This window comes from Eleutherodactylus coqui, chromosome 1 (genome assembly GCF_035609145.1).
Source record: "Eleutherodactylus coqui strain aEleCoq1 chromosome 1, aEleCoq1.hap1, whole genome shotgun sequence".
Classification (NCBI taxonomy): domain Eukaryota; kingdom Metazoa; phylum Chordata; class Amphibia; order Anura; family Eleutherodactylidae; genus Eleutherodactylus; species Eleutherodactylus coqui.
In genome coordinates this window covers 3,244,020-3,316,108 of record NC_089837.1, presented here as the reverse complement: position 1 = coordinate 3,316,108, position 72,089 = coordinate 3,244,020, and the positions used below count along the sequence as shown (strand labels likewise).

Below are 72,089 nucleotides of genomic sequence, written 5' to 3'. Positions count from 1 at the left end.
AGACCCGCGGTGCATCGTGGGTGAAGATCCCGGTGGCCATCTTAATAAGGTAAGGAAGAAGTCGCCGCAGCGCGGGGATTCGGGTAAGTACTAAACGTTTGTTTTTTTTAACACATGCATTGGGTTTGTCTCGCGCCGAACAGGGGGCCTATTGAAAAAAAAAAAACCCGTTTCGGCGCGGGACAACCCCATTTAACTGGGTGGGTGCAAGATTTGTCCACCTGGCTTTAGCATCAGGAGCAGACCGTTGCTGGTACCCCAGTCACCATTGCTGCAGTTCCGGACTCGGGGGTTGAACCCAGGGTTGTGTTACTTGACGTGTTTTCGGGTGACCGTAAGTCATTTTTTGTCTTCCGTGAAGCGGGCAAGTTATTTTCCAAACTACGCCCCTACTCGTCGGGTTCAGAGTACCAAAGGGTGGGCATATTAATTTCATGCTTGAGAGGTGACCCGCAACGCTGGGCATTTAGGCTGTCCTCCGACTCACCACCCCGTCAATCGGTTGTTGCCTTTTTTGTGGCCCTCGGGCAGATATATGACGAGCCGTATAGAATGGGATATGCCATGAGCAAGTTGTTAGGTCTTCGGCAGGGTAGTCATCCTGCAGAAAAGTTCTGCTCTAAGTTTCGGCAGTTTTGTGTGGAGTCTAGATGGAATGACCACGCTCTGGAAAATTTGTTTCTGACTGGGTTGTCAGAGTCAGTTCAGGAGCTGTTAATGTCGCACCCGCAACACGAGACTTTAGAACAGGATATGACGTTTGCTGTAAAGGGCGACTGTCATCTTAGGGGCCAACTCAAGATACAGACCGAACCAGCCATGACCCGAGCCCAGAATCTGCGCTTGATCTCAACTACCAACGGAGTCGAGGCAATGGAAGTGGTCTCCTTGTCCCAGGAGGAGCGCTAGGAATTTCGGTTCAGGAAGCAACTATGTCTATATTGTGGAGGTCCAGTTCATCGGGTCACCAGTTGCCCCAAAAACAGCCGTCAGAGAAACTTCCGCTGCTGGATGATGTCCGGAGGGATCGCCTAGGAGCTCAGGTACTTTCAGAATGTTCTAAATTGTTAGTGCCGTTATCTATTGCATATAACGCGCATATCCAAAAGGGTCTGGCTTTCATAGATTCAGGGGCCCCGCGAACTTTGTTAATTTTGGGTTTGTGAAGTCTATATCTGCATGCCTGTTACCAGTGAACCCTCCCATCCGGGTCTCGGGTATCGATTCCACCCCATTATCAGTGGGGTTAATCAGTAAATCAATTCCCAGTAGCAAGATCCCAAAAGGGGGCATATTTAACATAACTGTCCCTGAACGCGAGGCTATAAAGGAGTATATCACAGAGAGCCTTGCCAAGGGACATATTCGTCCGTCTGAATCGCTCACAGGGGCAGGGTTATTTTTCGTAAAAGAGAAGGATGGTGGGCTTCGGCCCTGTGTTGATCATAGAGCCTTGAACAGGATAACTATCAAAAACCAGTACTCCTTGCCATTGATCCCTGATCCCCTCAACCAGGTTATAGGGGCCTGTTGGTTCTCCGAATTAGACCTCTGGGGGGCCTATAATCTCATTCGTATCAGAAAGGGGGATGAATGGAAGATGGCATTTAATACTACGTTGTGGCATTTTGAATGTCTAGTCATGCCATTCGGGTTATGTAACATGCTAGCTATTTTTCAAGGTTTTATGAATACCATTTTTCATGATATTCTGGGCGTGTTTATGCTTGTTTATTTGGATGACATTCTGGTGTTCTCTCCTGATTGGGAGAGCCATGTCAGGCATTTAAGGACCAGCCGCAGCTGGATCATCCATTCATCATAGAAGTAGATGCCTCTGAACATGGTGGGGGAGCAGTTCTCTCGCAGGAAGCCCTCGGCCGACCTGGTCTCCAACCCTCTGCGTTCTTTTCCAGGAAGTTCAATCAGGCAGAACGCAACTATGGTATTGGCAACAAGGAATTATTGGCCCTAAAATGGGCATTTGATGAGTGGAGACATTTCTTAGAGGGCACTCGTCATACTATTACAGTCCTCACTAACCATAAAAATCTGGTTTATCTGGAGTCCGCTAAGCGCTTGAACGCACGTCAGGCCAGGTGGGCATTGTTTTATTCGCGTTTCAATTTTGTAGTCACATATGTGCCGGGGTCCAAGAATGTCATAGCTGGTGCGTTGTCACGCAGCTTCGGGGTTCCCGAGGTAGAGGAGCCTCCACCAGAGAGCATTCTAGGCCCAGGCGTGGTTATCGCCGCGCTTACGTTAGACACCGCTGCTGTACTCTAGTTGGCTGAGCAGTCGGTTCCCCAAGGCCTTCCGGAAGGGAGGCTATTTGTACCCTGTGCCTTGCGACTCCTCATACTAGAGGAAGTTCATTCGTCAGTGTTAGCTGGACATCCTGGGGTCCGAGGCACCCTGGAGCTGTGTGGCCGTCTGTATTGGTGGCCACAAATGTCTCGGGACCTCCGGGAGTTTGTCAAGTCTTGCCCAATCTGTGCTGAGGGAAGAGTGTACGGAGACGACCTGAAGGTCCGCTTTGTCCTCTTCCTGTTCCAGAGAGACAATGGACCCATCTGTCAATGGCTTTTGCCACCGACCTGCTCAAATCCCAGAGGTACGGCCCTCCAGTGGTCCATCTTGGTACTCCTGGAACTGTGCCTTCCACTTCCTGTCCTGGCAGCCATCTTAGCACTCCTAGAACTACACCTTCTCCACCCAGTTCCGGCAGCCGTCTTGGTACCCCAGTCGGAATGCACAACCAGGAAGGCCCTAAGCCCATTATGTCCCTCTATCCGGTCCTCAGGGCAGATGGCTCCTTATATGTGCTGCCTAATACTGGCCTTCCTGCACTGGGCACCCCCCTTATGACTAGTATTCAGGAGCAAGAAGACACCCATGCCATGGTCTCTCTGTGGGAAGGTGCGCAGGTCATCCCGGACACAAGCACCAGTTGGTGGCCCAACCATTCACTGACCCCAGCGGGCACACCCACAACAACTTCCAGTATCAAATCGGGATAACTCTGATGATGCCTTCAACCCCCTAATCACATGGCCCTCCCCTCGGGCCCATCGGCCACCTTTAGGTCCAGACGCGGGGGCTTCAACTGTCAATTTTGTACCCCTGCTCTCCATGTGGGGGCAGTCTAACCTACAGCCTTTCACAAACAGTGGCACACCCAGCACTGGGTCCCCACAAGATGCACCGCCCAGCTACGTGGCAATCACCCCCACCCAAGCCTCTGCTCATGTGACCAGTTTGCCAGACCCAGAGAAACAACCATTGCCTTAATACCGCCAGATAGCGCAAATTCAGAAGATGATCTCAGCCACCTGGCGGTATCTGAAGGGACTGACCGAAGTAAAGGCTGAGACACAAACTGGCCGATCATAGAAAGATGTCTTACAGAAGCCAGGCTGATGGATGACCATGCCTTTCAATCTGGCGTGAAATTCTGCGAACAATTACATACCTGCACCCAGGATCACCTGGCTGACCAAGCTACCACAATTTAAGATGTTACTCGGGACAAGGGGAAGTCCATGGAGAAGTTCCATCTCCGCTTTCCCCAGACATTCCACGACCTCGGATTCTCTACCCAAATCAAGGCACATGTACAAATGTTGTTATCGGCTTTGTTATGGGACTTCGAGAGCCCATTAAAAAGGGATTAATCAAGGCGAGGCCAGAGTACCTTTTCCTAGTAGTGAAAGGTCTGCAATCCTCAGAAGCAGACTGCACTGCTTGTGTTGACTGGGCCACTGGCTTATGGCTAGAATGTACAACCTGTTTCAACTGTGGCCAACCTGGACACTTAAAAAGGGAGTGCAGGGCCTCCAAAAGACACAGACACATGGGGGGCCAACCATGGCCCCAGAGTGGTCAACGGCAGCAAACCCGAGGCTCTTACCACTGCCCCCCTGTAGAATCATATCCACTGCTGTCACTGGCTCTCCACCCCACTTAAGAACACCTGGACCTCCTGCGCTAGGGTTTTGGCAAGGCTGTGTCGTGTTCCCCATTTATGGCTGTGTCTTTGTTGAACCCAGATGGTCCTCTAGCCAAAGTGACCCTACTCATCCAGGGATACGCTACTACATTCCTAATTGACACAGTGCAGCTAGAAGTGTGATCCGTACATCAGACCTGCCTGACCCCTCCTTCCTGTCTAACACAGACATCTCTTGCGTGGGAGTTGATGGAACCCACTTACACTCCCACTCCAAGTAGGGCCCTTCCTGGATCTCCTGGCCAGATTCGTTGTTTCCCCTATCTGTCCTCTGAACGTTCTGGGACCTGATATCCTATCCAGACTGCAAGGAACCATCACCTTCACTGAAGATGGGAAGATCACGGTTTCCACCCCACTGTCCTCTGAAGACCGCATGGTGCTGTGCTCTCTGCCTATCCTCATGTCCTTACAGACGCCTCCCATGTCAAGCATCCCTCCGGAAGTATTGAAAAGAATACATGAACAGTTGTGGTTAACCGGCCACCTCAAGGTACCACCTGTAATGGTTAACCTGAAACCAGGAGCACCACTTCCCCACGGAAACCCAGGTATCCTCCTAAGATAGCAGTGGAGGAAGCAATTGCAGGACAAGTCAAGGCCTTACTCCAGAATGGGGCTCCCATTCCCTGCGAGTCACCCTGCAACACACCACTCTTTCCTTTGAAGAAGACGACCTAGAAAGGGCAACCAGACAAGTACAGTACGGTCCAGGATCTCAGAGCCATCGAGGGCATCGTCTTGGACACGCCTATGGTGCCAAACCCCCACACCTGGCTGTCTGGAATCCCACCCTCAGCTATGTACTTTACAGTGGTGGACCTTGTGAATGCCTTCTTTAGTGTCCCACTCTATCCGTCCTGCCGATACCTCTTTGCCTTCACACATGACGGCCAACAGTACACTTGGACAGTAATGCCACAGGGAGAACTCTCCAAGTCAATTTGCCAAAGCCATGGCCCTCATCCTGAATACTTGGCAGCTGTAGAACCCAAATGTTGTCCTCATTCGATATGTGGATGACCTGCTACTGTGTGCTGACGACCTCCCCACGGCAGAAACAACATCTGAGAGCCTCCTCTGTTTCCTAGTCAGGCAGGGATGCAAAGCCTCAAAACCCAAGCTCCTGTGGTGCACAATGTCAGGGTACAAGACACCTCACCCAAGACCGAGTTACTGCCATACAGCATATTCCATTACCTCAAAAACCAAAGGCACTACATGCCTTTAATGGACTCATCTCCTACTGCAGTGCATGGATCCCAAAAGCCTCTCTACTGAGCAACCTCTGTACAATGCTTTACAGACAGATCCTTTCAGTCTCTCACCGGAAGTGCAATACAACTTTACCCTGCTCAAGCAGGCAATTTGCTCTGCCCCAGTGCTGGGCTTACCGGACTACGACAAGACCTTCATGCTCTTCGTGTCAGAAGGACAAGGACACACCACTAGGGTCCTTACCTAGTCTCACAGCAACAGACTCAGGCCCATTGGATACTGCTCTTCTCGCCTGGACCCAGTCGCTAGAGGTGGCCCTTCCTGTCTGCGGGCAGTCTTTGCAACCCAAGCCCTCCTGGACAAAACTTCGGACTTGATCATTGGGCACTTACTGGTGCTTCTGGCCCCTCATGACATTGTTGCTATCCTGAACCAAACCCAACCCAAGCACCTTTCAGCGGCCAGACACCTCCAACTTTAGTGCTCTCTCCTAATCCCGGACAACATAACCCTGCAGAGATGCACCATCCTGAACCCCTCAACCCTCCTCCCTTTTCCCGAGGGAGGAAAAATCCCCTAAATCCTGATCAACATGACTGTTTTGAAGTGATAAAATAAGAAACTTCACATTTCCCCACTGTGTTTGACACACCACTGGAGAACCCAAACCTCACAATTTTTGTTGATGGCTCTATATATGCTGACAAACAAGGCAGGTTCCACATAGGTTATACGTTTACCACTGAAGAAACCATCCTCCAAGCTCAAGCGCTGCCCCCCCCCCCCGCTAAGTTCACCTAAGAGGTCGAACTCCAAGCACTGACCTCAGCCTGCAAGCTCCCCGAGGGAAAGAGAGCGAATGTCTATACCGACTCCTGGTGCGCCTTTGGAGTGGCCCATGACTTTGGAGTAATCTGGAAGACACGCGGATTCTTGACTGCAGGGGGCACCCCTGTGAAACATCATGAGGCCATCAGGGACCTGATGGATGCACTCCTCTTGCCCACTCAAGTGGTTATACTCAAAGTGAAAGCCCACGGAAGGCTCAACTCTGCAGAAGCAGGAGAACACAACTTGGCAGACACGGCAGCTAAGGAAGCAGCTGCAGGACCACAGAGAATTGAGAGTCAGGTGGAGGCAGAACCAGTGATGATGGTGCAAGTGATGATTTGTCCAACCCTATGGACAAAAGAATTACAGGAGAAATCCATCAAAGAAGAAAAGGACCTCTGGGTGAAGAAAAGGGCCACAATCAACAGACATAGCCTCTATGAAGTCAACAGGAAACCGTGCCTACCCGGATGCCTATACCCAGCCTTAGTACAATGGACACATGGCCCTTCACACCTGTCTAAGATACTGATGAATGCCTTTATCCAGAAGTACTATGTGGCCCCAGGCATCTCCTGCCTCAATGACAGATTCTGCAAATCGTGTGCCATCTGTGCAGAATGCAATCCTGGATGCACAGAAAAAGTCCCCCGGGAACACCTGGCCAAGCTCCTGTACCCCTTTCAGAGGATTCAAATTGACCATATCCAGATGCCAAAAAGTGGCACATTTGAGTACACACTGGTGATAGTGGATATGTTCTCGGGCTAGCCAAAAGCCTACCCAGTGGCCAATATAACTGCCAAAACTACAGCAAAAAAACTACTCAGTGAAGTGGTGCGTAGATTCAGAGTCCCAGAAGTGATTGACAGTGACCAGAGACCACCCTTCAATGTACACGTGACCAAAGAAGTTTGGGAGGCCCTGTGTGTAAACCTGGCCTTGAACGCCCCCTACAACCCCAGAGCAGTGGGAAAGTGGAAAGACTGAATGGCATCCTGAAGAACAGAATGTTCAAAATGTACCGAGAGACTGGCATGCCTTGGCCTGAGAGCCTGTCCATTGCCCTGTTTACCGTTCAGTCATTCCCAGAGGAGAATACTCCCTGTCTCCCTATGAGATCTTGTTCGGGTCAGCCCCCAGACTAGGTTGCTATTTCCCCCAACACCTCCAGCTCTAGTCTGATGTACTGACTAAATATGTGATTCATGCCTCCCATTCCAAGAAGGCTCTGACCTCCTGAGGAGCAGACATAATTATGCTATATATCCTTCTACAACTGGGGCTGTTAGGGGAGGGGGCGGATCTCAGGTAGCCATTACAAGAGAAAAGAATGGGAACTGGAACCCCTGGTTGATGGCATATGAGGGTACAGTTATGTTCTGCTACAATTCATCCAACGCTCATGTAGCCATATTCTCCTTTGATTATTGTGACCTAGCCCCTGCCCTCATGCTTTGTGGCAGTGTAATGGATATGTGGGCATAATATGCATATGCATCACGGATTCTTACTGGGGACAGGACTGTAGTTATTGGAGATCTGTAGGATGGAACACAGGGACAGACTGGGGCTACAAACCACAGAGTGCCTTAGACAAGAACGACAGAAATGGGAAATCCTTAATTAGTCACAAAACCCTACTCAAGACTGGCAGATGCTTCCACATCGGAAGATCTGGCTTCAGCATGCCCCTCACTCTAACTATAGAAAACCCGAGCCCTGGGGATACCGAAATATATTTGTTGGGGACCAATATAGGGGTGGGCTCAGACTATCCCCTTGGGAAATTCAGTCTAGGGGACATGAAGGATGCTCCTGAGTGGAAACCTTCTCCCAGTCCTGCACATGTAGCCGACCCCCTACGCCCAAAGATACAGACTTTGAAGTTTAATGCCGTAAAACACAACAAGTCTGACTGCTACATATGTGGGAGTGCTAGACCACACTTAGGTATCGTCCCTCTGAAGATCCCTGAAGAGAGCGAGGAGTGCTTCCTCAAACTCTTCACCAACACCTCAACCGACCACACTGCCTGTGGAAAAAGAGTACCTCATAATCACCAAAACTCCGCGCCCAGGAGAAGGGATCACCATCTACCCTGGAAACTACACCTGCACTAAAAGTAGACGGGGTTCAGGGAGATTCCTAGGGAATTTCACTGATGGGTATTGCTCTACATATAGTGACAAGAGCGGGGAGGCTGTACAGAATCAGGTCCAATCATTTGGGGACATTTATTGGCTTATGGGGATATGAAATTGTGAACCAGATTGGAGGGGAGTTGGACAGGGGAGTGTGCCTTGGCTAAAATTCTTATGCCTTCGCATATCCTCGCCAATGACCTCCAAGATAAGCCGGTAAGCAACTCCCATAGAAGAAAACGAAGTGCGCCCATGGGAAGCTTTCACCCTCATGTCTACATAGATACCATCTGTGTTCCAAGGGGGGTACCCGATGAATTCAAAGCCAGGGACAAAAAAAAAAGCGGGGTGTGAGTCACTAATACCCAATTGTCAATGTTAATAAAAACATAGATTGGATAAACTATATATATTACAATCAGCAGAGGTTTGTCAATTATACCAAAGTTGCCTTACAGGGACTAGCGGACCAGCTAGGACCGACCTCCTCCATGACTCTCCAGAATAGAATGGCCTTAGATATCATCTTGGCAGAGAAAGGAGGGGTATGTAAAATGATAGGGGAGACCTGCTGCACCTACATCCCTGACAACACAGGACCAAACCGTAAAGTGACCTTAGATATCAGAAAGCTAGAGGACCTATCAGTAGAGCTAAAGGAAAACTCAGGTATAAATGCCCCATGGCACCAATACTTTAGTTGGATGAGTGGGTGGCAGAGAATGCTAGCCCAGATAGGGATAATCATACATGCAGCAGCTGACTGGCATTGGTTGCTCCAGTTTAGTCTACAGACCACTAGTACCTCCGGGTCTTTCCCCTAGCAGTTGCCCATTTAGTGTATATTGGTGACATCCGTTTCTCCTGCCCGTGTGCAGAACCTTACATTTATCTATATTGACCTTCATTTGCCATTCCCCCCCCCCCCCCCCAAGCCCCCGGCTTATCTCCGTCCGTTTGTAGCCGCACATTGTCCTCCGTTGCATTAATTATATTGTATAATTTTCTATCATCTACAAATATTGATATTTTGCTGTGCAGCCCCTCTATCAGGTCGTTGGTAAATATATTGAACAGGATGGGGCCCAATACTGAACCCTGTGGCCCCGCTAGTGACGGGGGCCCAGTCAGAGTATGAACCATTTATTACCACCCTCTGCTTTCTATGGCTGCATTCCCACGAACGTATAACGGCTCGGTTTTTACGCCGTGCCGATATACGTTGTCCTCCTGTGCAGGGAGGGGGGGGGGGGGAGGATGGAAGAGCCAGGACCAGGAACTGAGTTCCCGCCCCCCTCTCTGCCCCTCTGCACTATTTGCAATGGGAAGAGGCGGGGCGGGAGCTCAGTTCCTGGTCCTGGCTCTTCCATCCTCCCCCCCCCCCTGCACACGAGGACAACGTATATCGGCTCGGCGTGAAAACCGAGCCGATATACGTTCGTGTGACTTCACCCTATCTCTGAGCCAGTTCTTTACCCACTTACACGCGTTTTCACCCAATCCGAGCTTCTCATTTTGTATATTAGCCTATTATGTGGCACGGTGTCAAATGCTTTAGAGAAGTCCAGATATACAAGATCAATAGACTCTCCCAGGTCCAGCCTAGAGCTTACTTCATCGTAGAAACTGATCAGATTGGTCTGACATGAGCGACCCTTCATGAATCCATGCTGGTGAGGAGTTATTGCCTCGTTCTCCTTGAGGTGCTCATCGATGGCGTCTCTCAGAAACCCCTTGAATATTTTTCCCGTTACTGAAGTGAGACTTACCGGCCTGTAGTTACCAGGCTCACTTTTGGACCCCTTTTTTGTAAATTGGAACCACGTTGGCAATGCGCCTATCCAATGGTACAACCCCAGTCCTGATAGTATCCACAAACATTAGATATAGCGGCCTTGCTATCACATCACTTACTTTCTTTAGTACCCTTGGGTGTATTCCATCTGGGCCCGGCCCTTTACTGATTTTGATCCTCTGTAAGCGGTCCCGCACCTCCTCCTGTGTTAAGTATGCTATATGTAGCGGGGGACCATTTTATTCCCCTGCATCTTGTGTGTCATTTCTTTTTCATTCAAGAATACCCTTGAAAACAACAACTATTTAATAGGTTTGCCCCCCCCCCCCCCCCCCATCGTCTTCTCCTGCCTTGTGTGTATCCTACCCTCCACCCGCACATCTCCCCCAGCGAGCGCTCAGTGGGCAGCACACTGCTTTCAATGATGCCAATGGATCTCAGTGCTGCCAGTCCCTCACATCCTGTAGCACTGCTGTACGGGCGCACCGCTCCGCCTGCCACCGACCGCTCCGCCTCGGCCTGCCACCGACCGCTCCGCCTCGGCCTGCCACCGACCGCTCCGCCTCGGCCTGCCACCGACCGCTCCGCCTCGGCCTGCCACCGACCGCTCCGCCTCGGCCTGCCACCGACCGCTCCGCCTCGGCCTGCCACCGACCGCTCCGCCTCGGCCTGCCACCGACCGCTCCGCCTCGGCCTGCCACCGACCGCTCCGCTTCGGCCTGCCACCGACCGCTCCGCCTGCCACCCACCGCTCCGCCTCGGCCTGCCACCGACCGCTCGGCCTGCCACCGACCGCTCCGCCTCGGCCTGCCACCGACCGCTCCGCCTCGGCCTGCCACCGACCGCTCCGCCTCGGCCTGCCACCGACCGCTCCGCCTCGGCCTGCCACCGACCGCTCCGCCTGCCACCGACCGCTCCGCCTCGGCCTGCCACTGACTGCAGCAGCTCTTGGACTTCATGTCCCCCACAGTGATGGACATTCCAGCAGGATAACGCGGCGGCCCAAGCTGTCCACCATAGGTTGGATGAGTGTTATGAAGCGTTCCTATGACAGTCATGGGCGGCATGTACCCCGGCACGAGCCCCACCCACATTTACGAGACATTGTGGAGAGCTACACTCAGCCTGTTATGATATCAGGGAACTACAACTCCCAGCATCTCTCTGACATGCAGCTCTCTCAGTAAATCCGTGTGAGCTCCCCTTATAAAGTGAGAGCTCCGCCCCCCTCACATCACATGATCAACACAGGACCTTGCTAACCACTTCCCATCCTCACTGCTGACCTCTGACCTTGATCACATGATAATGACATCATCACAGGTCCTTGTACAACCGCCATCTGCACTGCTGAACCCCGCCTACAAACACGGGGGGTGACGTCATCACAGGTCCTTCAGCTACTGCAGTGTATACAGAGCAAGACCTGGTGTGCTGTTCTCTCTGTTATCAGCCAGTATCAGAGGATATATATACAGCAGTACGGTAAGCTGACATCGGGGTGGTTCTCTGTTATCAGCCAGTATCAGATGATATATATATATATATACACACAGCAGTACAGTAAGCTGACATCAGGGGTTGTTCTCTGGTATCAGAGGATATATATACAGCAGTGTAGTAAGCTGACATCTGGATTGTTCTCTCTGTTATCAGCCAGTATCAGAGGATATATATATAGCAGTACAGTAAGCTGACATGGGGGTTGCTCTCTGTTATCAGCCAGTATCAGAGGATATATATATATACAGCAGTACAGTAAGCTGACATCTGGGTTGCGCTCTCTGTTATCAGCCGGTATCAGAGGATATATATATATATATATATATATATATATATACATATACAGCAGTACAGTAAGCTGACATGGGGGTTGCTCTCTGTTATCAGCTGGTATTAGAGGATATATATATATACAGCAGTACGGTAAGCTGACATCTGGATTGTTCTCTTTTATCAGCCGGTATCAGAGGATATATATATATACAGCAGTACAGTAAGCTGACATGGGGGTTGCGCTCTCTGTTATCAGCCGGTATCAGAGGATATATATATACAGCAGTATGGTAAGCTGACATGGGGGTTGCTCTCTGTTATCAGCCGGTATCAGAGGATATATATATATATACAGCAGTACAGGGGTTGCGCTCTCTGTTATCAGCTGGTATTAGAGGATATATATATACAGCAGTATGGTAAGCTGACATGGGGGTTGCTCTCTGTTATCAGCCGGTATCAGAGGATATATATATACACAGCGGGTAAAATAGTACTTAGTCCGATCCCAATGGTACAAGTCCTCCTGTGACATCATCGGTGACCTCAACTATGGAGACAACATGAGGAAACATCCAGAACATCACAGTCTGATGGGTAACGGATTTATGTGCCAATTAGGGGGGAAATCAGTATTTGGCCAATAACAGCCGTTCATCTCAATACCTTGTTGTATATCCTTTATTGGCACTGACCGAGGTCAGACGGTTTCTGTAAGTCCTCACAAGGTTGGCACACACTGCTGCTGGTATGTTGGCCCATTCCTCCATGCAGATCTCCTCTAGGGCAGTGATGTTTTGGGCTGTCGCTGGGCAACACGGACTTTAACTCCCTCCAAAGGTTTTCTATAGGGTTGAGATCTGGAGACTGGCTCAGCCACTCCAGGACCTTGAAATGCTTCTTACGAAGCCACTCCTTCGCTGCCCTGGTGGTGTGCTTGGGATCATTGTCATGCTGAAAGACCCAGCCATGTTATATCTTCAGTGCCCTTGCTGATGGAAGGAGGTTTGCACTCAAAATCTCACGATACATGGCCCTATTCATTCTTTCATGTATACGGGCCAGTCGTCCTGGTAACAGCCCCAGGGCCAGTCGTCCTGGTAACAGCCCCAGGGCCAGTCGTCCTGGTAACAGCCCCAGGGCCAGTCGTCCTGGTAACAGCCCCAGGGCCAGTCGTCCTGGTAACAGCCCCAGGGCCAGTCGTCCTGGTAACAGCCCCGGGGCCAGTCGTCCTGGTAACAGCCCCGGGGCCAGTCGTCCTGGTAACAGCCCCAGGGTCAGTCGTCCTGGTAACAGCCCCAGGGTCAGTCGACCTGGTAACAGCCCCAGGGTCAGTCGACCTGGTAACAGCCCCAGGGTCAGTCGACCTGGTAACAGCCCCAGGGTCAGTCGACCTGGTAACAGCCCCAGGGTCAGTCGACCTGGTAACTGCCCCGGGGTCAGTCGTCCTGGTAACAGCCCCAGGGTCAGTCGACCTGGTAACAGCCCCAGGGTCAGTCGACCTGGTAACAGCCCCACGGCCAGTCGACCTGGTAACAGCCCCACGGCCAGTCGTCCTGGTAGCAGCCCTACGGCCAGTCGTCCTGGTAACAGCCCCGGGGTCAGTCGTCCTGGTAACAGCCCCGGGGTCAGTCGTCCTGGTAACAGCCCCAAAGCATGATGTTGCCCCCCCATGCTTCACAGTAGGTACGGTGCTCTTCGGATGCCACTCAGCATTCTTTCTCCTCCAAACACGACGAGTTATGTTTCTGCCAAACAGTTCTACTTTGGTTTCATCTGACCATATGACATTCTCCCAATACTCTTCTGGATCATCCAAACTTCAGTCGGCCCCGGACATGTACTGGCTTCAGCAGGGGGCCACGTCTGGCACTGCAGGCTCTGAGTCCATGGCGGTGTAGTGCGTTACTGATGGTGGCCTTTGTTGTGTTGGTCCCGCTCTCTGCAGGATCTGAGTCCCTGGTGGCGTAGTGCGTTACTGATGGTAGCCTTTGTTATGTTGGTCCCAGCTCTCTGCAGGATCTGAGTCCCTGGCGGTGTAGTGTGTTACTGATGGTAGCCTTTGTTATGTTGGTCCCGCTCTCTGCAGGATCTGAGTCCCTGGTGGTGTAGTGTGTTACTGATGGTAGCCTTTGTTAGTTGGTCCCGCTCTCTGCAGGATCTGAGTCCCTGGTGGTGTAGTGTGTTACTGATGGTAGCCTTTGTTACGTTGGTCCCGCTCTCTGCAGGATCTGAGTCCCTGGCGGCGTAGTGTGTTACTGATGGTAGCCTTTGTTATGTTTGTCCCAGCTCTCTGCAGGATCTGAGTCCCTGGCGGTGTAGTGTGTTACTGATGGTAGCCTTTGTTATGTTGGTCCCAGCTCTCTGCAGGATCTGAGTCCCTGGTGGCGTAGTGTGTTACTGATGGTGGCCTTTGTTACGTTGGTCCCAGCTCTCTGCAGGATCTGAGTCCCTGGCGGTGTAGTGTGTTACTGATGGTAGCCTTTGTTATGTTGGTCCCGCTCTCTGCAGGATCTGAGTCCCTGGTGGTGTAGTGTGTTACTGATGGTAGCCTTTGTTAGTTGGTCCTGCTCTCTGCAGGATCTGAGTCCCTGGCGGTGTAGTGTGTTACTGATGGTAGCCTTTGTTATGTTGGTCCCAGCTCTCTGCAGGATCTGAGTCCCTGGCGGTGTAGTGTGTTACTGATGGTAGCCTTTGTTACGTTGGTCCCAGCTCTCTGCAGGATCTGAGTCCCTGGTGGTGTAGTGTGTTACTGATGGTGGCCTTTGTTACGTTGGTCCCGCTCTCTGCAGGATCTGAGTCCCTGGTGGTGTAGTGTGTTACTGATGGTAGCCTTTGTTAGTTGGTCCCGCTCTCTGCAGGATCTGAGTCCCTGGCGGTGTAGTGTGTTACTGATGGTGGCCTTTGTTATGTTGGTCCCGCTCTCTGCAGGATCTGAGTCCCTGGCGGTGTAGTGTGTTACTGATGGTAGCCTTTGTTACGTTGGTCCCAGCTCTCTGCAGGATCTGAGTCCCTGGCGGTGTAGTGTATTACTGATGGTGGCCTTTGTTACGTTGGTCCCGCTCTCTGCAGGATCTGAGTCCTCGGCGGTGTAGTGCGTTACTGATGGTAGCCTTTGTTATGTTGGTCCCAGCTCTCTGCAGGATCTGAGTCCCTGGTGGCGTAGTGTGTTACTGATGGTAGCCTTTGTTACGTTGGTCCCGCTCTCTGCAGGATCTGAGTCCCTGGCGGTGTAGTGTGTTACTGATGGTAGCCTTTGTTATGTTGGTCCCAGCTCTCTGCAGGATCTGAGTCCCTGGTGGTGTAGTGTGTTACTGATGGTAGCCTTTGTTATGTTGGTCCCAGCTCTCTGCAGGATCTGAGTCCCTGGTGGCGTAGTGTGTTACTGATGGTAGTGTGGGGGGTCAGGAACGCAGACCGAAATGCGAATGATGCCTGTGTCCAAATTAAAAGGAAATATTATATAGAGTAGTCATAGTTGAGAACCATAATAAGCCACTACACAGACCGTCTAGTGATATCAGTATGAGTTCTGTTTATTGTTGTACATTGCTAGTTTATATGCAAGTTGGAAAGAAGGCGTTTCCAAATGTTACCTGATGCCTAGTTACAAAGTACTTTTGGTGACCAGACCCTCATTCCAACAGGTTACAACATGACTGTAAATCAAAAAAAGCTTTCTAAACAAAAGGTATCAACAAAACTGTTTGAAGTAGACATAAAACAGTTACAATGTGATAATAAAGGTTGACTACTGGCTGAGTACTTTTGTTAATTACATTTCTTGTTTGACTAGAAATGTAATCTTCAAAGTCCATCAACAATTTGCACATCAAAAGAGGGGACATTGTTTCTAGTTTACACATAGAACTGGTTCAGCCACCTACTCGGGAGTCAGGACAAAGTTGGTAAGTTGGTATTCAGTAAGATAGCTGAATAAAATCTAATTAATCATACATTTAGTATTCTAAAATCAATATTCAAATAAACGCTAGAATATACCTTTTTACATATGATTCTATATCCAAATTCTACTAGCAACTTCCGGAATGTTTTACATATAATACATAACATTATATAACCAAATAACTAATGTCACATTTATTACACTGTTTCCTTATCTTTCTTATGTTAGGTTATTGATTAATATTGATTGACCCCTATCATTCCCCCATTTGGACATCAGAGCCACCATTATCTCCTGGTTCTGTCACCCATAGGTGCTGGGTTCCCAGGTAGGAATGGTGCACTCTATGTCCATCTAGGATATGAAGACATAATATCAAATATTGCAAGTCAATCAAGTTTACAATACAGTAATCTTAGATCTATCAACATCAATATTATCATAGTCATATTAGACACTGAAATGGGTGTAGAAAATCGGCATTCATTACATTTAGCTATGCATGGAATTATTACCTTAATTGCAATATATATATATATATATATATATATATATATATATATATATATATATATATATACACATAAGATTATACTAGTCGTACGATTGCAGAGTATTTGAGAATCTTTAGTAGCTGTTACTTCTGCTGCCTTAATTTGTTGACATTTCCCGATTTCATTAGGGTCACAAGTAAAATGACAACACACTTCAGCCAATGCAACATTTCTCACCTAAAACCGAGTCATATTCGTCCAATGTATATATTCAATGGCATCGCAATGGGGACAATATTCATATATATTAAGGAAGGTGTTTTCCTGAACAACATTGTCAGCTACTACCTCACTATCATGGTGTACTATTGAGCATATGTCTCGAAGAGTCTCTACAGGAGTGGGGACGGATAATAGGCAAGTCCGCAGAATGTCCTCTCCACTCCTGAGGTTGGGCATACATGTGTGGGAAATATTTGCCCATCCAGTCCATCGCTTCTCCATGTGGATCGTTCGTAGTGGTGTTTCCCAATAAGAGGACAGTCCAATAAGACAAATGCAAAAGTCAAAATCAAAATGTCCATTACCTCCCCCACCCAAACAACGCCGGGATCCCACCCATCACTTTTCCTCTGGCTCGGGAACTTTCTTGCAGTGGGAAGCATGTATCCACTTTTACAGAAGTAGGCGTTGACAACAGAACTTGGTATGGTCCGTCAAACCTTGGGTCCAAGGCCTTTCTTACGTGTCTTTTTACGACCACCCAGTCTCCAGGCTGCAAGAAATGAGTCCCCTCTAGGTTGTCAGGGTCAGGAATTGGAGAAAACACTAGATCGGGTGTTATTTTCAGTTTACGACATAATTCTTGTACATATTCAATAACCTTATCACACCCCTGCTGTAGGGCCTGTGGATGGTACAGGCCTAATCTTGGCATAGAGCCAAACAACACTTCTTTTAACTTAAGCATATCATTTTAGTTCTTTCAACTCTGTTAAACTCTGCGGGTGGTATGGAGTGTGAAACGCTTGTTCCACTCCCAGGCTGACATCACCTCTCGCATCACTTCACCTGTAAAATGTGTACCTCTGTCACTCTCTATTGTCTCTGGTACCCCAAATCTACATACAAGTTCTGACACACGTTTAGTCGCTGTGCATTGTGCGGTGGCTTTGGACAGGTCCACGCACACAAGGACGTACTCATACCTGCCTGATTTGGGAAGCTGGATGTAATCGATTTGTAATCTCTGAATAGGATACAGTGGTCTGGGTGTGCACTTCCGGGGGGCTCCTTACCACTTGACCTGGATTGTGCAGGGTGCACACTTCACATGCCTTCACATATGCCTTCGCCAACCTGTCGAACCCTGCATCATACCATACCTTGTCCACAACAGAAACCATGGTATTCCGAGAGGCATGCACTTTCCCGTGAGCTAGGATGGCGAGGTGGGGGTAGGCAGCCGCTGGTACATCATCTACGTCCCGTAGGACGCCAAATCCCAAATCAACAAGAGTGGTGGGACCAAGATCCAACTTACAGCACAAGGGGTCTTGCGTCCTGTCCAGGAGAGCTGCAGCCTTGGCTGCCCTATCCCTTGCTCTATGGTGACTGCCCCTGCGTGTGTGCTTTAACCTTTATTATGGCCACCTGTTCTGCCTTGTGCCTTGAGAAAGCTCCTGGACCGCCAGATGGGTCCATAATCGTGTGCAGTACCAAAGGCATACCTGGAATCAGTGTAGATGTTAGCAGTGGTACCTGCTGCAATCGTACAGGCCTCAGTTCCTGCGCTGACATGTATGGCGGCAGTGGTTTTTGTACAAGCATCTCATTCAGTGTGACTACTTCAAAACCTGTTACAAACCTTCCTTCGTCATTCAGGTATCTGGATCCATCCACAAACATTTCAAGGTTGGGGTTTAGGAGGGGTTTGTCAGTGACATGTGCGAACCCAGCTGTCTCCTGCTCCATGAGCGCTGCACAATCATGCTGGTGTTCTGCGTCAAAGGCCTCCTCATCATCAGTCAGAGAATTTGCAAAAAGCTGGTCCTCTGTACTTACTCCCCCATTTGAATCAGTGTCACCTAATGGTAATAAGGTGGCCGGATTCAAAGTGGTGCAACGTTGAAATGAGACATTGGATGAAGAGTGTAATGCAAGTTCCATTTTGATCTGTCTAGCATGGGACAGATGTCTACGGCTTACCTGTGTCAGGATACCATGTATGTCATGTGGGGTGTAGATCACCATGGTGTGATCTAGGACAACGTCAGAACTTTTGTCCATTAGTGCCTGAACTGCTAGAACCGCTCGGACGCAGGATGGAGACCCTCTAGCCACCGCGTCAAGATGGGCACTGTAGTATGCTACAGGTCGCTTTTTGTCACCATGCATTTGTGTCAGTACAGCGGTGGCGTGTCCCTCCATCTCAGTGACGTACATTTGGAAAGGGTTGTCATAGTCTGGCAGCCCCAGTGCACCCGGTTACCTGTACTTTCAGCTGATAGAAGGCTGACTCGGCCTGCGGGGTCAGGGCAAATGGCCGTGAACCCAAACAGTCATACAGAGGCTGCATGGTCATGGAGGCAGAGCGTCCATTGCCAATAGTATGAAACCAGTCCCAAGAAGGTACGCAACTGAGCATGGGAGGTGGGAAGTTGCATGTCACTTACCACCTTCGTGCGCTCCGGCGTCAGGTGTTTAGTACCTGGACCTAGGCAGTGGCCCAGGAACACTACGTGAGACTTGCAGAACTGAAGTTTCTCTTTGCTGGCTTTGCAGCCATTCTACTCTGATGGAGGAAACACAAAAGGCTTAGTGATGCATTGAGGCAACTATTTGTGTCAGCAGTACATAAAAGAAAATAAAAATTAATCATCAACATATTACAAGAGGGTGGTGCCCTCGGGAATTGGCCAGGCATCTAATACCAGCTTCATGCATCTGGTGAACTGGTATTGGGCTATTCTGTGCCCCTTGTGGCAGCACTGTCCAACAGTACTGCTTTCCTCTGAAAGTAAATACAAACAAATACTGACAGTCTGCCGAGGTCCGTCTGTCTGGTAGCCCAAAGGCTCGAAGGAACGACACTAAGAACTTGTTCTTCTGCGTGCGTAAGAGTGAGGACAGGGAGAGGTGTCGCTAGGTCTGCTGCCATCCGACCGAAGGTCGGGTGACTTTCAGACCTGGGGTGTATACGAGCCTCACCGGACGGGTGAAATTCGATACAAGATCCCAAGGATCCCATCATTTCGGTTCCCAATATGCTTTCAGGACTTTCCAGCACAAGGAAGCGCATGAGGCATCGTGACCCTTTAAACATTACCTCTAGTGGTTCAGTTTCTGCCAGCTGAATCGGCACTCCTGAAACCCCTTGCACCAATTACTGCTAGACAATCAGGCTGGTATTCTATTTAAAATAGATCAGAACCTTGTTGCAAAAAAAAAATTAAAAATTAAAAATTTAGAAATTGCTGACCTGCAATACCTAGATCACCTATGTCAGATGTCCAGTTCCTTGGGCTAAGCAATGACTCAGGAATTGGAGTTTGTCTTGGAGGTGACTTACTATTTGTCAGGACCTGCGGAAAGCTGAGTTTCTGCAGTAGCTATCAAGACAAATACATGAGCCGGATCTACCAAGAGAGCAGTTAGTTTACAAACCTCCTCTGAACTGTCACTTGAGGTCTCAACCCGTACCGATCCATCCGGTGAAAATTTGATGGATGCAGATAAGGCTTGTAAGATATTAGTACAAATAACAGAGACATGAATTACAACAAGGCAGAATAATCCACAAACCTCTATCAACATTGAAATATAATATTCCTTAAGCAAATTCATTATTAATCTGATCCTGCCTGCAATGTCTCATCAAATTTGAGAAGAGAAAAAAAAAACTTTTCCTAACTGCCCAAGCTCCTCACCCCCTCCCTTTGTAGACAAAAGAAGGATGAAATATTACGTACTTTTACATTATCTAGCTCCACTCCTTCGATGCTGGTCGTTTGCATGTCTCTCCTACAGAACATTCTCTCAGAGACAGTGCAGTACTAACAGCATTTAGCAGTGATATAGACGTCCAACCAATTACAGAACTGACATTTACCCAAAAAGCAAAAAAAATATATATATATATCTTAAAATCCCTATATTCTCTATTTTTAAGACCGTATAATTCACATAATTCATTACAAGTTTCTTATTTCATTAACGCTTGTCTTCCTTTCTATGACACTGAATTTTATCTCTATGAAACAGAACAATAGCTAAGATATTAATAAGCAATTAGAACATTCAGACTTTAAACAGCATTAATTATTAGTAATTACAAGACGTATACTTCTCACCTAGGCTGGTCTGTGTGGAGGGTGGAGCAAGACCTCTTCCTATTGTTCTTACTTCCCATCTCCTTACATCACCTAGCTCCACCCCCTGTGGTCTGGCTCAGCGTTTGGTCTTTCTTGCCTCATTTAGTTTCTAGCCACCGGACAGTATACACCATATAACACAATCTAACTCTCATACGGGCCCTTCATTAATACACAAATTCACACTCACTGGGGTTTTCATTCCCTCATACACAGACTGATAAGTATCTCATGTGAAGTAGAAACTGGGATTGTATTTACTGTTCATAGAACTTCCCATATTGAACAAAGTATATATATATATAAGAAAAACTCTTATGTACCGCGGTTTTTACATATTTTGTTCAGAATAGGCTATCCAATGACAAACATAATACAACTTATGCCCATTTCCATCCACATACTTATATTCACCACTCCAGATAGCAACCATTATCACCGTTCATTGTTAAACCTTCTACCTTTCCTTAACTCATTGACTTGCTTTTTTTCTTTCTTTTAACAAGTTCTCCTACACTTTCTTTGTTCCCTATTAACCTGCACAGTCTGTTCACACCATTCACTACTACAGAGACAATACAAAACCCCCCCATAGCTCACACCTTCTTTATACTCAGGACATTACTTCATAGACAACATAAAAACCACACAGTATATATACTTCATTGTTCTTTTGAACCCCCACAGATGTGAGTGGGGGTATAACTTTCTTACACTTGTATGAAGAAGACTAAGACGTACAACAAAGATTAGTTTACATAACATCAAGACTTACAAGACAAACAATAGTGGTTTTCATTGGGACAGATTCGGGCGATGCGGTGCGTTGTCGCCGCTGGGAATGGTGCCCTGATCTGTCTCCTGATCACGAGGTTTCTTGGGACAAGGGCAATTCTTGGCCAGGTGGCCTTTCTTGTGGCAATTATAACACTTACGTATTCCTCTGTTGGGTCTGTCCTGGAACTGCACCTTCCCCCCTTGGTTGCTATAGTATTTAACCGCCGCTACAGGGCGCTTCTCATCCATAGCAAACCCTACTGCCTTTTTATACAAGTCCATGGGCTTGGCTTGTCGCCAGCCGGGGGTACATGCCTTTACTTTATCTGCCAATGATGGGTCGATGCCTTGCATGAACACCTCACACATCATTGGGTAGTACACTTCATCTGCACAGAGGGTGAAACCAATGTCCCTAGCCTTCGTTCCCAGCCTACCAAAATAACATTCAATAGTTTCATTCTTTTCCCGTCTACACATAGTTAAAGCCATTTGTCTTCGTAAAGTGTTTTGTTGTCCGCACCTGGGACAATCCCGACAGTCAAGAAGAATGTCGGAGCTGTCCGCGGTTGGTAGGACCGGGTACATCCTAGCCGGGTTTGGCATCGGGGGTGAGTACACAAGTATGCCGTCATCCCTCGGTGCACAATCCCATTGTTCTACATTTACCTTTTTGCTATATCTTATTATGGCCTCTACTCCTTTTTCTAGACCGGCGTTTCTGATATCTTTCATGCTTTTTCCCGTACTATTGCCAGAACCCATAGTTAAAGGTTCCCACTTTTCTAAGTCCTATCTTTCTATATTTTATACACTTGTCTGCAATCGTCTCCCCCTTCCCTTTCTCACACAGCTTATGGCACACAGACCCTTATTTGTCACACAGGCTTCTATTTGTCACACAGGCTTCTATTTGTCACACAGGCTTCTATTTGTCACACAGGCTTCTATTTGTCACACAGGCTTCTATTTGTCACACAGGCTTCTATTTGTCACTCAGACCCCTATTTCACACAGTACACTAAGGACCCCTGGTCCCTGGTCCTGGAATAGTTTTACGGACTCCTTAAGGGGGGGGGGGGGGTAGGGGAGACCAGACCTCTCTTCTAAGGGAACTTCTGGTGATATTATAACAGACTCAGTAAAAGCAAATTATGGCTAACATGACACAGACTATCAACGTACAGATTTCAACAATTACTACAGGCAACATGGCAATATACACACAAGGGTTCTTCCGTCTAGCACGGTTACTAAGAACACCGTAAATAACAAGCAGAAGCGTCCTATATAACATGCAGCAACTCACCCCCTGTCGACACGAGACTTGAAGTCAGGAGAGCCCAGAGCTTGAGTGGCAAGTCAAGAGCTTACCGTATACCGGTGTTTTGTAGATCTGGGGTCCCGTGGCCTCTGGTCCAGCTGGTCGGCAGGTAGTGTAGTCAGGTATCGGCTGCAGGTAAGGAGTTAGCTTCTGCCCCACGTTGGGCGCCAAATAAACGGAGGGGGTCTGGAACGCAGACCGAAATGCGAATGATGCCTGTGTCCAAATTAAAAGGAAATATTATATAGAGTAGTCATAGTTGAGAACCATAATAAGCCACTACACAGACCGTCTAGTGATATCAGTATGAGTTCTGTTTATTGTTGTACATTGCTAGTTTATATGCAAGTTGGAAAGAAGGCGTTTCCAAATGTTACCTGATGCCTAGTTACAAAGTACTTTTGGTGACCAGACCCTCATTCCAACAGGTTACAACATGACTGTAAATCAAAAAAAGCTTTCTAAACAAAAGGTATCAACAAAACTGTTTGAAGTAGACATAAAACAGTTACAATGTGATAATAAAGGTTGACTACTGGCTGAGTACTTTTGTTAATTACATTTCTTGTTTGACTAGAAATGTAATCTTCAAAGTCCATCAACAATTTGCACATCAAAAGAGGGGACATTGTTTCTAGTTTACACATAGAACTGGTTCAGCCACCTACTCGGGAGTCAGGACAAAGTTGGTAAGTTGGTATTCAGTAAGATAGCTGAATAAAATCTAATTAATCATACATTTAGTATTCTAAAATCAATATTCAAATAAACGCTAGAATATACCTTTTTACATATGATTCTATATCCAAATTCTACTAGCAACTTCCGGAATGTTTTACATATAATACATAACATTATATAACCAAATAACTAATGTCACATTTATTACACTGTTTCCTTATCTTTCTTATGTTGGGTTATTAAAAATATTGATTGACCCCTATCAGTAGCCTTTCTTACGTTGGTCCCGCTCTCTGCAGGATCGGAGTCCCTGGTGGTGTAGTGTGTTACTGATGGTAGCCTTTGTTACGTTGGTCCCGCTCTCTGCAGGATCGGAGTCCCTGGTGGTGTAGTGTGTTACTGATGGTAGCCTTTGTTACGTTGGTCCCGCTCTCTGCAGGATCGGAGTCCCTGGTGTCGTAGTGCGTTACTGATGGTAGCCTTTGTTACGTTGGTCCCACTCTCTGCAGGATCTGAGTCCCTGGTGGTGTAGTGTGTTACTGATGGTAGCCTTTGTTATGTTGGTCCCGCTGTCTGCAGGATCTGAGTCCCTGGTGGCGTAGTGTGTTACTGATGGTAGCCTTTGTTACGTTGGTCCCAGCTCTCTGCAGGATCTGAGTCCCTGGTGGCGTAGTGTGGTACTGATGGTAGCCTTTGTTACGTTGGTCCCAGCTCTCTGCATGATCTGAGTCCCTGGCGGTGTAGTGTGTTACTGATGGTAGCCTTTGTTACGTTGGTCCCGCTCTCTGCAGGATCTGAGTCCCTGGTGGCGTAGTGTGTTACTGATGGTAGCCTTTGTTACTTTGGACCCGCTCTCTGCAGGATCTGAGTCCCTGGCGGTGTAGTGCGTTACTGATGGTAGCCTTTGTTATGTTGGTCCCGCTCTCTGCAGGATCTGAGTCCCTGGTGGCGTAGTGTGTTACTGATGGTAGCCTTTGTTACGTTGGTCCCAGCTCTCTGCAGGATCTGAGTCCCTGGCGGTGTAGTGTGTTACTGATGGTAGCCTTTGTTACGTTGGTCCTGCTCTCTGCAGGATCTGAGTCCCTGGTGGTGTAGTGTGTTACTGATGGTAGCCTTTGTTACGTTGGTCCTGCTCTCTGCAGGATCTGAGTCCCTGGTGGCGTAGTGTGTTACTGATGGTAGCCTTTGTTACGTTGGTCCCGCTCTCTGCAGGATCTGAGTCCCTGGTGGCGTAGTGTGTTACTGATGGTAGCCTTTGTTACGTTGGTCCCAGCTCTCTGCAGGATCTGAGTCCCTGGCGGTGTAGTGTGTTACTGATGGTAGCCTTTGTTACGTTGGTCCTGCTCTCTGCAGGATCTGAGTCCCTGGTGGTGTAGTGTGTTACTGATGGTAGCCTTTGTTACGTTGGTCCCGCTCTCTGCAGGATCTGAGTCCCTGGTGGTGTAGTGTGTTACTGATGGTAGCCTTTGTTACGTTGGTCCCAGCTCTCTGCAGGATCTGAGTCCCTGGCGGCGTAGTGTGTTACTGATGGTAGCCTTTGTTACATTGGTCCCGCTCTCTGCAGGATCTGAGTCCCTGGTGGTGTAGTGTGTTACTGATGGTGGCCTTTGTTAGGTTGGTCCCGCTCTCTGCAGGATCTGAGTCCCTGGCGGCGTAGTGTCTTACTGATGGTAGCCTTTGTTATGTTGGTCCCGCTCTCTGCAGGATCTGAGTCCCTGATGGCGTAGTGTGTTACTGATGGTGGCCTTTGTTATGTTGGTCCCAGCTCTCTGCAGGTCATTCACTAGGTTCCCCCGTGTGGTTCTGGGATTTTTGCTCACCGTTCTTGTGATCATTTTGACCCCACGGGGTGAGATCTTGCGTGGAGTCCCAGATCGAGGAGATCATCAGTGGTCTTGTATCTCTTCCATCTCTAATTATTGCTCCCACAGTTGATTTCTTCACACCAAGCGGCTTGCCTATTGCAGATCCAGTCTTCCCAGTCTGCTGCAGGATACAATTGTGTTTCTGGTGTCCTTCGACAGCTGTTTGGTCTTCACCATAGTGGAGTTTGGAGTGTGACTGCTGGAGGTTGTGGACAGGTGTCGTTCAACAGGTGCCATTACTACAGGTAATGAGTGGAGGACAGAGGAGCCTCTTAAAGAAGAAGTTACCGGTCTGTGAGACCCCAAATCCTGCCTGTTTGTAGGCGACCAAATACTTATTTCCCCAGTCGTCTCCACGACAGCACCAATTGAGATTGCCTCCTCCTGATAGGACAGGAGCACACTGAGAGGTTAAAAGCTCCCCCCCCCCCCTTCCCCACTTTCCTCAGTGTCTTCCTGTCCTGCCAGGAGGCAGGATCTCTGAGAGGAGCTGGTGGAGAAGCCAGCCAGAAGCTACTCACAGGCGGATCGGAGGGCAGTGAGTCAGCCTGTCCTCCCTTCCAAGCCAGACGACTCCCGGGACCCCACATGGGGTGGTAACCCCCGGGCCAGGTTCCTCCCGCGGCGGCCCATGGGGGGTACAAAGCGGGAGTCTCAGTCCCCTTCCTCCTCCCTGGGGAAGCGGCGCTCCAGGAAGCCCTTTGACGGCGGGGGGCGGGGCGTCACGTGTCCAGCGCGATGACGTCATCACACCCGCATCCGGAGGCGCACGGAGGGGGCGTGGCTTAGCGCCGGAGCACGAAAATTCAAAATGAGGGACCTGAGGGAAGCCAGAAGGTGGACCAGCACTACAGGTCGCAGGGTGTCTGCAGCACCGGTATAGTAATGAGTGCTCCAGCCCCAGAGACAGCTGACACCTCAGCCTCAGCGGCCGTAAGTAGCCAGTGTGGCAAAAACACAAATGCAAAATCCAGTGTATTGTATATGGAAAAATTGCATATTTACCCGCAAAAAATACTTTCCCTTTTTTTGTCAGGGGGATAAAAAAGATATCCCCCCCCCCAGAACAAAACCCAAAAAATGCGTGGAGTGCGGGACGAGACTGCCAGCTACGTATCAGAGGCCTCTATGCAAGGCATGCGTAGCTAGGCTAGTCAGAGAGGAATCGGGATTCATGGAGGACGTTAGGAAGCTGGTGAAGGAGGAGGTTCGATCAGCCCTAACATCACAGCTGGCGCCGCCAGAGAAACGCCAGAAAAAGGCGTATGTTCCCGATGAGCCTTCCGACTCCGAGAGTTCTATCGGATCGGAGCAAGAGGAACAGACGGGCCGAGGAGTCCTCAGACGATGAGGACTACAAAAGATACTTATTCCATCAAGACGACTTAACGGAATTGATTAAGTCAGTCAGGGCTACATTAAACATGGAAGAGCCCAGAGAACCACGCACCCTGCAGGATGAGATATTCGGGGGACTAGGGGAGAGCCGTAAACATACCTTCCCTGTCCACAAAAACATCATTAAAATTATCCAAAAGGAGTGGAAGAAACCAGACGCAGGCTCCTTCTCCGCTAGAGGGGTAAAAAGAAGGTACCCATTCAAGGAGGAAGTTTGCGCAAGCTGGGAGGAGGTACCTAAGGTAGACGTCCCAGTGGCCAAAGTAGCTAGGAGGACGAGCCTGCCCTTCGAGGACGCCGCACAGTTAAAAGATCCCATGGATCGCAAAGCCGAAGGCCTTCTAAAAAAAAAGCGGCAAACATACTTAGGCCAGGGATCGCAGCCACTTGCGTGGCGCACCCTGGGGGTATGGCTAGAACAGCTGGAGCTGCACTTGACCAATAAGACGCCAAGGGAACAGATCCTAAATTCTCTTCCTATCCTGCTTATGGCAACAAATTTCCTAGCGGATGTCGCGGCCAAAACAGTCAAACTCTCGGCGAAAGCTACAGCCAGATCTAACAGCCAGAAGAGTACTATGGCTGAAATCATGGTCAGGCGACCTAGCCTCTAAAAATAAGCTATGTGCCCTCCCGTTCTACGGTCAGCTTTTGTTCGGTCCACACCTAGACAAGATCCTGGAGAAGGCGGCCGACAAAAAGGGGATTCCCGGAAGAAAAGCCGCAGAGAGGGAAGACCTTCTTCCGAACCCCAGTGCAACAGCCCGAGGCCTACCAAGGCAAGGGCAAGACAGGCCGCTAGAGTTGCCCCAAGGGGGGCAGAGGAAGGAATATCCTCTTTAACCCCCACCAGGGGGAGCCAAAGCAGAGACCCTGACGCCAGCCCCGTAGGGGCAAGGCTGGGGAGCTTTGTGGATCAATGGGCCGCGATTTGCGAAGGCCCATGGATCCCAAAGATCTTACAGCAGGGATACCGGATAGAACTGGTGTCCCTCCCCAGAAGGAAATTCATTATCACAGGAGGCTCAGGGCAACAGTTACACCTACTAAGGCAGAGCGTTCGGGACCTGCAACATCTAAACGCAATATCCCCCGTACCACGAAACGAGGAAACTCAGGGCCATTATTCCAGGCTCTTCCTAGTAAGAAAACTCTGCGGGAAACAGCGGATGATAGTGAATCTGAAACCTCTGAACACCTGTGTCAGGTACAGAAAATTCAAAATGGAGTCCATCTCCTCAACGATAAAGTTGATTCCCAAAGGGGCCTACAGGGCATCCATCGATCTGAAGCACGCTTATTTCCACGTGCCAATCCACTAGGGGTCCCAGAAATACCTAAGGTTCGCAGTGGATATGGGCAAAGGAATAGAGCACCATCAATTCAGATGCCTGCCTTTCGGGATCTCCTCAGCACCCAGAATCTTCACCAAAATTATGGCAGAGGTAGCCGCCTACCTGAGGAAAAAGTCGGTCCTAATAGTACCCTACCTGGACGATATTTTGATAATAGCAGAGTTCAGGGAACTTCTAACGAAACACCTAGAGATAGTGCTAGAACTCCTCCAGTCTCTAGGATGGATCATAAACTGGGAAAAATCCAGCCTATATCCCGACAAGCAGAAAACGTTTCTGGGTATAACGCTCGACTCAGAATCGCAATGCTCCTGCCTACCCGAGGAGAAAATACAAAACATCCGACGGCTAGTCAAAACCTTTCTACGGAGACGATTATGCACAATTCGGGAAGCCATGTCTCTCCTGGGAAGCCTGACGTCATGCATTCCCGGAGTAGCATGGGCCCAGGCTCACACCAGAGCTCTGCAGGCTTCAGTCCTATCCACCTGGGACAAAAAGCAGTCCTCTCTAGGGACAAGAATGTACATCCCAAGCGCGGTGAAAACATCCCTGCGTTGGTGGACATCCCCAGAGAACCTGCAGGAAGGGGTTCATTGGCTACAAAACCCAGCCACCCACATCACAACGGACGCAAGCGCCTGGGGATGGGGAGCGCATGTGGGGAACCAGTTCTTTCAGGGCCCATGGCCGCAAAGGATAAAAGAACAATCCTCCAACTACAGAGAGCTACAGGCCGTATGGCGGGTCCTACAGCAGTTAGGAAACTCGCTACGGAACCAGCATATAAAGATACTGTCGGACAATACCACCGGGGGGGCACAAGGTCTCCTGCCCTGCAAAACATTTCGCAGAAAATCTTCCACTGGGCAGAGGGCCAGATCCTTTCGATCACGGCAACACACTTAAAGGGGACGCTAAACCAAAAAGCGGACTTTCTCAGCAGGAGGCAAATAGAACCAAGAGAATGGTCTCTCTCCCAGGAAGCATTCAGAATCCTGACCAACCGGTGGGGGACCCCACAATTGAACCTATTTGCAACCAGGGAGAACGCCAAAGTAGGCAAATTCTTCTCCCTCCGGCCCGGAGATCGTCCTACAGCAATAGACGCCCTAGGTCAGGACTGGGGAGAGGGGCTGGCGTACGCCTTTCCTCCGATACCGCTGATCCCCAGAGTCTTACAACATTTCAGAACCCAGGTATGCACACTAATCCTGGTGACCCCCTTCTGGCCTAAGAGAAGTTGGTTCGGTCTCCTGACAACGTTGAGCGTCCAGGACCCAGTCACCTTTCCTACCTGGACAGATCTGCTATCACAGGGGCCACTGAACCACCCGGGCATAGACAGGCTCCGCTTAACAGCATGGCTCTTGAGGAATCCTCACTAGGAGGGAAGGGGTTCTCAGAGAGAGTGGTCAAAACGCTAATGTCCAGCAGGAAAAAGGCGACCCACCTTATTTACCAGAAGGTTTGGAGAAGGTTTTCCTCATGGAGACAGGGAAGGGATCACGGGGATTCTATCCCGGACATCCCTTTAATCTTAGAGTTCTTGCAGGAGGGCCTAGAAATGGGCCTCTCTCCAAGCACCCTGAAGGTCCAGGTTGCAGCCCTTAGCGCCATATGCGACACAAAGTTCGCAGACAACAGCTGGGTCAGCAGGTTCCTGACAGCAGCAGCTAGATTACGACCTAGGCCCATAAATCTTTTTCCAGACTGGAACCTTAATTGGGCCCTAAAAGCCATGACAGCGGAACCATCCGAGCCGATCGAAGCACTACCAATAAAAATGCTTACAATCAAGACCGTTTTTCTAGTAGCCATCAGCTCTGCAAGACGGGTTAGCGAGCTTCAGGCTTTGTCCATTCGCCACCCGTTCCTGAAAATCTCGGACACCAAATTTAGTATTTAATACAGACCCTGCCTTCATGCCAAAGGTGGTATCACATTTTCATAGGTCCCAGGACGTAATAATTCCCTCATTCTTTAGTAAACATAAAAACGAGAGAGAAAAAACCCTAAGCTGCCTGGACGTTAGGAGAGCAGTCCTAGGCTACATAGAGGCGACAAGCCACTGGAGGCGGGACGACAACCTGTTAATCCAGTTCAGTGGCCCAAATAAAGGGAACAAAGCGGCAAAAAGCTCCATAGCCAGGTGGATCCGCCTGGCCATCATAGAGTCCTATAAGGCCCTCGGGAAGGAAATCCCCTTAGCTCTTAAAGCCCATTCTACAAGGGCAGTAGCATCCTCATGGGCCGAACATAGCTCAGCCTCGGTCGAGCAGATATGCAAAGTCGCAGTCTGGAAGAAACCCCACACGTTCATTAAACACTATAGGGTAAAAGTGCAGCAGGACGAGGACATGGCCTTCGGCCGCAAAGTCCTCTCGGCAGCAATCCCACCCTAATAAACTTTAGTTAGTACGTCTCAGGTGGTGCTGTCGTGGAGACGACTGGGGAAAAAAAGGATTATACCTACCTGATAATCAGGTGTCCAGGAGTCTCCATGACAGCACCCGGACCTCCTCCCCCCCTAAGAAAGTAGTAAAGAAATTGTAAAATAAAAAAATAATAATAAAACCCAGTTAGGGAAGAAATTTAAGTTGAGCTCCTACCCCGGCAATTCGTTAGAATCCACTGAGGAAAGTGGGGAAGGGGGGGAGCTTTTAACCTCTGTGTGTTCCTGTCCTACCAGGAGGAGGCAATCTCAATTGGTGCTGTCGTGGAGACTCCTGGAAACCCGATTATCGGGTAGGTATAATCTATTTTTTTTTCCCCCTAATTTGCACATAAATCCGTTACCCATCAGACTGTGATGTTCTGGATGTTTCCTCATATTGTCTCCATAGTTGGGGTCACCGATGATGTCACAGGAGAACTTGTACCATTGGGATCGGACTAAATACTTGTTTTTCCCCACTGTATACACAGCGATACAGTAAGCTGAAATCAGGGGTTGTTCTCTCTGTTATCATACAGTGTCAGAGGATATATGTATACACATCAGTACGGTAAGCTGACATGGGTTGTTCTCTCTGTTATCAGCCGGTATCAGAGGATATACAGCAGGGTGCTGCAGACATGTGACCTCTCTGTCTTCAGGTCCGGTTATTCCCTTTCCCCCTTCCAAGGATGGACGGGATGGAGATGAGCAGAAGGATATTAGCCGTCACCTGGGAGATCATCTACCTGCTGACCGGAGAGGTGAACTTCCCTCCATTCCTCCCATCTGTCTTGTATTTGTGCCATCCCTGAGCGTCTCCCTCCATCCACAGGAGTACACAGCAGTGAAGAAGACAGCGACTCCCATCATCCATCCTCACTCCCTGATCCAGAAGCTTCTAGAACTCACCAACAAGATGACGGAGCTGCTGACAGGAGAGGTGACTGCGGGGAATGTGGGGGGACATTCTAGCGGGGGGCTCTGGCTGATGACTGGATATTGTGTTGTCAGGTTCCTATAAGGTGTCAGGATGTGGCCGTCTATTTCACCATGGAGGAGTGGGAGTATGTAGAGGGCCGGCGGGATGTGTACGCGGCCGCCATGCTGGAGAGGCTTTTGCCCGCGGGGTCACCAGGTAAGGGGAGACATTGTTGGGATACATATGTCTCCCTTGTATGTAATCTGTATGATGTGATATAATGCAGGTCTGTAGTATATATGCATACGTGTGAATGAACTCTTAAAGAAGTAAGGGAGTTACCTCAGAGGGGTCAAGAGGAGGAGGGAGTTACCTCGGAGGGGTCAAGAGGAGGAGGGAGTTACCTCGGAGGGGACGGGAGGAGGAGGGAGTTACCTCGGAGGGGACGGGAGGAGGAGGGAGTTACCTCGGAGGGGACGGGAGGAGGAGGGAGGTACCTCGGAGGGGACGGGAGGAGGAGGGAGGTACCTCGGAGGGGACGGGAGGAGGAGGGAGTTACCTCGGAGGGGACGGGAGGAGGAGGGAGTTACCTCGGAGGGGACGGGAGGAGGAGGGAGGTACCTCGGAGGGGACGGGAGGAGGAGGGAGGTACCTCGGAGGGGACGGGAGGAGGAGGGAGGTACCTCGGAGGGGACGGGAGGAGGAGGGAGTTACCTCGGAGGGGACGGGAGGAGGAGGGAGGTACCTCGGAGGGGACGGGAGGAGGAGGGAGGTACCTCGGAGGGGACGGGAGGAGGAGGGAGGTACCTCGGAGGGGACGGGAGGAGGAGGGAGGTACCTCGGAGGGGACGGGAGGAGGAGGGAGGTACCTCAGAGGGGACGGGAGGAGGAGGGAGTTACCTCGGAGGGGACGGGAGGAGGAGAGAGTTACCTCGGAGGGGACGGGAGGAGGAGGGAGGTGCCTCGGAGGGGACGGGAGGAGGAGGGAGGTGCCTCGGAGGGGACGGGAGGAGGAGGGAGGTGCCTCGGAGGGGACGGGAGGAGGAGGGAGGTGCCTCGGAGGGGACGGGAGGAGGAGGGAGGTGCCTCGGAGGGGACGGGAGGAGGAGGGAGGTGCCTCGGAGGGGACGGGAGGAGGAGGGAGGTGCCTCGGAGGGGACGGGAGGAGGAGGGAGGTGCCTCGGAGGGGACGGGAGGAGGAGGGAGGTGCCTCGGAGGGGACGGGAGGAGGAGGGAGGTGCCTCGGAGGGGACGGGAGGAGGAGGGAGGTGCCTCGGAGGGGACGGGAGGAGGAGGGAGGTGCCTCGGAGGGGACGGGAGGAGGAGGGAGGTGCCTCGGAGGGGACGGGAGGAGGAGGGAGGTGCCTCGGAGGGGACGGGAGGAGGAGGGAGGTGCCTCGGAGGGGACGGGAGGAGGAGGGAGGTGCCTCGGAGGGGACGGGAGGGGGACGGAGGTGCCTCGGAGGGGACGGGAGGGGGAGGGAGCTGCCTCGGAGGGGACGGGAGGGGGAGGGAGCTGCCTCGGAGGGGACGGGAGGGGGAGGGAGCTGCCTCGGAGGGGACGGGAGGGGGAGGGAGCTGCCTCGGAGTGGACGGGAGGGGGAGGGAGCTGCCTCGGTGGGGACCGGAGGGGGAGGGAGCTGCCTCGGTGGGGACGGGAGGGGGTGGGAGCTGCCTCGGAGGGGACGGGAGGGGGAGGGAGCTGCCTCGGAGGGGACGGGAGGGGGAGGGAGCTGCCTCGGAGGGGACGGGAGGGGGAGGGAGCTGCCTCGGTGGGGACGGGAGGGGGAGGGAGCTGCCTCGGTGGGGACGGGAGGGGGAGGGAGCTGCCTCGGTGGGGACGGGAGGGGGAGGGAGCTGCCTCGGTGGAGACGGGAGGGGGAGCTGCCTCGGAGGGGAGGGGGAGGGGGGAGTTGCCTTGGAGGGGACCAGGGAGGGGGGAGTTGCCTCGGAGGGGACCAGGGAGGGGGATGTGGGAGTTGCCTCGGAGGGGACCAGGGAGGGGGAGGGGGGAGTTGCCTCCGGAGGGGACCAGGGAGGGGGAGGGGGGAGTTGCCTCCGGAGGGGACCAGGGAGGGGGAGGGGGGAGTTGCCTCAGGAGGGGACCAGGGAGGGGGAGGGGGAGTTGCCTCCGGGAAATGGAGGAGAATCTGGATTTGATAACAAAGGCCACTTATGATAACACAATGATGGCCAACCAGCTGCTGTCTGATAAACCTTTTCTTCCAGGTGTCATTACTCGTGTCTCTTCAACAACTTTGGTTGGAATGCTCTATAGTCCTGGATGTCCAGATAAGCCCTCCCCCGAAAATAATCACTAGTGGCAGAAAAAAATGCATCCCCTTAGAAGCGCTGTCATCTTCGGCCCGTCTTCTTTCAGGTCTCTGGCACTCTTCTTCAGCATCTCTTCTGGCCGGCGATTGAAAAATCCTCGCCTCCTGAAGGCGCTGCCTTTGATTGGCTGAGTGCTGTGACCAATCAGTGTCAGCGCTCAGCCATTCATCCGCAGTGATGAAGGAATCCCCTGTTGCAGCTGTCACAGCAGTGGCAGAGGATTGCGATCTTCTCCCATTGCTTTCAATGGGGCCGGTGCTGCTGCTGCCGGCCCCATTGGACACAATGGGCGAGATTACAAATAGATAGGACATGCTGCATCACAAGCATTAAAATATTGCATAACTGAAGGCACCCTTACTGTAGATTGTTTCACAATTTTTGGGATTTATCTTACTCTCTCAAAGACCTTACACACATTACGTACACACTCAGCTCTGCTGCATGCACACATTACGTACACACTCAGCTCTGCTGCATGCACACATTACGTACACACTCAGCTCTGCTGCATGCACACTTTACGTACACACTCAGCTCTGCTGCATGCACACTTTACGTACACACTCAGCTCTGCTGCATGCACACTTTACGTACACACTCAGCTCTGCTGCATGCACACTTTACGTACACACTCAGCTCTGCTGCATGCACACTTTACGTACACACTCAGCTCTGCTGCATGCACACTTTACGTACACACTCAGCTCTGCTGCATGCACACTTTACGTACACACTCAGCTCTGCTGCATGCACACTTTACGTACACACTCAGCTCTGCTGCATGCACACTTTACGTACACACTCAGCTCTGCTGCATGCACACTTTACGTACACACTCAGCTCTGCTGCATGCACACTTTACGTACACACTCAGCTCTGCTTCATGCACACATTCTGCTCTGCTGCAGATATCCTTATCCTAGTAGTAACTACAAATACTTGTGCACAAACCTTTTACTGCTCCTCCAAATTACATCCCCCTACCCCACGGTGTACTGAGGTCAGAGGAGCTGCTCGGAGAGTCACTGTGTTTTTTCTGCAGGTCCTTCTGAAAGTTTTTTCCCCAGTGCTAATTGACAGCTACAAGGTCCTCACAGTGATCTAGTGGAGAAGCAGTCAGGGGGGTCTGTTATGGATCACAGCTACAAGGTCCTCACAGTGATCTAGTGGAGAAGCAGTCAGGGGGGTCTGTTATGGATCACAGCTACAAGGTCCTCACAGTGATCTAGTGGAAAAGCAGTCAGGGGGGTCTGTTATGGATCACAGCTACAAGGTCCTCACAGTGATCTAGTGGAGAAGCAGTCAGGGGGTCTGTTATGGATCATAGCTACAAGGTCCTCACAGTGATCTAGTGGAGAAGCAGTCAGGGGGGTCTGTTATGGATCACAGCTACAAGGTCCTCACAGTGATCTAGTGGAGAAGCAGTCAGGGGGTCTGTTCTGGATCACAGCTACAAGGTCCTGACAGTGATCTAGTGGAGAAGCAGTCAAGGGGGTCTGTTATAGATCCAGCAGGTGGAACCCACATCGATCTCCTGAGAATGGAGTGCCCCTTTAACACTGACCAGGCGGAGACTCATTTACGCAGCACATCTCCCCCAGGAGCTGGCCATCGTATGGCCTGTACCTTGGGCGGCCCTGTAGATGGGTGCTGGGTCTTGTTTCTAGTGGGACATCCCTTGCTTTCTAATGGGACCATTTTGAAGTACATCTGACCTTTTGTTTGGATTCTTGTAAATGTGGTGACCAAAAGCATTTCCGGTTCTTCTTTTTAAATAATGCCTAATTTTAGTGTCTTGAACCTTCATAATGCAGTGATCGAAATAAGTTTCTTGTCAGGAATATTGCGGATACAGGATGCAGTGGGTAGTAGCTGCCACCAGGAGGCGACATAAAGCTTGAACAAGCGTCGACTCCTCCCGTCAGCTCTACCCCTTCCTGCCTGCTGGGGAAGCTCAGTTTTAGCTTTATGTCCAAGGAGCTCAGACATCGCATGTCTGCGAGAAGAGGATTTGTGGGTTTAGGTCTTCCTCCCCACAGGGAAGCGGGAAACGAGCGGCCTCGTCGCTCACTTGTTCTTCCCCACTCCTGAAGGTGACTGCAGCGCTGCCGTCCAGGCGTGCTGCCCCCTGGCTACCATAAGGGCTGCTCCGCACCCTGTTTCACAGAAGATGTGCAGCCCGGTCCCTGCGTACAATGGGACCTACACAGAGAAGTCCCAGGCTCCATTCACCCGCGCAGAGTGGAAGCTGCGGGAGCCCATCAGGATATGGAGGCCACCGGGGCTCACAGCCGGGTCAGCCCCCAGGTTAGTACAGGGGTGCAGGCTCCCCTTCTCCGTGTGTCACACTGCTGGCTGCTATTGCATCAGCTCAACCATATCTCAGGACCCCCATCCACCCTCTTCTGTGGCATGACCTACCTGGGGGCTGCTTGCTGCTCACCTCCTGGTGCTGCTAGACTGCCGGGCTCATTCTCAGGCGGCTCCAGCTGCTGGTCTACAAGAGATAAGGCTGCCATTAGGCAGCACAAGTTAACCCCTTATTGTTCTCAGCCAGTGGTAGTTCTAGACTTCCTACAACCATCGTGTCACTGAGGTCTGAGGGAGCCGATGCCTGGTCTTCCCACTTATTATGTGTGCGAACGCTGTCAGAAGCAGTTTTCCCGTGGCCATGTAACCCCGCTCTGCAAAGCCTGCATCCCTCACTCAAAATCAGATTCTGCAGCTGCGGCTTCCCAGACACTACCCACCGCCGAACTGGAATGGCTAAGACCCCAAACATAGGCAGTTTGTTCCATGGTGGATAGGTTTGACTGTTGCATGCCCTCTCACAGTAGACTACACAAGCGCTCCAGGTGTTCACGGTCTAGCCGCTGCAGCGTCTCTCCTGAGTCAATTTTTCCCGTCCTCCGCCCCTCTGATTCCATCGCAGGCGGGCCGCGCCCCTCCAGGCACCCTTAGGCGGGCCGCGCCCCTCCAGGCACCCTCAGGCGGGCCGCGCCCCTCCAGGCACCCCCGTCTCCTAAGCTTTTTTTCTAGGCACAAGGAGTGTGAGGAAGTGCCTTACCTGTAATGGAGAAAGCTTCACAGACGTCCTGCTAAGTTGAAAGGTTTTGATGTTGTATACCCTTTTCCACAGGTTTTAATCCAGAAGTGATCTGTTCCCCCTATGGTGGACCCGCCGATTGTCTGCCTATCCAAGCATATCACCATTCCGGTGGAGGCTGGCATGTCATTTGCTGACCTGCAGGATAGGAATATGGAATCCCACTACAAGGCAATTTTTGAATCCGTGGGTTCTGCTCTGCGACCGGTATTCGCAGCAACATGGGTATGTCACAATATTGTCGCATGGGCCAAACAAGTTCGAGACACAAGAAGAAACGCTTCTCACACAACTAGAGGTAGGTGGCGGTTTCACCTGTGACGCCTCCTTAGATGCCGCAAGACTATTAGCACGTGCCTCGGCATCATCGGTGATGGGTCGTTGCAGCCTCTGGCTGAAGGCATGGGATGCAGACACTACTTCTAAGGGGCTCCTGCTTTTTGGGGGACAAGCTGGATGAGATCATTGCAGAGGTTACAGGGGGCAGAAGCACTTGGTTACCTCAAAACAAGCCAAACATAAGAGGCCTGCCCCAAAAGGCAACACGTCCTTTTGTCACTGTAGTCTGCAATCGGTGGGCAGTGCTATGGGTGCGCAGGAGTAAGGGAAGCGTCCCTCCTACAAACCGCGCCCTGCGTGGCAACAGTGTCCTTGCCCCACAAAGTCCTCTTCCTCTAAGTCCTCCAGAAGGTCGTCCACCGCTAATTCTCACGGTAGAAGGGCGGTTGGCAAGGTTCCAATCCACATGGCCCCAGTTTGTGCCAGATGCCTGGGTTGGGAGATCCGTCACATCTGGTTATACCATCGAGTTCATCAGCACTCTCTTAGATTGGTTTTTCACATCTCCTGTTCTCAGATGCCCCACCAGGGCCAGAAAGCTTCTGAAGGCCATCGACCATCTATTGGCACAGCAGGTCATAGTGCCACTCCCGCCATGCCACGACTTTACAGGGTTCTACTCGAACCTGGTCATCGTGCTAAAGAAGGATGGCTCAGTTCATACAGTACTGGAACTCAGGTGACTGAACTGATGCGTGCAGGTGCAGCATTTTCACATGGAGTCTATCCACTCGGTCATAGCGTCCCTGGAACACCACGAATTCCTGTCGTCCATTGACATCCAGGATGCATATCTACACATTCCAATTCGGCAAACGCATCAATGGTTCCTGCGGTTTGCAATTCAAGGCAGATATTAGCTATTCCGGACCTTCCCTTTCGTGTTGGCAACGGCTCCCAGGGTCTTAACCAACATTCGGGCAGCCATAATGGAACTCCTTCACTCCAGAGGAATCATTCCCTATCTGGACGATATCAAGGGTCCATCGCAGATGGCCAGCCTGGAGAGTCCTTGGAACAAGGACCCAATTACCCTGGACCAGTGGAGCAGTCTTCCGGATTCGCTCCGCCGCTCCCTGGAGTGGTGGGTATTGTCTCCTCTCGTACTCCATGGTCAGTCGTTCCTCTTCCTCCACTGGAGGGAAACGTTCCCTCCTCATATGACCCAGGGCATGTGGTCCACTGCAGAAGCGCGTCTCCAGATAAATGTCCTAGAACTTAGGGCAATTTATCTGCCAATTCTCAACTTTGCAACTCAATTACAAGACCGCCCACTCTGGGTCCAGACGGACAACGCAACAGCCATCGCATATATAAACCGACAAAGCGGAACCTGCAGCACTCCGGCGATGACACAGGCGGCCCGCATCCTATCCTGGGCTGAGGTCAATGTGCCGGCGATATTGGCGGTATACATACCCTGAGTGGACAATTGGTTTGCCGACTACCAGAGCAGAACAATGGTAGATCCATGTGAGTGGGTAATTCATCCAGACATTTTTCAGCAACTTTGTCATCGTTGGGGACAGCCAGACATGGACCTCATGGCCTCCAGACTAAAATTGAAAGATCTCAAGGTTTGTATTGAGGTCCCAGGACCCTCTGTTACACAGGGTTGTCAACTAGATCAAGAGGGAACGCATTCCGCTGCTGCTAAATGCTCTGAATTGGCTGCGTCAGACATGGTACACTGAATTTATGGATTTGCTCATCAAAGTGCCATGGCGTCTCCCGCTCAACAAGGATCTCCTCTTGCAAGGGCCCATCTCCCACAGTGTTGAGAGCCTGAGGATTCACCGATCCGGTTATCCGCACTATGTTTAGGGCACGGAAACTGTTTTCTTCGAAGATCTACTATCGTGTCTGGAGGCGCTTCTTCGCCTAGTGTGAAGGTCAGTCCAGGCATCCCATGCAGTCCTCCCCCTTTTCACGATCATCGCCTTCTTGCAGGCCAGGTTAGAGTTGGGACTCAGTCTCTGCTTTCTTAAAGGGCAATTGTCAGCACTTACCATCTTGTTCCAGAGACCGCTGGCTACTCTTCCAGCTGTTCGTACCTTCATATGGCTCTGCCGTACCATTCACCTTTCCAGAGTGGAATCTCAATTTGGTACTGGATGCTCTACAGCGACATCCCTTTGAACCCCTTGCGGAAATGTTGCCTTGCATGATGAGAGTCAAGGTGGCATTCCTGGTGGCCATCACCTCCATTCGGAGGGTGTAGGAATTGGCGGAACTATCAGCTGTACCACCATTTGTGGTGTTTCATCAGGACAAAGTGGTCCTGCGTCTCAATCTTTTTCCTTTTTGAAAGGGGGTTTCGGACTTCCACCTCAATGAGGACATTGTATTGCTTCCCTATTGTCTGCATCTGGTGCATCGCACGCAGAGGGCCCTTCACAAGCTCAATCTCGTTCAAGCTTTGAGAATTCACTTGGCGCAGACAGCCTCGTATCGGCGTTCAGACGGCCTGTTTGTGCTTCCCAAGGGAGCGCGTTGTGGTCAAGCCACCTCCATGGTTACGATTTTGTGCTGGATTCGTTCAGCGGTGTCTGAGGCCTATCGAGCCGAGGGCCAGAATTCCCCTCTTACTGCTCACTCGACCAGGGCTGTGAGAGCATCATGGGCATCTGCCACACAGGTGTGTAAAGTGGCTACATGGTCTTCTATGCAAACCTTCACCAAATTTTACAGGGTGCATGTGGCAGCATTGGCTGATGCCGCCCTCGGTTGCAAGGTTCTACAATTAGCTGAGGTCTGATAGCAGCCACACCTTATAATGCCCACCCAGGGGGGGGGGGGGGGCTCGTGTACGGCCCACTGTATCCTGTATCCCCCATATTCCTGACTAGAAAATGGGATTTTTTTACTTACCATAAAATCCTTTTCTTGACCAGGATATGGGGGATACAGCACCCTCCCTTTTATTGTGTTACCAGGTTGTGTGGGTCCCTGTTGGAGCCCTCGGATCTCAGATTTCACATGATGTTACTAGAATCTTGCTGTTCTTTACCGTGTCCTTTTGTTTCACGTTTATATGTTTCACGGCTTTTGGTTGTGCTCCTCTGCTAGGACTCCTACCACTGCTTGCTTACAAACTGACCTTCCCCAGCAGGAAGAAGGGGTGTAGCTGACAGGAGGAGTCAACCTTTGTTCAAGCTTTGTCGCCTCCTAGTGGCAGCTACTACCCACTGCATCCTGTATACCCAATATCCTGGTCAAGAAAAGGATTTTACGGTAAGTAACAAATCCCATTTTTAGTTTGTATATAGTTTTAATTACATATTTTTAGAATAATAAAAATTCACAGATTTTTTACTTTATTATTTTTTTTTAGTCTTCCTAGTAGAGTTGAACTTGTGATTGTTTAAGGGTAAGCTGGTTGTACATTTGACGTGTTACATTTAAGTGAACCTTCTGGGTGACGACCCCATAAGTTACAGAGACCTTCTATGATGAAACACATAATACCTGCCCTTTATGGGCGTATAGCACATTACATCAGTAACATATATAGGTTTTCATTCGTTAAGCCATATAGAATCCCCCGCCCCCTCCCCACACCCCTCTCAAGTCCAGTGTATGAGCCAGTCTTTGTCTCCTCAACAAGCGGTCAGGCAAAGTAGCTTCTTTGTCTCAGAAGTTGAGGGTGGGGGAGGGCTGGGAAAACGCACAACGTGGATACAGTTCTTCAGTATTGCAGTATAAAAATGTGACTTTAACCCTTTAAGAAACTGCAGAGGAGCTTTACATTAGGCTAACGTTATAGAACACATCGTTCACCATGCCATTGTCCAGCAATTACCATAATGAGATTATGCAGCCATTAGCCTCTACAGAGGTAAATCACTACAGCTGAGTAATACATCTAGTTTATACAAATCAATAGACATTTTACGCTAATTAATCATCATGTCTACTACAACAGTCCTGGATATAATAGATGATAGTAGAGATCTCTGTACTGACCTCTGATATATCTATACATAGTTATTATAGCGCCTCCCCCTTGTTACAGTCCTGGGTACAATAGATGACGGGAGAGATCTCTGCACTGACCCCTGATATATCTATACTTAATTATTAGAGCGCCCCCTTGTTACAGTCCTGGATATAATAAATGATGGGAGAGATCTCTGTACTGACCCCTGATATATCTATACATGGTTATTAGAGCGTCCCCCACCCCCCCTTGTTACTGTCCTGGGTAAGAATTGGATGGTGGATTCGGAGGAAGAGCAGCTGGACGATGAGGTGACTGACCCCACCTGGTTTACTAAGCCCACTGAGGACAGGGCTTCAGAAGGGGAGGCAAGTGCAGCAGCTGGACAGGTTGGAAGAGGCAGTGGAGTGGCCAGGGGTAGAGGCAGGGCCAGAGTGAAGAATCCCCCAACTGTTTCCCAAAGCACCCCCTCGCGGCAAGCCTCCGTGCAGAGGGCTAGGTGTTCAAAGGTGTGGATGTTTTTTAGTGAGAGCGCGGACGACCGGCGAACAGTGGTGTGCAACCTGTGTCACACCAAGATCAGCCGGGTAGCCACCACTACCAGCCTCACCACCATGTGCAGGCATATGATGGCCAAGTACCCCACAAGGTGGGACGAAGGACATTCACTGCCTCCAGGTCACACCACTGCCTCTTCCCCTGTGCCCCAGCCTGCCACACAGATCCAATCCCCCTCCCAGGACACAGGCACGAGCGCCTCCCTGCCTGCACCCACACTCTCACCTCCACCGTCCTCCACTCCATCCAGCAATGTCTCTCAGTGCAGCGTTCAACTGTCGCTAACAGAAGCGTTGGAGCAAAAGCGCAAATATGCCACCACGCACCCGCACGCACAAGATTTAAATGTGCACATTGCCAAATTAATTAGCCTGGAGATGCTGCCGTACAGGCTTGTGGAAACAGGGGCTTTCAAAAACATGATGGTGGCGGCGGTCCCGCGCTACTCAGCCCCCAGCCACTATTTTTCCCGGTGTGCCGGCCCAGCCCTACAACAGCACATCTCCCGCAACATAAATTGTGCCCTCACCAACGCGGTTACTGGGAAGGTCCACTTAACCATGGACACGAGGACAAGTACTGACGGGCAGGGCCACTATATCTCCCTGACGGCAGATTGGGTGAATTTGGTGGAGACTGGGACCGAGTCAGAGCCTGGGACCGCTCACGTCCTACCCACCCCCAGAATAGCAAGTCCTACCTTGGTGCTGGTATCTGTGGTGTTTTATGGCACCTCCTCCAAACCCTCCCCCTCCTCCTCCTCCGCCACATCTACCTCTCAATTAAGAAGTGTGAGCACGTCGCCAGCAGTCGGTAGCGCGCGTCGCAGCAGCACAGCGGTGGGCAAGTGTCAGCAAGCCGTGCTGAAACTAATCAGCTTAGGTGACAAGAGGCACACGACCCCCAAGCTGTTGCAGGGTCTGACAGAGCAGACCAACCTCTGGCTTTCGCCCCTGAGCCTCCAACTGGGCATGGTCGTGTGTGACAACGGCCGTAACCTGGTGGCGGCTCTGCAGCTCAGCAGCCTCAAGTGCCATGCCTGGCCCACGTCTTCAATCTGGTGGTTCAGCGGTTTCTGAAAAACTACCCTCACTTGTCTGACCTGCTCAGCAAGGTGCGCCGCATCTGCACACATTTCCACAAGTCCACCACAGACGCTGCCACCCTAAGGACGCTGCAACGTTTGTTTCAGCTGCCAGAGCACTGACTGCTGTGCGACGTTCCCACAAGCTGGAATTCTAGGCTGCACATGTTGGCCTGGCTGTATGAGCAGTGTAGAGCAATAGTGGGATACCAGCTGCGACATGGGCGGTGGAGTGGTAGTCAGCCTCCGCAATTCTTTACTGAGGAGTGGGCATGGATGGCAGATATCTGCCAGGTCCTCTGAAACTTTGAGGAGTCTACCCAGGTGGTGAGCAGCGATGCAATCATTAGCGTTACCATCCCGCTGCTTTGCCTGCTGAGAAGTTCGCTGCAAAGCATAAAGGCTGATGCTTTGCGGTTGGAACAGGAGATGGGGGATGACAGTATGTCGCTTGATAGCCAGACCACCCTCATGTCTATATCCCAGCGCGTTTTCGAGGAGGAGGGGAAAGAGACAGCTGGGCCCACTGCAGAGGGTACCCATGCTGCTTGCCTCTCATCTGCTCAGCGTGCATGGGCTGTAGAGGAGGAGGAGGAGGAGGAGGAGAGGATCCTGAAAGTCATCTTCCTAGTGAGGACAGCGATGTGTTGTGTACTGGGACCCTGTACATGGCTGACTTCATGTTAGGCTGCCTTTCCCATGACCCTCGCGTTAGACGCATTCTGGCCAACACGGATTACTGAATGTACACCCTTCTTGACCCATGGTATAAGGAGAACCTTTCCACACTCATTCCGGAAGAGGAAAGGGGTGCGAGAGTGATGCAATACCACAGGGCCCTGGTGGAAAAAGTGATGCTTAACTTCCCATCTGACAGCGCTAGTGGCAGAAGACGCAGTTCAGAGGGCCAAGTAGCAGGGGAGAAGCGGGGATCAGGCAGCATGTCCAGCGCAGGCAGGGGAACACTCTCCAAGGCCTTTGCCAGCTTTATGACTTCCCAGCAAGACTGTGTCACCACTCCCCAGTCAAGGCTGAGTCGGAGGGAGCACTGTAAAAAGATGGTGAGGGAGTACGTAGCTGATCGTACCCCCATCCTCTGTGATGCCTCTGCTCCATACAACTATTGGGTGTCAAAGCTGGACACGTGGCACGAACTTGCGCTGTACACCCTGGAGGTGCTGGCCTGCCCTACCGCTAGCATCTTTTCAGATAGGGTTTTAGTGCAGCTGGGGAAATCATCACGGATAAACGTACCCGCCTGTCAACTGCCAGTGCTGACATGCTTACACTCATAAAGATGAACATAGGCTGGATTTCCCCAGACTTCTCTTCTCCACCGGCGGAAAGTAGCGGAATCTAATGATTCTTTTAGCTGCAGCAGGAGAAAAATGCATCCTCTATCACCACAAAAAAAGAGGGAATTAGCTTTGTCAATCACTCTCGGATAGTATTACTCCTCCTCCTTCTCCTAAAACAGCATGTCATCATGCTGAACTGCCAATTTTTCTGCGTCCCAAAAGGCTCTGTTTAAAAGTTTTTTTTACAATTTTTCAAAGTTTCAAAAGTATTGATACTTTAACAGAAACCAATTTTTCGGAGGGCTGCCTCCAGGCTCTGTTACAAATTAAGCAACAGCGAGCTGTATCTTTAAAAAATGTTTATGGGTTTTACCTGCCCTCGCGGTTGAGCAATTTTTCAGGGGTGCACTGGTACTCTTGGTACACCAATGTTTCAGGGGTTTGCCTACATTCTTGCTACAGAAATGTTACTGGGGTCTGCCTATACCTTTTCTACTGAATGGTTTCAGGGGTTCGCCTATACTCTTGCTACAGAAATGTTACTAGGGTTCACGTATACTCTTAGTACACCAATGTTTCAGGGGTCTGCCTATACTTCTGCTACAAGAATGTTACTGGGGTCTCCCTATACTTTTGCTACAGAAATGTTACTAGGGTCCGCCTATGAAGTTTCTACTGAATGGTTTCAGGGGTTCGCCTATACTCTTGCTACAGAAATGTTACTAGGGTTCACGTATACTCTTAGTACACCAATGTTTCAGGGGTCTGCCTATACTTCTGCTACAAGAATGTTACTGGGGTCTCCCTATACTTTTGCTACAGAAATGTTACTAGGGTCCGCCTATACTCATGGTACACCAATGTTTCAGGGGTTCGCCTATACTCTTGCTACAGAAATGTTACTAGGGTCCGCCTATACTCATGGTACACCAATGTTTCAGGGGTCTGCCTATACTCTTGCTACAGAAATGTTACTGGGGTCCGCCTATACTTTTGCTGCAGAAATGTTACTGCGGTCCGCCTATACTCTTGGTACATCAATGTTTCAGGGGTTTGCCTATACTCTTGCTACAGAAATGTTACTGGGGTCTGCCTATACTTCTGCTACAGGAATGTTACTGGGGTCCGCCTATACTCTTGGTACATCAATGTTTCAGGGGTTTGCCTATACTCTTGCTACAGAAATGTTACAGGGGTCTGCCTATACTTCTGCTACAGGAATGTTACAGGGGTCTGCCTATACGCTTGCTACAGAAATGTTACTGGGGTCTGCCTATACTTCTGCTACAGAAATGTTACTGGGGTCCTCCTATACTTTTACTGCACAAATGTTACAGGGGTTTGCCTATACTGTGGGTGCACAAAGACTTCCCATCGCGGTGTTTTACCTATTTGGCACAAATACACTGACTGACTACGGCGGAAATGTGGGCCGACGCCGAGGTTCTTGGCGGGGTGAAACTCTGCCATGTTTGGGCACTCTGATTTCTTCCTGTGTAATACCATCTTTGTGCACCGCCAGCATAGGTGAGCCCAAGGAACTCCAAGACTTCGCCTTGCAGTGTTGAGCCGTCTGACACCTACACAGAATGAATAGTGTGGGGACGCATGGATTTCCCATTGCTATGTAACTCACGGCACCCTGGGTCACACAAGGTGGAGGCTGGGACCGAGCCTGACCCTGGGGTTTGTCTATACTCTTGCTACAGAAATGTTACAGGGGTCTGCCTATACTCTTGCTACAGAAATGTTACTGGGGTAGTCCCTTAACCTTTGTTTGTGTGATGAGCTGTAGTTTTTAATGTTTACATTTTTGGGTACAAAAATATATTTTTTAGCAATTTCATTGTGTTTTTTAGGGGGGGGGGGGGGGCAAAATAAATAAAATATAATAATTTCTTAATACAGTTTTTGCCTTGCAGGATAAATAGTGTGATCGATTTGTTGTGCAGGCCGTTACAGATACGATGATACCCAATATGTGGAATTTATTTTATACATATAAGGAAAAAGTGCACAAAAATGTGTTTTTTTTTTCTAAACCCTTTTTATTTTATATCCCTGTAGGGGACTTGAACGATAACCGCTCTGATCGCTATAATGCACTGCAGAACTTCTGAGATTGAATGCCTTATACTTACAATAGTGATCAGAGGCAATAGCAAGCCATTCCGTTGCTATGTCAACCCATTGGCCCTCCACAATTACATCAATGATGTCACATAGGGGGCGTGCTCCCATTGCGGCATGTAGGGGGTTAAGAGTGGGGATCATTGTTCTTCTGTATCCCCACTATTGCAGCTGGAAGACTGCTATCAGTAACTGCTGCAGGATGGTGTGGGCTGTCTTGTGGTGTTAAGGGGTTGAACATTTCCCATTTATTGTTCGCACTCCTATTTTTGAGGACATTATCCCAGTCAATAAGGTTAAGGACTTCTCTGAGCGAATGGGACTTGGCCTTCCCAACGTTTTTAGTAGTTTCATAGCTCCCCTATAAAACTCTCTCTTGAAGGAGAAATGGAAATGTATTATATTCTGGTCACTATCTCCTAGGTGCCCCCCGCCTGCACCCGTATTATTCGGTCAGGTCTGTTGTTTAGAATAAAGTCCACAATGGTTGCCACTCTAGTCGGGTCCTGTATAAGTTGGCGAAGGTAATTTAGTGACTGACAGGAACTTGTTGTGTTCTTCTGCAATGAGGTGTTAGTATGCCATACATAGGCTGACTCTTAGCTTCTTTTTGGAATACATATTAGCAAAAAATGTGGAGTCCGACTGGTGAGAACCTTCTATACATACAGTGACCTAAGCATGGCCGCTTCCCTTCTGTGATAACCGGACATATTATGGTGGATCTGCAGTAACTACAGGATGTCTACCTCGCCACGGTCATCCTCCACAGGTCCATGCCTATTATAATATTATACACTATGCTTCATCTGACTGACATAAGAGAATGGCATTTTTTTCCCCCATGCCTTACTGGTTTCCATTCCTGGTGGAGAGAATGCTGGGAGTAGTAGTACTCCCCCTGACTGATATAAGATGGGGGTCACTGGGTTACTCTTCTGATGTATAGATTTCCCTAACCAGTATCTAAATATCAGTTTTCTACCCCAGACCATCCATCTAAATACAAAAATGCATGGGTCTCCTCTTCGTGAGGAAGGAGTGACAGCTGAGTGAATAGAGGGGCAGCTCGGAGTCGCAGATGTCAGTGTGGTGTTATCAGAAGATTATTCACCCTGGTAGTCTGAGAAATGTCTAATTATACAGATATACAGGAGCTCATGTATCCATCACTGTGTGTCTCCACAGATGGAGCCGGGAGGAGAAACCCCCCAGAGAGATGTCCCCGTCCTCCGTATTCCCCGGACCATACAGAGGAAGATGTCCCGGAGAACCAGCAGGTAGATGGCACTGAGCCCTGTAGTACATCTATATAGGGGGCGAAGCTCTACGTGCTTTATATATGGGGGTGGAGCTCTGTGCTTTATATATGGGGGTGGAGCTCTATGACAGTTCTATATGGGGGTGGAGCTCTGTGACAGTTCTATATGGGGGTGGTGCTCTCTGGCATATAGGGGTGAAGCTGTTTGCTACTGCTTTCATGTACAGTAGGTCCAGAAAGTCTTCAGACCCTTTTCACATTTTTCTATTATTACATTTTGCTGTATTGTGGCCCTGTGCAAATTAAAAAAAAAGTATTTTCCCATAATTCTGCACTCAATACCCCATAACGATAAAAAGTATAAACTGAATGTTAGAAACCTTCGTACATTGAAAAAAATGAAAACCCACCATTTTACATTGACACTTTTTGGTGTGACATTTAGCTCTGCGGCCCATTTCTCTTGATCATCTCTGAGATGTTTCTACATATTGATGTAGAGTCAACTGTGGTAAATTCAGTTGATCGGACATAAAAGCCCCCTCCGCCCCTTCCTTGTCTATATAAGGTCTGGCCTCTCACAATTCATATCAGAGCCAAAACCAAAACCATGAGGAGGACTGATCTGCCTGTAGAGCTCAAAAACAGGATTGTGTGGAGGCTCAGATCTGGAGAAGCTACAAAAATATATCTGCTGCTGCTGAAAGTTCCCAAGAGCCCAGTGCCCCCATAATACTTACATGGAAGAAGAACAAGGACTCTTCCTAGAGCCGCTGCCCCCCCCCCCCCCGCCTTAAACAAAAGGGGAGAAGGGCATCGGTGAGACAGGTGACCAAGCTTTCTGTCTGCAAGGAAACAGGGTGCTGCTCATCACCTGCCCAATACCATCCTTACAGTGAAGCCTGGTGGTGGAGCAGCATGCTGGGGGAGGGGAGACCAGTAAGGGTGGATAAAAAGCTCAATGGAGCAAAGTAGAGCGATAATGGCAACCTGCTCCAGAGCCCAAGGGACCTCAGACTGGGTAGAAGGGTCATCTTCCTACAAGACAATGACCCTAAGACCCCAGCCAAGACCACCCAGGAGTGGGGACAACTCTGTGAATGTCCTTGAGGGGCCAGCCAGAGCCCTGAACCCAATGAAACATCTCTGGAGAGACCTGACAATGGCTGCCCACGGCCAGCCCCCATTTAACTGGATAGAGGGCAGAAAACCCACAAATTCAGGGGTGCAAACCTTGTGGCATCATCCCCAAGGGGACTGTAGGCTGGAATCCCTACCAAAGGTGTTTCAACTAAGTGCCGAGTACAGGGGTATAACTACTTAGGTCACCGCAAAATGGGTAGTTTTTCCTAGAAAAAACCCCCCAAAGATATCTAACATTCAGTTTTCACTTGTCATAATGGGGTACCGAGTGCAGAATGATGGGGGGAGCAACTAGAATATTTTTAATTTGCACAAAACCCCAACATGTAAAAAGTAATGGTGAAGAAAAAAAAATAATTCTGCACTCAGGATAACCTCAGGAAAAAACACCTAGGCACGAGACCATAGAGAAGATGTAATGAAGTTCAGTATCTCGCCCAGTGGGCACACAGGAGCAGCGTCCGTCGAGCTGCTTTGTACTTGAGAAAGGAGCCACGAGAGCTTCCTGGTTTAATAAAACATTACTTTTCACGTCACCTTTATTTTCTTTGTTCTGGGGGCCATCGGACCTCCCAGCTCTCACTCCATACATGCTTTCATTTGAGACTCCATACAGGGTCTCCTATTTACACCACCCTTCATATTCTCACTATCCTGTACTTCAAGGGGGTGGAGCTCTTTGCTCCTGCTCCATATAGGGGGTGGAGCTCTTTGCTCCTGCTCCATATAGGGGGTGGAGCTCTTTGCTCCTGCTCCATATAGGGGGTGGAGCTCTTTGCTCTTGTCCTATATAGGGGTGGAGTCTTCTGGTCCTGCAGTCATAGATTTTGGTGGTTGGTTAAATTTCCCGCCTCTCCGCCATATTGTACAGAATTTTTCAATGTGACACATTAGGATGAAGATCTGACTATTATTAAAGTGGAGATAGAAGAAGAGAGGATGAGGGGTGATCACCCGTGGAAGAGTGATTTGGAGAAGGACATTCCTACAGGTAGGTAATATAACAGATACCCGATGAAGACCTCTGTGTGGGTTGAAATGTGGTGTTCTAATTTCTTCTCTGGGGTAACGTCGGTGCCATCAGGATTCTCTGGCAGATTGTCCATTTAGCAGTAAGTGATGTTTTTTCAGCTATTGTTTTGCACAATCTAGTAGGCTCCTGCACATTACCTCCCCACTTCCATCACGGCCGGTACCTGCAGACCTTGGAAGCCATTGCCCTCATGGTGGGATTAAGTGCTTGGAGATGTGCCCAGTGCAGCACAACTACATCATGTGAGCGGCTATGGCCATTATCTAGCCTTTATTTGATCTCGTACTACACCCAGATCTGAGCCCTTTTTTCTTTCTCTCAGTTTTCGGGTCCTGGATCTTTATTTTTCTTCAGTTATTCAATTTTAAAGCGTACCTGAGTTTTCCAAACATTTTCGGCAACAGCCTAGGACTTCATTGCTGCTACTTCTCTGCTGTTTGCAGGGGGGGGGGGGGGGGGGTGCTAAGCCGCCACTCTGCAGTGCTGTACTGTATGTGGCTCAATATAGCTAGACGTAAAAAAAATATGTTAAAAAGCAAATAAAAGCAGCAAAGTGGAAACTGAGACTTATTGCTACAGACAGAATCTAATAAGCTCTTCAACTGTATAAGTAGTAAAAAGATTAAAATGGAAAGTGTTTGCACTCTAATTAGGGAAGAATAGTTGAGGGTGAGGAGAAGAAACCAAATCTACTAAATAGGATTTTTTGCGAGTGTATTCAAATGTAGGAAATGCAGGTGAAATGCAGAGTGATAAAGCAAACTCCCTATTAAATGGCACCAGTCTTGGCCAGCAAGAAGTGCAGAGCCGGCTTAACAAGGTTAAAATAGACAAATCACCGGGTCCCAAGGTCATACACCCCCAGGTTCTAAGGACGTTGAGTAATGCGATAGGTTAAAATGCTAACAGATGTTGCAGATGTCATGGACCCTCAGATACTGAGGGAAATAAGTCACGTGCTAGATAATTATTTCTTAGATTTAAGGACTTCAATGTTACAGGGTCTGTTCAACTGGATTGGCGCTTAGCAAATATGTTGCTAATATTTAAAAAGGGGTCAAAAAGTGACCCTGGAAACTACAGGCCAGTGAGTCCTCTCGGTAATATGTTTGAAGGGTTCCTAAAAGTTGCTATCCTGGAGGACCTCAAGGAATATAACTGTGTAACTCTGTATTACCATGGGTTTATGAGAGTTCGCTCCTGTCACACCAATCTGATCAGCTCCTATGAGGAGGTAAGTTCTAGAATAGACTGTAGAGAGTGAAGAGCTGAATTTTTGGGGTAATCCAATCTTCCGATCCATGATTATTAGAAGCCCCTCTGTCACATTTATTACTGTACGTACAGAGGTGTCTTAGTCTCGATTACCTTCACTAAAAGGACACCTTCTTAGCTCCACATTCTTAGTACTTGGCAGGATCCTCCTTCCCCTTAGTGGATCCAACAAGGTTCGGGAACCCTTTATTCCAGATTCTGATTGATAACCTCACTCTGTCTATTCCACTACATCCTAGAGATGCTCTAGAAGAACGTGATCTGCTGACAGCAGCCATTAGGCTTTACAGACCTTGTCCTGCCCATGCAGCCTGGATGTGCGATTTGTTGGAGGTCAATGTTGGCCAGGATTAGATTGTCAATCACAGTATTGACTTATATTAAGGGATGTCCACATAGTATTGAAAGATCATAAGTGCTGGTAAAGAATGGGGCGGATCAGCCGACAAGGTTGTGCTGCTCAGGTCTATGTCATAAAGGTGGTCTCTGAGTGCAAAGCACAATCCTGGACTTGTTCACTGAGACGTCGTCAAGTGTCATACAAAGCTATGTAAGGCTACAATCACAGGGGTAGTTTTTGTGGCACCAGGAGTCAGTTATAGGGAATCTTTCAGGTCCTACGAAGCCCATAAGTTATAGTTACGGGTTAATAGGAGCTGAAGCGTTGGCACTCATACTTACAATCCTCGCCATTCCCCCACTGTCAGCTCCTAAAGCTGCTGCATGCTGCTGAGCACATAGATATATGCATGAAATGACAGCACTACACCTGTGCAGTACTACACCTCTCATTTCAAGAATGAGGCTGTGTAGTCAGCAGGATCCATGCAGCAGCGGCGGCGGCGGCATTGAGAAAGGACAGCGGTGGAATGACGAAGATCGTAGGTATGAGTGTCACATCTCTGAAGTCAGCGCTTCAGCTCCTATGAACCCATAACTAGAGTTTATGGGGTTCATAGGAGCTGACTGATTAACTTTTCAACAAATGTTATACTGTGCATTTGTGATTTGGGTAAAAAAAAGGCTAAATCCATTTTTAATCCTTACAGAAAATCCTACTAAGAATTCAGAGGGAAACTTCATGTTATCAGGAAATGATGATGTAGAAGATGAAGCTATCGTGCAGCGTTCCACAGGAGAAAACCTCATCACCCTTAATGTACCTCCAGGACTTCACAGTACAGATCCGTCATATAATCCCTCTAATCATGAGGAACCTTCTACTGACCAATCACAGATTGTTACGACAATTGTGGGTCAGAACGGGGGAAAAAGGTATCAATGTGATGAATGTGGAAAACAGTTCACAAGCAGCTCAAATCTTTATACACACAGAAGAATTCACACAGGAGAGAAGCCTTACTGCTGTTCTCAGTGTGGGAAATGTTTTACAAATAAGTCGAATTTTACTACGCATGAGAGAATTCACACAGGAGAAAAGCCGTATTCATGTTCAGAGTGTGGGAAAAGTTTTATAAATAAAGCGCATCTTGTTAAACATGATAGAATCCACACAGGAGAGAAGCCGTATTCATGTGCAGAATGTGGGAAATGCTTTGGAAATAAATCACATCTCGTTACACATAAGAGAAGTCACACAGGAGAGAAGCCGTATTCATGTTCAGAATGCGGTAAATGTTTTACAGATAAATCCAGTCTTGTTATACACAAGAGAAGTCACACAGGAGAGAGACCATTTTCATGTTCAGAATGTGGGAAATGTTTTATTACTAAAGCCAAACTTAGAAAACATCATAGAATTCACACAGGAGAAAAACCATTTACATGTCCAGAATGTGGGAAATGTTTTACAGATAAATCACAACTTGTTACTCATGAAAGAATTCATACAGGAGAGAAGCGATTTTCATGTTTAGAATGTGGGAAATGTTTTACAAGTAAAGCAAGTTGTGTAAAACATGAAAGAATTCACACCGGAGACAAGCCGCTTTGATGTTCTATACATGGAAAATATTTTACACGAAGTGAAATTTCAGTCTAGAGGTGAAGATGGTCTAAGGGAGCAATGAAGGTCCTGATTTACTTCCCAAGCAGCGACGATGTAATGTCCCCATTACAAATCCACTCCCACTACAGGAGAATCTAGAGCAATATCGTGAGGAGTGGGCACAACTAACTGAACCCCTATTTCTTAACATGTGGACGTAACAATACTCTGCATTCAGTCACACAGGATTTACAGATCTGGGTGGTGGAACGAGCCAAAAACAACGAATTAACTGGGAATCATTTTGTAAATAAAAACCATCACAAGTCTGTCCTTTCCTTCCGTGTCTTGCATATCTGGTGCTGCCCCTTTGGCGAAAACCTCCTCCAGCAGACATTTATGCTACTCAGTCACTCTTGTGTATTTGGGTTGGTATTTATTTTTAAATCTGATCATTTTTTTGAAATTATATTTTTGAATGCAATTACCCCTTAACCTCTGCACATTCCTACATGCATGATATACATAGTATATAGTATGACATAATAGAAGATAACACCCACCAAACAATACAATCAATCATAACTATACTCAAATTGTCTTCACCATCCTCAACAAAAAAGACAGGAAAATAAATATTTAGACGCATACAAAAAGGGAGAAGACTATCCTCTGATGCTCCAATATAACCAGCGCTCCTTATGAACTATCCATTATTAGATAATCTCAAACCATCCTTCCCAATTTCCTCAAACTCAGTCAAGCAGACTCTTTTTTGATAAATCCACTTAGAGGCTCATGGGCCCGGGTGCAAAAGTGTCTCTTAGGCGCCCCCCCCCCCCCCCCCAACTTCTCTTAACCCCTTAATGCAGAGGCATAACATGAAGCTCCTGGGCCCAAATGCAAAACCTGTAATGGGATCCCCAACTATAATGCTTTATTTATAGCACTAGGCTCCCTATATTGAGAAGAGAGGCCTTATGGGCTCTTTAAGGCTCCTGGGCTCAGGTGCAACCGCATCTCCTATAGTTATGCCAATGGATCCACCTTTCCAAGTATATAACCTCTCTGATCTTGGCAACAAAATCCCCACTGTGTGTGTGTGTGTGGGGGGGGGGGGGGGGGCACAGGCTGCATCAAATGGGCAGTAATCTTCTTTCGCGCCTGATACAATGCTCTGAACTCCCAGAAGAGTGTGGCCATCGAGCCCCTTAACAATACAGAATATACAAGTTCTAGGACCAAGACCATTATCAACAAGGTAATTAAAAAAAAATCTATCTATCTCTCGTAATTTTAAAATTCACGTAATTATACCCAATGCCGGACCACACACATCAGATCTGCACATCCATGCAACATATCAGACAGTCTGAGTAATACAATTCCCATGTTACACAACTCTTGAGTCCCATAAACTCTATGCACTAAATACAGTTGTGAAACTCATTGACTTTCAGATGGAGAGGTCATTGGAATCACAGACAACACTGCGGCCCTTTTATCTTCACTAATGTGCTGAAATCTCCTTAGTCCTCTCTTACCTTTATTGGGAATTTCTGTAAAGAGTAAGAAATCATCTGTCTATATAAACGTTACCCCCCCCCCCCCCTCCTTCGTAGCACCAGGGCACCGAAGAGAAATCCCCAAAGGGTGTTGGACCATAAGCATAGATACTGACTGGCCTGAGCAGCAGACGCATGTCATAACTAAAGGAACTGGAAGAAGTTACTATGGGGAACATCGTAAAGCTTTTAAATGGTTCAAAACTGGAAAAAAAGTCCCCAGAGTAAACCTGTTCCAAAAAGTCCCCCCCCCCCCCCCTCTTCTGCCACAGTGAAAATCCCTCCAACCTAAAAAAAAAACCCCACTCCAGCAGTTTAGGGTTCCTCCAGAGAATTGCAATTGATACGCCAAAAAATATATCCAAACATTTAGAATTGCCGACCCTCCCGACCGTTGGTCCCCTTGAAGGTCTCCAATTTAATTATCAGATTTTTTATTTCATAATAAACTCCTAAATATCCATATGGAGTCTAAAAAAATATTGTGATGGAACCCAAACCAGAGAGCCCTGAAGTATATAAAGGGGTTGTGGCATCAAAACCATTTTAATAAGATTTCTCCAGCCAGTTATGAATAATGGGAGATGATTCCAGAACTTGACCTTATGCTCAGACTTTTGCACCAATGGAGGCAGATTGGCAGAAATCTAGTCTTGAGGCTTAGAGGTTAACCCAACTCCCAAATATCTGATTTCCTTCACTATTTGTAATTGTGTATATTCCGATGAATAGTCCACCAGCAAGGGATGTAAAGGAAGAATCCCAATAGTAAGCCCTAACATCTTACCAAATCTATAAATCGTGGACATAATAGGACTCCATCTACTCACATCCCTCGTATACAACAGATCATCTGCATAGAGTTAGATATGTTCCTCAATATCTCCATACTGCTATCCAACTATATTGGACGATCGCCTTATCAAACCAGCCAAGGGCTCGATTGCCAAGGCAAAGAGAAAAGGGGACAGTGGATAACCCCTGCTGTGGTACCTCCTCTAACACCATTCATCCCAAAATATGACCATTTACCCTCACTCTGGCTCCTGGCATTGAACAGAGCAGTTTAACCCATGCCAAAAACTTCTCACCAAAACCCATGATATGGTCAGGAATGGAGGCTCTAGTACCCTGCTTGGCCACCTCTAGCTTGGATACAAGTTGTGATACTGGTGGGCATGGAGGCTCTAGAACCCTGTTGGGCCACCTCTACCTTGGATACAAGATGTGATGCGGGCAGGCATGGAGGCTCTAGTACCCTGTTGGGCCACCTCTACCTTGGATACAAGATGTGATACAGGTGGACAGAGATGCTAGTAAGGTGCTGGGCTGCCTCTAGTTTGGTTAAAAGATGTGAAATTGGCAGCATGGAGGGTCTAGTATCTTGCTTGGCCACCTCTAGCTTTGATACAAGATGTGATACGAGTGAACATGGAGGCTTTAGTACCAAGTTGGGCTGCCTCCATTTTAGATACAGGATGTGATACGGGCAGGAATAGAGGTTCTAGTACCCTGCTGAGCCACCTCAAGCCTGGATACAAGATGTGATATGGGTGGGCATGGAGGCTTTAGTACCCTGCTGGCTCACCTCTAGCTTGGATACAATATGGAATACAGGTAGGCATGGAGGCTCTAGTACTCTATTGAGCCATCTCTAGTTAGAATGCAAGATGAGATACGAGCAGACATGGAGTCTCTAATACCTTGTTGGGCTGTCTATAGCTTGAATGCAAGATGTCATATGAGCAGACATAGTATGTTAGGCCAAAAGAAGATGATCTCCATCTAGTTCAACCGGTTTCCACTCCCCTTGTTGATTCAGAGGAAGGCAAAAAAAAAAAAAACTATGAAGAAGAAGCCAATTTAGCTCATTTTGGGGGAAAAACAATAATAATCATCTTTACTTATAGAGTGCCAAACATATTCCACAGCGCTTACATAGACAGGGGGATACAGAAAGACAAAAGTACAAAAATACAAAAACCGCGGTTACATAGTAATCGGTTGATGGAAACAATAGGGGTGCGGGGCTCCAACCAGCTTACATACTACAAGTAATGGGGTGATACAGAAGGTAAAGGGGCTGGAGATGTGCCCGGTGTGGGGAGGTGGAGAGTGAGAAATGCTATACATATAAGCAGTGGTCAGACATTACGCCGTGTGGTAGCTGAATCGGTGTGACTGCAGGGGGCAGTTGATGGTGGCTAGCAGGGGTTGCGGTCACTAGGACAGGGAGCACATTATTAGGCGGAGTACAGAGGGGTTTGGTTTAGGGGAAAAAAAAAATTCACGACTCCATAATGGCAATCAGAATAATCCCTGGATCAATGTTTGAAAGTTGCTACCTGGTTTCAAGCCCTGGATCAACAACCCCGCTGGTCATCTAATGTCTATATCCTGTGATATCCTTCCCCTCTAAAAAGACATCTAGTCCCTCTTAAACTCCTCTATGGATCACTGCTCTTACAGTAAAGAACCCCCTCCTGTGTTGGTGATGAAACCTGCTTTCTTCTAGACGTAGCGGATGTCCTCTTGTTACAGTCGCAGTCCTGGGTATAAACAGATCCTGGCAGAGATCCTTGTATCGTCCCCTCATGTATTTATACATAGTTATTTGGTCGCCCCTTAGCCGTCTGTTTTCCGGGGTGAATAATCCCAGTTTTGGTGCCTCTCTGGGTATTCCAGTCCCTTCATTCCATGTATTAGTTTAGTTGCCCTTCTTTGTACCCCCTCCAGCACTGTAACATCTTTCCTGAGCACCGGTGACCAGAACTGTGCGCAGTATTCCATGTGGGGCCTGACAACTGCCTTATATAGTGGGGGGATAATGTTCTCGGCCCTCACCTCTATACCTTTTTTTTTTTTAATGCACCCCAAGAATTTGTTTTGCTTGTGCAGCAGCTGACTGGCGTTGGTTGCTCTAGTTAAGTCTACGGTCAACTACTACCCCCAGGTCTTTTTCCATATCACTTTTCGCTACCAGTACCCCATTTCCATTGCCCCATTCAATCTGAATTGACTCCTCTCTGGTGGACTGCTGTGACATGTTCATTTAAAGTTTATTTTCTGTGTGGGTGAATGGTATGTTCCTTTGCACCATTCAGTCTAAATTGACTCCATTTGTTACCACATGCATTTGTCGCTCTCACCTCCCCCAACAGCATTTCCCCCACCTTTGTCTCATGTTGACCTCTCCACCCCCCCCCCCCAACCCCACCCCATCCTATCTACTAGCCCTGGAAGGATGGGTCCAGCTGGTTAACTAATGTAATCCAACAAGCCACTCCCAGCTGTAGTCTTGTAGTTTGATCTATAAATCTAGTGGTAGCCTCATTGCTGCACATTTGTGGCTGGCACGCATGGGTGTCCAGCATTAAGTGTCCAGGAACAATTGTCTTATGCAGTCGAATGATGCAGTTTAACAGCGCAGAAGACAGAGCAGAAGACAGGTAAATCCCACATTTACTCACAGCCTGGACAAAAATACCCTCCTCCTTGCACTAACCTCCACTGCTATTCTTCTTTCAAGCCTTAACATTTTCTTCTTATGCCCAGCCTCATCACACACCATCCATATCAGCTCCTCCCCCCTTTGCTCACCCATGCACAGCTCCCATGCACTTTTCACCTCCCTCAGATGCCTCCATCCCCCCACCTTACCACCAAGAAGCACCTTAGCCACCCTCACAAATCCCCCAACTACCTGCTCACCCTCGCCACTCTGCTACTTCTAGCTGTGGGGAACATATCCCCCAACCCTGGCTCCCCTCATACTGCTCTCTACCAAAATTCCCCCCCCCCAATCATATAAAACTAGCCCAATGCGCCCCTCCTGCCCCATTCAAATGTGCCCTATGGAACTCCCACTTCCACGTGCAGCAAACTCCCAACAATCCATGACCTCTTCACCAAACACTTCAACCTGCTCGCCCTCACCGAAATCTGGATACAGAAGTCTGATTCTACCTCTACTGCAGCATTGTCCTATCATGGTCTAGAGCGTCCTCTAGCCAAACTTTACCTTCCAGGTCATTCCTTTGCTCACCTTCCAGTCATTCGAAGTCCACACCTTATGACTCTGCTGCACACTGTCCCTGCTGCATGTCACAGTTATCTACTGGCCCCCATGTCCCACCCACCTGTTCCTAGACCACTTTGCCACCTGGCTTCCCCACTTCCTATCCTGTGAAATCCCAACCCTCATTCTTGGCAATTTCAATATCCCTACTAATGACTCTAGCTCCTCATCTGCTTCCCGGCTTTTAACACTCACCTCCTCCCATCCGATCACAACTCTCAGACTCCCCTACTCACAGAGACGGCAACACTCTCTATTTAATCTTCCTCCACCTCTGCTCTGCCTCCTACGTTACTAACTTCCCCCTTCCACTCTCGGATCACAACCTCCTCTTTCTCCATCAGGCACCCTAGCATCTCCCCTGACCCTCCTATCTATCGCACCTCTAGGAACTTCCAGACTGTCCACATCCATCGTTTCACCAAGACCATCCAGTCCTTCCTGTCCCCATTTATCTCCTCTACTGCCGAAAACTACCACACCACCCTCAGCTGTGCCCTGGATGAAGCGGCACCACCTGTGATCCGAGCCATCAATCACAGACCACGGCAACCTTGGCTCACGTCCCAAACACACTTCATCTGGTGGTGCTCTAGGTGCGCCGAGCAGCTGCGCCGCCCGCAGACTTCCTTTACTTCAAATTAATGCTTAAAACATATAACCTAGCACTTCACCATGCCAAACAAGTCTACTTCACCTCCCTCATTCCTTCACTATCCCACAATGACTCAGCCCCGATCTCTGTGCTGGAGAACTAGCCGCCTATTTAAAATAGAAAATAAAAGAAAAATTGACATCTGAAAAGAAATCTCCGCAAACTGGGTGGCTAGCCCAGATCTAGTCTCCTCAGCACTGCATCCATCACCCATTCACTTTCAATGTTTGAACCAATGACAGAGGAAGAAGTCTCCTGACCACTCTCCGCATCACCTGCACTAGCGACCCTCTCTCCAGCTCTAGTTACCCACCTCACCACCACCTGCAACCTCTCCCTAACCTCTCAAACACTCCATCATATCCCCTCTGCTGTAAAACTCCAAGCCTTGACCCGACAGACACTGCCAAACTACTGACCCATCTCAAACCTCCCCTTCTCTAAATAACTAGAACGCCTGGTCTACTCCCACCCCACATGCTTTCTCTCTGACAACTCTCTCCTCGACCCCCTCCAGTCTGGTTTTCACCCTCTACATTTGACCGAAGCCGCCCTCACAAAAGCATGAAGTGACCTGAAGACTGTTAAGTCTAGAGTGGACTACTCCCCATTAATCCTCCTTGACCTCTCTGCTGCATCTGACACTGTTGACCATGACCTCCTTCTCACTGTGCTCCACTCTATTGGTCTAAAGGGACACTGCTCTCTCCTGGTTCTCCTCCTCCCTCTTTGACCGCTCTTTCAGCATCTTAGCTGGCTCTATCTCCTCTCTAATTTATCTCGCTGTCGGGGGTCCCCAGGGCTCGGTGCTTGGTCCCCTTCTCTATCTATAGAGCCCCAATTGGACAAACCATCTGCAAATCTGGCCTTCCATGCCATCTCTCTGCTGACGACACCCAACTATACACCTCTTCTCATGACATCTCTGAACCATTCCTCCAAAATATCACCAACTGTTTGTCTGCTGTCTCTAATTCTATGTCCTCCCTTTTTCTCAAACTGATCTTCTCTTTCTGCCTTCCAACCAACCACCCCTCAATATCTCCATTCCAGTGTCTGGCATGGCACCATGATAACTCCTAGACAGCACGCCGGCTGCCTTGGGGGTCACACTAGACTCTGACCTCTCCTTTACCCCCCCCCCCCTCACCCCCCACATCCAATCTCGGGCCCAAACATGCCACCTGCACCTCAGGAATATTACTAAAATACGGCTGTTCCTCACCACGGACACGCTAAAGGCACTCGTCGCCCTCATCCACTCCTGACTTGACTACTGCAACTCGCTATTTCCCACATCAATCCATACTAAACGCAGCAGCTAGGCTCATTTTTCTAACCAGCAGTTTCTCAGACGCCTCTGCACTATGCCAGTCATTGCATTGGCTGCCCATCCACTGCAGAACGAGATTTAAACTCATCACCCTCACCAACACTCTGAAATGGTGTACCACCAAGGCATCCTGACAATGCATGATGCACGAAACTTCAGACATGCCTTTAAAAATGCACCTCTTCAGGGAGGCATACCAAATCTCCTGACCCAGTCCCCCTGCCCCTCCCTCTGGCTCCCCACACCTTCCACCCTGCTTATTGCGTATGACCTCCACTCCATTTGCTTCTTAATAATGGATTTCCACATGTAATTCCTGTACTGCCTGTGTTCCCCAATGCCAATCCCCCCCCCCCTTCCCTTGTACCTCCTGTATCACTCCCACCCCGTTTGTTTCAAACTGATTGCATATCTCATGTGATTGTTGTATTGTCGGTGTTCTCCCATGCTTGAAAGCGCTGCAGAATAAGTTGGCGCTATACAAATAAAGATTATTCTATTGGAAGTATCCGTTTCTCCTGCCCATGTGCCTAAACTTACATTTATCGATGTTGAACTTCATTTGCCATTTCCCCCCCCAAGCCCCCGGCTTATCTCGGTCCGTTTTTAGCCATACATTGTCTTCCGTTGTATTAATTGTCTTATGATAATTTTGTATCATCTGCAAATATTGATATTTTGCTGTGTAGCCCCTCTATCTGGTCGTTGATAAAGATATTGAACAGAAATGGGGCTAATACTGAACCCTGTGGCCCCCACTAGCGACGGGGACCCAATCATTGTACAAACCATTTATTACCCCCCTCTGCTTTCTATCTCTGAGCCAGTTCTTTACCCAGATACACACGTTTTCACCCAATCCGAGCTTCTCATTTTATATATTAGCCTGTTATGTGGCACGGTGTCAAACGCTTTAGAGAAGTCCAGTTATACAAGATCAATAGACTCTCCCAGGTCCAGCCTAGAACTTACTTCATCATAGAAGCTGATCAGATTGGTCTGACATGATCGCCCCCTCATGAACCCGTGCTGATGAGGAGTTATACCATCATTCTCCTTAAGGTATTCTAGGATGATGTCTCTCAGAAACCCCTTGAATATTTTTTTCAGTTACTGAAGTCAGACTTACCGGCCTGCGGTTACCACTCTCTCTTCTTGACCCCTTTTGTATATTGGAACCACGTTGGCAATACGCCAATCCAGTGCTACAACTCCGGTCTCTATATAGTCCCTAAATATAAGAAATAACGGCCTGTCTATCACATCACTTAGTTTTTTTGTTTGATTCATTAAGTCACCAAACCATGAAAACATCCAAAATTATATCTGTGGAGATTGACTTTTCAAAATTTGAGAAGATTCCTTTATTTTCTCTGTTCATAGTGGATCGCAGTGCTCTATAAAAATAGTTACTGACAATAAAATTGCTGAAACTTTCCTGAATCTGTAAAATATGCATCAGTGCATGAAAGATCCCTTGAGGGCACTTAAATGTCATTAAGCACACAACCTCTAACAGTGCCCAGTTTTCCTCCTCTTCCTCTTGTGGGTTCGTCACTTTCTCTGATTCTTCCCCAGATATAGTCACCAGGCATTCGCTCATTATACTGGCCTTGGTCCCTCCTTTCAAACTCTTTGTCTTTGTGGAATCTTTCCCCTGTTCCTCTGAATATGCGCCCATGTATGACTTGAACACTTCTAGATGTGAATGGAGAACATGCAACCTGAGGGACATTCTGCATCCCATCCTGTGGTGGTTGTTAAGAAGATTCTGAGCCCCATTCGTCTAATGCTTCACCTTGTGATTGCCCAAAAGCCATCTACAACATTAATGAAGCCCTGCCATGCTTGCCTTTCAGTTGGTAGCAGCCTCTCCATGATTTCACTATCCTGCATTCATTTCCTCACCCGTGGGAATTCTACCTCTGATTTTTGCTTCAGAAAGTTGCAAAAAAAAAAAAAAAATGACAGTCTTTAGGTATTAGAAAGCTTCAGGATTCGGGTCTAATGCTGACGAATTGTTTAATGAGCCCCAGTATTACGTGAAGAGGAGGCACTAATATCTTCACACTTTATGTTGTTCTCACAACCACAAGATCATTCCTCGTTGGCCACTCAACGGTTATAGTGCCTGGCAGTAGCCCTGCTATCCATGTTTCTTGTGTTTATGGGATACATTGTATATCTGCCTTGCAATCCCACCAAGAATGGGATCATTCTGAAGTCCCCTATAACATCCCATTGATGGTCCTCGTACTGTAACACCTGAAGGATGGACTGGGCATTTCTGTAGTCTTCGTTGAGATGCGCCGAGTGAGCAGTTGGGATAGAAGGATATTTATTGCCCTGATGAAGAACGGCTTGTAAACATTTGCCAGAACTGTCGATAAAGAGTCCTTTGGATCATAAGGAAATCCAATTTCTCCAGACAAGCTCCTCACAATGTGGCAGCAGCACAGTGGATCTTTAACCCTTTCCAATCCAATTATTTTTTCTCAGCCATTCTCCCCAGCTCCAAATAAATTGGAGCTGGTGAGAATGGATGAGAAAAAATACATTTCCCTGCACCCTCCTGAACTGACAGCGATATCGCAGCGTTAAAAAAAACAAAAAACGCAAGTGTGCAGGGGCCCTTAAAAGAAAAAAAAAAAAAGAGACAGTTATGTATGTATGTATGTATGTATGTATACAAAAGCTTCTGCACTGGTTTCATATACCAATAAAATATGTAAATCGAACCTCGCAGCGAGAAAACTGTTTCGACGCAGGAGTGAATGCTCAATAAATCTTAGTTAACACCAGATTAACTCGATAAAAACAAAAATTTCACTTAAACAAAAACTTTTTTTTTGTTGCACAGTGAAAGTCATCCTTTGTACCGCCCCTAGCTTGGATACAAGATGTAATACAGGTGGGCATGGAGGCTCTAGTACCCTGTTGGATCCCTCTAGCTTGAATACAAGATGTCATATGAGCGGACATAAAGGCTTTAGTACCCTGGTGGGCCGCCTCAAGTTTGGATACAAGGTGTGATACAGGTGGGCATGGAGGCTCTGGTACCCTGTTGTGAACTGAATGCCATTTTCTCCAGCAGGTTTCGGGGTATGCTGTAGCTTTCTAATTGTATAGTATGGCATGTGCATGCCTTATAACAACCAGTCAGACAAGTCTCAGGTCTAAACTGGATCTGGGCAGTACATTGCTCAGACCCTCATTTTATTGAAACACATAATATCTGCCCTTTATGGGCGTATAGCACATTACATCAGTAACATATATAGGTTTTCATTAGTTGGGCCATATAGAATCCCCCGCCCCTCCCCACACCCCTCTCGAGTCCAGTGTATGAGCCAGTCTTTGTCTCCTCAACAAATGGTCAGGCAAAAGTAACTTCTTTGTCTCAGTAGTTGAGGGTGGGGGAGGGCTTGGAAAACGCCCATCATGGATACAGTTTTTCAGTCTTGCAGTATAGCAATGTGACTTTAACCCTTAATAGGCTGCAAAGGAGCTTTACATTAGGCTAATGTTATAGCACACATCTTTCACCATGCCATTGTCCAGCAATTACCATAATGAAATTATGCGGCCATTAGCCTCTACAGAGTTAAATCACTACAGCTGTGTAATACATCTAGTTTATACAAATCAATATTAAATTTTACGCTAATTAATTATCATGTCAACTACAGTTGGGCTGCTTCTAGCTTGGATACAAGATGTGATACAGGTGGGAATGGAAGCATACAGCTTATGTATGGTATCCTCCAGCATATTGCTCCACACTTGCTGTAACTGAGCCTCTAGATCGTCAAACTCATACCTTGTCCAAGTTGGCATCCCAGATGGTCCCATACATAATAATATTAATCTTTAATAATATAGCCCCAAAATATTCTGCACCACTTACAAGATGGGAACAAGATACAAAACCACTGCTACATGTAGTAATTAGTTGATGGAAACAATAAGGGTGAGGGTCCTGCTCTGACAAGCTTACATACTGCAAATAATGTGGTGATACAGAAGGTAAAGGGGCTGGAGATGTGCCCGGTATGGCGGGGTGGAGAGTGTGGGATGCGATGCACATAGACAATGGTCAAATTGAGCCATATAGTGGCTGATTCAGTATGACGGCAGGGGGTGTTTGATTGCGGCTAGCAGGGATTGCAAGCAGTAGGACCGAGAACATGGTACCAGGGGCAGTAAAGAGTGGTTTGGTTTAGGAGATGTGGTATTCCTTCCTGAAGAGGTACTTTTTTAAACAGCACACCAGAAGTTATGCGAGTCAGGGATTGCCCGGATAGTTTTGGGTAGTGCATTCCAAGGGGGTGGTGCTGCTCTGGAGAAGTCTTGGAGGCGGGAATGAGAGGTTAGAGTTAAAGGGGCACTTAATCGGATTTTGTTGGCAGAGCAGAGGACACAGGCTGGGTGATGGATTAAGATGAGGAAAGCAATGTAAGGTGGTTCTATTAGCAACGAATTTGGCAACCGGGCAGCCACGTAAGTGTGACAATGTTGTGACCCCCTTGTGTGTGCGACCGAGCATTATTCTTCTGGAAGCTGCTATGAGAGGAACACATGTGGATGCAGGATGTCCTGAACATATCGCTGAGCTGTCATTGTCCGTCGTACCACCACTAGGGGTGTAGAAAAAAAACTATGTATATTGCTCCAGCACGTCTCATAAAAATGAATCTGATCATATACCCTGCTGAAGAAACAAGTAATGTAAAGGTAACAGTATAGGACATAACACAAGCATGACCACTCCCACTAATCAATAATGAGGAAATGAAACGCATGAAAAACTTTAAAAAAACTTAAGTACATAAACATTAGTAATCAATAGAACGGTTAGCTCACCCACTGTTTTCCTTCCACTTTGTATTCCATATACTGGCTTGGGTTTCTGTTTGGGCTGCTTCACCGCACCATCCAATGCGGCCACATGTATAAGGTAAGTAAAGGTAATGCGGTCCTTACAGAAGTGTTACATAACAACCAGTCGGTCAGACGCTAGACAGGACGCGCTCCGACTCCGCAAAGGAGTCTTGATCACCTGATCTTAGGAAGTTGCGTCACTTCCTTATATGTGTGACAAACAATTAAAACCAATGACAAGCAGCTGACCTACAAGACCCTTCATATAAATCGCATGAACGACATTTAACCCCTTAAGCACTTATATGTAATACTCAATGATAAATCATCGTATTTCTCTACACATGAGGCAAATATAAACCCATAAATAATATATATCATGTGTTATCCAATAAATATCCTGCCAATGACAAATGACGTTCAATGTTGCAAAATTGCATAATATATAAACCATTTTAAATAGATGTCTTAGAATGATCTAAGTAATGATATAGCAAAAAAAAAATCTCTTTTTTTTCTCCCCCTTCTTTCTTCTATTCCCTTTTCTTCCCCTTTTAATCTATATATTATATAAAGACGAAAGCGCTCACTGACTGACTGAGTTGCCACTAATTCTCCAACTTCCCGATGTCGTAGAAACATGAAATTTGGCACAAGCATTGAATAATAATAATAATAATAATCTTTATTTGTATAGCGCCAACTTATTCCGCAGCGCTTAGATATGTCATAAATAGGCAAAGCTAATGGGTCCCAACTCGATTATTCATTTCTAGCGCAAAGGATTTAGCATCCAAATTTTATGTACGGAATCTAACTCTCTCACTTCCTGATGTCATAGAAACATGAAATTTGGCACAAGCATTGATTATGTCATAAATAGGAAAAGTTAATGGGTCCCAACTCGATTATTCAATTCTAAGTGCAAAAAAATTAGTGTCCAAATTTTATGTACGTAATCTAATTCTCTCACTTCCTGATGTCATTTTATATGAAGGAAGCGTTGCATGGTTACCTCCCGTGGTGTTTCCTGGGTAACACAAAGAACCATGTAAAATGATGAACATATTTTTTTCCTCGGTATCTCTAAAGTAACCACGACTACATAAGATTTTCCGTGTGAACACCAGATAAACACCAGTACCAAATTAACTCGGGCGAAGCCGAGTATATCAGCTAGTAAATCTATATATATATAAAGATGAAAGCCGTCAACTGACTGACTGGCCAGTATTTCTCCAACTTCCCGATGTCGTAGAAACATGAAATTTGGCACAAGCATTGATTATGTCATAAATAGGAAAAGTTAATGGGTCCCAACTCAATTATTTAATTCTAGCACAAAAGATTTAGCGTCCAAATTTTACGTACGGAATCTAATTCTCTCACTTCCTGATGTCGTGGAAAACATGAAATTTGGCACAAGCATAGAATATGTCATAAATTGGAAAAGCTAATGGGTCCCAACTCGATTATTCAATTCTAGCGCAAAAGACTTAGCATCCAAATTTTACGTACGGAATCTAATTCTATCACTTCCTGATGTCATAGAAACATGAAATTTGGCACGAGCATTATGTCATAAATAGGAAAAGTAAAGGGGTCCCAATTCAAAGCGCAAAAAAAATAGCGTCCAAATTTTACGTACGCGATCTAATTCTCTCATTTCCCAATGTCATAGAAACTTGAAATTTGGCATTAGCATTGATTATGTCATAAATAGGAAAAGCTAATGGGTCCCAACTCGATTATTCAATTCTAAGTGCAAAAGAATTAGTATCCAAACTTTACGTATGTAATCTAATTCTCTCACTTCCCGATGTCATTTTATATAAAGGAAACGTCGCTTGGTTACCTGCACGTGGGGTTTCCTGGGTAACGCAGAGAACTATGCAAAATGGTGAACATATGTTTTTCCTCAGTATCTCTAAAGTAACCACGACTTCATAAGATTTTCCGTGTGAACACCAGATAAACACCAGTACCAAATTAACTCGGGCGAAGCCGGGTATATCAGCTAGTATATAATAAATATGATCTAAAATGGACACCGTTGGGGTGTCTGGTACCCAATTTGATCATCCAATGTGCCTCTCTTTCAGTAATGTGTTATGATCTACTTTGCGTTTTCTGCCTCTCTTCACCACCTCAATACCGTAACAAATCAGTGTACCAATATTCTGGTTATGTACCTCCACAAAATGTTGGGCCGCACCTGAACATTTCTCCTGGTCCTTAATGTATCTCAGGTGTTCTTGGATACGGGTTTTAAATTTCCTCCCGATGCAACCAATGTATTTCACATTCCAACGGGCGCACTCGATGATATATATGACGTTAAAGGGGTTGTCCCGCGCCGAAACGGGTTTTTTTTTTTTTCAACCCCCCCCCCGTTCGGCGCGAGACAACCCCGATGCAGGGAGGTAAAGAAAGCTCACCGGAGCGCTTACCTTAATCCCCGCGCTCCGGTGACTTCTCTACTCACCGCTGAAGATGGCCTCTTCCTCCGTGGACCGCAGCTCTTCTGTGCGGTCCACTGCCGATTCCAGCCTCCTGATTGGCTGGAATCGGCACGTGACGGGGCGGAGCTACACGGAGCTACACGGAGCCCCATAGAAGACTGCAGAAGACCCGGACTGCGCAAGCGCGGCTAATTTGGCCATCGGAGGCCAAAAATTAGTCGGCTCCATGGAGACGAGGACGCTAGCAACGGAGCAGGTAAGTATAAAACTTTTTATAACTTCTGTATGGCTCATAATTAATGCACAATGTACATTACAAAGTGCATTATTATGGCCATACAGAAGTGTATAGACCCACTTGCTGCCTCGGGACATCTCCTTTAAACAATATATTGTTCTATGGGGAATTTCACTTTTCCAGTATAGTCAGAGAATTCCTGTTTATGGTTAACCTTGGTGCAGATTCCACATTTGGGCTTTCCGCACCTTTCTGCTCTAACCAATTTGATGCTGACATAGTATTGGATTTAAACCTACTTGGAGACAATATGTTGCCAAGACGCCTGCTCTTCCGAGCCGCACCGTGTACAGCTTTACTCAGGATGGTGTCCATTGAAGTATCCTGTTGTAATATTGGGAGGTTTCTCAAAACTATCCTTCTAATGGAATGGAAATCTCTACTATACTCCGTAGAGAAAATTATTTTGCCATCATATTGGGCGTGTTGACTTCTAGATTTAACGTTTAGCAAGGAATCACGCCTTTTTGCATCAGCCTTGGATATGGCTCCTTAGGATCCGATCATTATATCCTCGTTTAGACAACCTGCGACAAGTCTCACTTTTATGTGATCCATAACTTTCTTCTTTGGAGCAAATGCTCTTTGCCCTTGTCATCTCTCCTATTGGAACCGCCTCTATGGTGTGTCTTGGGTTCCCTGACCCGACATCACCAGTTAATTTGAGGTCCAGAAAGGCCCACTACGTTTGTCTGTACTCCCTGTAACTCGCAGGTTACAACTATTTTCATTAATATATAGCGTAAATGAATCCAGTGTATTTTCCATGACGTCAGCGTCTGTATCTTTCCAAATGATGACAATGTCGTCTGTATATCTGTAATACCGCACCATGGCGCAGAGTTGATTTTTGGGCGTTACATCTGCTGACCATGATTTTAACCATAACACTCTTCTTGCGGTATTACTGAGAACCGCGGTTTTCGCGGCGTATCTAATGGATTCTGCTGACGCGTCCGCTAGAAAAGCAGTGGCCATTTTCAAAAGGGGAAGACAGCTGGCTAACTCTTCCCTGGGAGCCCGGTCTTTAATTAAGGTTTCCATTCTATTCAGCCATAAGACCATGGATCTGGCTACTGAAGTAGCCGCAATATTAGCTTCAACAGTAAAGGACATCGCTTCCCAGGTCTCTCTCATTAGACCATCGACCTTTTTGTCCATTGGGTCCGAGAGCTGAGATGCGTCCTGGAAAGGTAGAAGAGTTTTCTTGGCCACCTTAGCGATCTGTATGTCGACCTTTGGGGTCTCTCTATACCGGCGGACATCTTCAGGAACGAACGCCAGCCGGTGCCTAATCCCTTTTGAGACGGATAGTCTCTTCCCAGGTTCCTGCCACTCGTCCGCGATAATTTGTTGCAGGGTCTGATTAACAGGAACATGGTTTTCCTCTTTGGCCCCCGAACCTTTCGTCCTGGACTGTTCTGGGTGGGCGGTCCTCTTTGATCTGCATAGTTTCCCTCACTGCTTTTATGAGGTGCCCTATGTCGTCTGAGGAAAAATAGTATTTTTTCTCATCTTCCGGTAACAACGGCGGATCTTCTAGTTCCCCCTTTGATAGAGCTCGCCGATTCTGCCTGCCTTGACCTTTTAGGGGCCCTTGAGGGACCAGGTTGAGGGTGAGAGGATGCCATAGAGGCCTGCAATTCCTCTTTGATCATGCACCTGATATCGGTTTTAAACGCCACCCTTCTCTCCGCTAGGATCTTCCCTGTGCACTCTTCACATAGGGGTTTTTTGTAGTTCTCCTCTAGTGTTTTGCTACATATAACGCACTTTCTGGATTTTTTCCTGGGGCCCGCTTCAGTCTTTGGACCTTCCTTATCCGTCTAACCCATACAAGAAAATGTGGGAGGAGGGGAAAAAGGGAACATATATGCATCCAATCACAATGACAAGTTTGCATATTCCATTTTTTGGCATATAGCCACTCACGGTTTGTAGGGTATGTGCTTCTCCATCTCGTGCTGAGCTGTCACCTGTAGACATGCTGAGGCACTTCTGCCAGTTGCAGGATGACTTCTATGAGGAGTAGAGCCTGTTTTATGGAGAAGTTTTTTGAATTTGGCACCACTTCTGGGTCTGCACCAGTAGCCACGCCACCTACGTTGTGCGCATGACGTCACCGATACGCACCCCGAGGACCAGCAAGGCCGCTGCTGCCGTTCCCCTGCCAGGAGGAACTACCCGATCGCAGCAGCCGGAAGGTGCTGACCTGCTCAAGGAGGCCTGCGCTGCTCAGCGGCTGACGGCTCCATGATGGCGCAAGTCGGAGATGCAGGGACTACTAGGATATGCCGCCCTGACCTTTTCCCTCCAAGGGATCTTCGGCACTACGTGCCTCCGGCAGGTAAACCTCCCTGGAGCTTGCATCTGGCCACCATAGGGACAGGAAGACACTAAGGAATGGTGGAAGGGAGGTGCTTTTAAGGGCTCTTCCTGTCCCTACTGAGGTCAGAGGGCAACCTCCATTGTAAATGGGGCCGTTGGGATGACGACCTGAAAATTTAAAACCCGTATCCACGAACACCTGAGATACATTAAGGACCAGGAGAAATGTTCAGGTGCGGCCAAACATTTTGTGGAGGTACATAGGCAGAATATTGGTACACTGATTTGTTACGGTATTGAGGTGGTGAAGAGGGGCAGAAAACGCAAAGTAGATCATAACACATTACTGAAAGAGAGGCACATCGGATGCTCAAATTGGGTACCAGATACCCCAACGGTGTCAATGTTAGATCATATTTATTTATGAAGGGTTTTGCTATATCATTACTTAGATCATTCTAAGACATCTATTTAAAATGGTTTATATATTATGCAATTTTGCAACATTGAACATCATTTGTCATTGGCAGGATATTTATTGGATAACACATGATTAGAGATGAGCGAACGTGCTCGGCCATGCCCCTTTTTTGCCCGAATAACGCGATTTTCGAGTACTTCACTACTCGGGTGAAAAGTACTCGGGGTCGCCGGGGGGCAGGGAGAGGCGTGGCGGCGTGGGGGGTAGCAGCGGGGAACAGGGGGGAGCCCTCTCTCTCTCCCTCTCCCCCCCACTCCCCGCTGCAACCCCCCGCGCCGCCACAGCGACCCCCGAATTTTTTCGCCTGAGTACGGAAGTACTCGAAAATCGCGGTATTCGGGTGAAAAAGGGGCGTGGCCGAGCACGTTCGCTCATCTCTACGCATGATATATATTATTTATGGGTTTATATTTGCCTCGTGTGTAGAGAAATACGATGATTTATCATTGAGTATTACATATAAGTGCTTAAGGGGTTAAATGTCGTTCATGCGATTTATATGAAGGGTCTTGTAGGTCAGCTGCTTGTCATTGGTTTTAATTGTTTGTCAGACCTATAAAGGAAGTGATGCAATGTCCTAAGATCAGGTGATCCTGACTCCTTTGCGGAGTCGGACCGCGTCCTGTCTAGCGTCCGACCGGCTGGTTGTTATGTAACACTTCTGTAAGGACCGCATTACCTTTACTTACCTTATACATTACAATTAGTATGTAAGACAGGAAAGTGATATCCAGATGTTATTTTGAAAGTCCACACTGGGGATATGTCCACATGTAACGTCCCTCATACTGACAGAGGGCCCTGCCCGGCCAGAGCTGGAGATGGACTGAAAAACATTTCTTCCAAGAGACGTTTATTGGATTATGCGGTTAAATCCAGATGTCCCCCCGGTCTTCACCTCCGATGTGATATGTTTTCTATCCTAGACTCGTCGCCCTGAAATGGTCATGTGATCTCAGTGCTGACCCGCTCGGATCTACTTGGGTGGTTGTTTTCAGTTTGTGTGATGCGATTACATGGTCCCTACCGTAGAAACTGCCTGCAGGAGGTCACAGACACTCCTGATGATCACCCCTCACCCTCCTGACTGGATATGTATGGGCTATAGCTTATTTACGTGACTATAGAAGGTAATGGTAGTTGCACGGTTACCCCCAGCAGACAGACATGGTACAGCCTTTAGCTATTGCTATGCTAATGCATCATGGGATTGATGTGAAAGTGAAACAAAAATCTCTCACTATCAAAAT

General features: G+C 48.3%; 1 protein-coding gene across 1 annotated transcript; it reads left to right on the top strand.

Annotated features, from left to right (window-relative positions):
- The first annotated feature begins 31,377 nt into the window (after positions 1-31,377).
- On the top strand, positions 31,378-53,087 carry LOC136617816 (zinc finger protein 501-like). The gene is made up of 4 exons (XM_066594285.1): positions 31,378-31,522; positions 47,287-47,378; positions 49,397-49,493; positions 51,860-53,087. The coding sequence occupies exons 1-4, from the start codon at positions 31,438-31,440 to the stop codon at positions 52,762-52,764; spliced, it is 1,179 nt and encodes a 392-aa protein (XP_066450382.1). The 5' UTR covers positions 31,378-31,437; the 3' UTR covers positions 52,765-53,087.
- The last annotated feature ends 19,002 nt before the right edge of the window (positions 53,088-72,089 follow it).

Excerpts from the sequence above, each read along its gene's own strand:
- LOC136617816 (XM_066594285.1), top strand. The coding sequence starts at position 31,438 with ATGGAGGAGTGGGAGTATGTAGAGGGCCGGCGGGATGTGTACGCGGCC. Across the intron at positions 47,379-49,396 it reads ATGTCCCGGAGAACCAGCAG|GATGAAGATCTGACTATTAT; the intron begins GTAGATGGCACT and ends GTGACACATTAG. Across the intron at positions 49,494-51,859 it reads GGAGAAGGACATTCCTACAG|AAAATCCTACTAAGAATTCA; the intron begins GTAGGTAATATA and ends TAATCCTTACAG.